The sequence below is a fragment of the Neltuma alba genome, unplaced genomic scaffold (assembly GCF_004799145.2).
Source record: "Neltuma alba isolate B1F8T4 unplaced genomic scaffold, ASM479914v2 tig00000784_pilon, whole genome shotgun sequence".
NCBI classification, from domain to species: Eukaryota; Viridiplantae; Streptophyta; class Magnoliopsida; order Fabales; family Fabaceae; genus Neltuma; species Neltuma alba.
Window position 1 is genome coordinate 169,213 of NW_021632189.1, and position 72,089 is coordinate 241,301.

The 72,089-nt window shown below is 37.0% G+C and overlaps 1 protein-coding gene across 1 annotated transcript; it reads right to left on the reverse strand.

The window, feature by feature from the left end:
• Positions 1-12,868: 12,868 nt before the first annotated feature.
• LOC114745756 (uncharacterized) lies at positions 12,869-24,165 on the reverse strand. The gene is made up of 3 exons (XM_028933923.1): positions 23,668-24,165; positions 15,788-15,835; positions 12,869-13,111 (listed from the first exon to the last, which is right to left on the reverse strand). The coding sequence occupies exons 1-3, from the start codon at positions 24,163-24,165 to the stop codon at positions 12,869-12,871; spliced, it is 789 nt and encodes a 262-aa protein (XP_028789756.1).
• Between the last annotated feature and the right edge of the window lie 47,924 nt (positions 24,166-72,089).

Genomic DNA, 72,089 nt, shown 5'->3' on the forward strand with positions numbered 1-72,089 from the left:
CAATGCTAGTTAGTGGTAGTAGCTAGGTTTAACTTACTACCTTGCTTCAAAAGTCTTAGCCTTTCTTCCTTCTCCTCTTTCCCTTGGCAAATATCAAACCCTAACCATGTGATTCAACAAAAATGGCAGCAAGAATCATTATCCAACCATGAAAAAGCAAGAACATGCATCAAAATAATTCTTGAACCATAAAGTTCCCTCCTTTGTTCACTAGTTTTAGATTTGGTTCTCTTTAACCCTAAAAATCACTCCTTGACTTGTTCCTACATAGATTTTCATGTAGATTCCAAAAATAGGCTTAGATTTGTGTAAATAAAACTGATTCTTCCAGCCACAAACCGACCAAACCACTAGAGGTTTTGACCCAAAATTTTCAGCTTTGCTTTTAGGCTTCCAACACTTGTTTCTTTTAGTCTACCCTACACCATTCCTCATTTTAAGCATCATGGAAGCCTTAAAACAATGAAAAGCTCATCCTAGGGTCCAGTTCTTCACTTGGCCGAAAATAACTCTCACAACAACAACCATGAAAAATGCTTTAAAATCACTTAAACTCACTTGCCAACACTAGGATCTAGCTTGTGTTGTTGTGTCTTAGCAAGTGTTATGATCAAAACTTCTTTCCCCTTTTTATTAATCAGTTTGGTCCACATTAAGAGAGGGAAGAGACAGATTTTAAACCATAAAAATGAAAGAAACCAAAGCAAGAACACTTCTAGGACCAAGATCTAACCTTGAAACCTTGCTAGGATGATCAAAAGTGCTCCCTTTCTCCTTGTTTCCTCTCAAACTCTCTCTTTTTCTCTATTTTTCTCCCTTGCACGAAATGAACATCTGAAAATGGGGAGAGAAGAGCTTGATTAAGGCTTCAAAATATCCCAACCACATTCTTTAATGATAGTCCAAGTGTCATTACCCTACTAAGTCTTGATTCCTCTCTCTTAATTAACATAATTCCAAATGAAATTATTTACTAAAGTCAAAATCCTCTCCATTCATGGAATGACAGTTGGCTAATTCAAATCTTCTCCTTCAAGAGCTTGACACATGGCTCAATAGGATCCCTTGGATTTGCAAGACACCAATCTTGCTTTATCGGTATACTTTAGGCTCTGAGTTTAACTTCTTTTTTATAATTACAGTAACTTAGTCTCTGTAATTATTTTCTATCAGATCCTTAATTTATTCTCCTCATTATTGTCTTCCCAAATTGTCCTCTTTGTCTCAAAATTAATTTCCTAATATTTAAATAAAAAGGAAAATTAATTTCCTTCTCTTTAGGGATTTTTCCACTTTTCACATTTATTTGGAAAAATCTTGGACACTTGAGGATTTCTATTTAATTCCATAATTCCTTATAATTCCTTGGGATCTCATAGGAATTTTCTTGGAATTTTATTCCTCTTAAAATATTTATTTGGAATTTTCCAAATAAAATCCCTCAATTAGCCTAAATCACCCTTAAATTCTCTTATAATTTCTCTAAGGGTAATTTGGTCATAAAACCAACTTTATAATTTCATATAAATCTCAAAGGATATTATCCCTATTTTTCCTTAATTTTCCATGGCTCGAAAATATTTTTCCTTATTTACATTTGACCAATTTTCTTTAATTAGTCAATTTCCTATAATTGGCTTGGAAAATTTGCTGTAATTATTTTCCACCAAAATTCTTTGACTTTTCCTTATTACTTTTAATCCTCAATAATTTGAGAATATTTCTTGTCTCCAATTATCATAATACTGGATGTGACACATACATGCTTGGCTCCCATTAGGAGCTATTAGCCAACAAACATTTCCAAAGTCATAATATTACATAACAAGTTCCAAAATTACACTAGGGTACATTAATTGTTCATTAGGCCTCTAAGACAATTTCTTTGCCTTTGCCCTTACTTGAACTTCCTCCTAGATGGTGTTAAACATAAGAGTGAGATTTCAAAGAAATTCCAGTAGCACAGAATCACAATTATCATGTATTCATGCAAACACTTTATGCAATGCTTTTGTGCATTTATCTTGTTTATGTGTTCATGCTTTTATGCCATGGAAAGTAAGCTATCATACACATATTTAGTGGACATAATGCCAAGGCAACATAATTCAAACATTACAATCAAATTTACAATAAAGCTTAGTCACATCATGGCACACATTGCACACATACACATTAACACATCAATATAAGCAAGAAAGCAATCGAAGTGTAATTCAATGCTACCTTTTGACACTTGGTCCTTGATTTCCTTTAGGTTCAAGATGTTCTCTTGAGGATTTGGCAAGGTACCTATCAAACCAACAACAATGCCAGTCATTCAACAATTGTTCAAACACATTCCATATTACTTAAACATTGAACCCTTTTTCTTTGGATTTTTGGCCTAAGTGTTTTCCCTTTGATTCAAGAAACCTTCTTGGCCATTTCTACATGATTTTTCATGTAGAATTTAAATATCAAATCAAATTTTACAAAATCTAATGCCTTTCTAAAGTTCTGGTCAAAACAGAATCGAATTGTACAAGGGAAGATGTCAAAATTTTCAACTTTCATTTTTAATGCTTCCAAATTCAATTTCGGCACATAACCCTACACAAAAACACCCAAGGAATTCAATGGAAGCATTAAAACCATCAAAATCCAATCATAAGTCCATGAATTCAAGATGGCTGAACACCTCCCCTTAGGTTCATAAATTTTCACATTTGATTCCAAAGAATTTAAGCATACTTTCATAGCATAATCCTACACAAAATCACATTTTAAATCCATTGCATTAAAACTCATTGAAACAATTCCTACCCTTAAGTTCTTGAGTTGGCCAAACTGAATATTCATAGGTCCTAGGGTAATTTCTTCCATAACCCATTCGAAACAGCACCAAACATCAATCACAAGCTCATAACTCAATTTGCTATCCTCTCCTAGAACTTCTAGCAAAGCAAAAGTGGAACAGCACTTCCCCCTCAATTTAAGTCATGATTTGGCCATTGAAAATGCATCCAATTAAAGCCTAAACATACCTTAAGGAGTCTTGGATTAAAGCTTGATGATTAGCCTTGGATTGGAAATGGTTTGAAGGGTGTTTGGAAGTCAAGAAAAATTTGTGCAGAACCTCCCCTATTTTTCCAGATTTTTGCACGAATTTTGGGTGAATTATGGGGTATTTATAGACCTCATTTACTGCCCCAAAACCTACCCTTGGGTAGCCATTTCTGCCCCAAAATTAAGTGCATTAGTCAGCCAAAATGAGGGGGCAATCCTAGCCACACATGCTTTGACTCAAATTCAAAGAGAGTTGATCCAATGGCAGAAAATTTGCCCAGCACACAAGCCAGCTGTTCTGGTCATGATGGACATGAATTTAGGCCTTATTGGATGCTAACTAAATGGTAAAAAATGATTAGGAAGCAATGGAATTGGTTAGGGTAATTTTAAAAATCATTTGGTCACATAATACCCAATTTCTTGCCCCCTATTAGAAAAAAATAGCTAAGGGCTTCAAAAATTCCATTTCTTTTCATGGTAAATCCCTATTTATTCCAAAAGTGTGATATGAAAGTTTTGGAAATTTTTCAAGATGTCTAGGTATTTATTTCACATTTTCTCCGAAATCAAGTCTTTATGGGTAGGAATTTGGAAGTAAATTCCCTATAAATTATTTCCTGCATTTACAATGCATGGAAAAAATTTTTAAATTCATATATATTCCTAGGGAGTGTATTCATATTTTTCCTTGAATTTTTGGAGTCCTTAGGTAATTAAAATAATCATATCACTTTAATTCCCCTTTATTTTTTCCTATTCTCCCAAAAATAATTAATGTTTTTGGGAATTTTCACCAAAATTTAATTTGGGCCATTCTCACTCCCAAAAAATTATATGTGACTCAAAAACCCCTAATTCCACCTTTTTCTATTTTTAGGGAATTTTTGAGAACTTTTCTCAAAATTACTATTTTGCCCCTAAGGACCCAATAAAGTCGGTTTCGTCCCATTTTGGGTTTCCATGCTTTACTCATACCTTATGCTTATCAATCATGTCTCATTTCTCACGTTCCCATTACTAGGGTTTTAAATTTTGGGATGTTACAGTAGGCATTTTGGTAAGTGGATTTGGTTTAGGGACTTAGGTTTGAAGCTTTTCAGGGTCTAGAGTGATTCGCAGCCTTTTCTTGACCTTGGAGGTTAAATCAAAATTTTTATCCAGGGATTGCACTATAGGGTGCAACCTTAGGTTGTTTCACTTAAATAGAGCCTTAATGAAATGGACCTAAGCTAACTTAAATGTCATGCGATGCAAATTAAACAAGAAAAATGGGGTTTTGATTTTTGAAAACATTAAGTTAATCAAACTGAATACTAACAAACCTTTTTTTTTTTGGATTTTAGGGATATGAAAGATGGAATGATGAAAAAAAGTGATTTAACAATGATAAAATCCTTTTGAAAGTGTGTTATGGCTATTATAGTTCAAAATTGATTGATATGGAGTAGAAATCACTAAATTTCAAAATGATAAACCTTAAAGTACTCTTTAATTCCAAGATCTTAATCAATGGGACTCTATTTCTCAAGATCCTGTTAAGTGTTATTAGTGTGTATAGAAAGATTAATTAATGCAATAGGTCAAATACAATCAAAATCAACTCAATATCAAAGCACAACCGTGCAAGAGTAGAGAGAATCTAAAGATCACAACTGACATACATGATACTTCATATATTTAAGCTCAAAAGTTCTACAATAACCCATCCACTACACAAATGAATACAAAAAAACTGATTACAACTATAATCAAGTAGTTCAACTACAAAGTACAAATCCAGTCATTGCTACACCTTCAAGAGGAAGAAAAACACCTAGGAATGAATCTGAGCTTCCCAAGGTGGAGGTTTGACAATGACAAATGGAAGAGATTAGGGTTAGATGAGAAAGGGATAAGAGAGAATGGAGATGGAGGCTGTGATAGGAATAAATGATCTCACTCACACCGAAATAGGGTTTCTAAACCGGTAGTGAGGTGTACTGGATCGGTTTATATGAGTGGATAAGTAAAATTTTTGAAAATGGTTCTGGTCTGGTTTATTTATTCGAAGAGTTTGCCACGGCAAAGGTATTGTTTCACTGTTAGTGTAGTATCACCCAAAAGGGGTGAATTGGGTGAGTTATAAAAATCTTGTGAATTAAAAAACAGTAAGTTAAACAGAAACAGAGAGCGTAGGTTAGAGTGATTTCACCGTAGAGAGTAGACACAGAATTTATACTGGCTCGGTCTCAACCACTTGACTTACGTCCAGTCCTCAGAACACCTTTAAGTATTTCACTAAGTTCCAAGATTAATCAAGCTCTTGGTCCCATAATACAGCAATTGATTTGTTCAATCACTCCCCCTTAATACCTGTAAGGTCACAGACCCATTCAAGAGTCCATACTCTTGAGTTTCACTCAGAAAGTAATTAAAGATGATATATAGAGCTCTCTCACAGAGTAAATAGATGAGAAACACTGAAGCTCAGTACAAACAAGAATAGAGTATTGAATGTAACAGTAAGTTATTTGCAGAAGGTAGCTCGCGTATTCAATCTCGCATTCAATGCCTCTTCACGCCTTTTATAGTTGCAGAAGTTTAATAACTGTTAGACAGAAGAGCTTCTAGCCGTTGAGAGTTCAATTACGTGTTTTCCCAGTCGCAATGGTTTTTGCCATTAATGCTTCTGACATGGTAGATTACAGGCTACTAAACAACCATTGGATAACCGTTGAGTTCTTCTTTGTAATCTGTAATAATAATTCAATCTAATAAGTTTTTCTTGCAGAGTAAAGCTCAGGAGCATAACTGATCAAATGATAAAAATGAACATTCATAGTTTGAAAGTGGAATCAATCAGTTGCTAAATGTATTGAACAAGAACTGGACATCCTTGATCAAATTATCAATTCATCAAATAGAAAGAATTTGAAACAGGCAAGTTTATTTATCGATCAAGTTATAGATTAATAATTTATCGATCAAGTAATCAGTAAATGAAAAGAGTGACTTCAGAAAAACATGTAGAGAAAAGGCTCAAGGTCACTTTTGATTTTGAACCCCTTAAAATAGAGAATTAAGATAAACATGAAGACTGAGAAAAGCTTGAAGAGAAATAATCAACATATTTTGAGAATCATGGTAACTTGTTGATATTTAACTGGAATAAGTCAATGATCGATCAAGTGATCGAAAACTTATTGATCGATCAAGCTATCGATAAAGCAAAGTGAGATAGAAATAGATTTTCAAGGAGCAGTGATCGAGTACTTTATTGATAAATGAATGATGGAAAATGTGATCGATAAAAGAGATTTAACAAAGATTTTTTTCAAAGGGCACAAAACAAATGATGATTGATTAAGTGCTCGATTAATGTTTGATCGAGTAAGTGATCGATAAAGTATAACAGAGAGAACTAGTTCTGAAATGTTAGGGAAATGTTTAATTGATCACGTTATGTGTAAACAAAACATTCAGATATATGGGTGATCGATCATTTCATCAATAATTAGATTATCGATTAGGTGATCAAAAAAACATAACTTAAAAAGTAGAGCTAGATAGTGATGATCGATCATTTCATCAATAAATCACTGATCGATCAAGTGATCGATAAATCAACCATATAACAACCTTGAATAGGGACATATAGAGTAGGTTATTAAGCAATGTTCGATCATATATTGAAAAATCTCTAATCGATAAAGTGTTTAATAAATGATGAAAGAAATAGAATATTACCAAAGTGAAAGAGATTTACCATTTGTCTGTCTTCTTATTAATGACCTATTTATCGATCAAGTGATCGATAAATACTTACCAAAATTGTGTCCCATTATCTAATAGGTGTTCGATCATTAGATTATCGATCAATTGATAGATAATTATTAGCAAACTTCTACACAAAACAGTGTTAATGATGATCGATTAACTGATCGATCAACACATACTAACTTGATTTATCCATCAGGTTATTGGTTAATATTTCTGCAAAGTTATCAGTTTTCATATGAACTTTATCTAACAAGTGATCGATAAATCCTTGATCCGATCAATTTACTAAAACACAGATTATCCAATTTGTTATAATCAAAACCTTAAATCTAGCATTTTCCCCCTTTTTTATGATGACAAAACACAGGTGTAAAATTAATCAAATACCATTAGCTAACAGTGTAACTCTAATCACAAAATCAGGAAAGTTTGCAATAGATAAGAAAACTAACAGAAATACATTACTGATAATAGATAACAGTTAAATACCAGAATTCATATCAGAAGTACATGAATCATAACATAGCAGAAAGCATAAAGGCATGAGGCACAAATAATAGCTAAACAAATTAAAGATATGAAACGCAAATAATAACTAAACAGATTTCTTCTCTCCTTTTTTGTTAGCATTAGAAAGTGGGGAAGACAAGATGATTGAGATGGGAAGAGGGGAAGTTGAGTAAATGGAGAGATAGTTTGAGGAATGGATGAAACTAGCATAGAGGGAGTAGATTGAGGGATTGTGATAAGGGCTAAGGTAGGAGGAGGAGTGGGAGAGGTGGAAGGTACAGATGGTGAAGTAGAAATGGGAGAAGCGGGTACAGGTGAGGTAGGTGAGGCTCATAGTGAGAAGGAGATGGTGGGTAAGAGAGCAGGTCTTCAAAATTGAAAGAAGTGCTTGGTGCAAAAAATTATTGTGGAGAGAGGCCACCATCCCTTTTAGATCTCTGATTTCTCTTTTAATATGATCAAACCTCTGTGAGACTTCCTTTTCCAAAACTATCATGGCTTGGCGATGAAGATCTAGAATTTTAGTAATGCCATCAAATTTTTGATCTGAAACTTCCCTATATTCTTTGGCTGTGGCATATAGTCTTTTCTTAAACTCTTGTAGCTCATTTTGGAATAGATTCTGAATGGTGTTGCTATAGAATGAGGGGCCTGAGGTTTGAGAGGGTTCTGTAGAAGATTCAGCTTCATCTTGGCCCTTTAAAGCACTGGTCATTGGTTATTTTCCTTTCTCTTTTCTTGCCAACTTCTGTGAAGACCGAAAGGGTACTGGAATCTTCATCTTATTAAGCTGGTTAATTACAAATGTGGGAATCTTTACTTTAACTTCTCCAGGCTAGAATGGTGCAATCTTGTTTGCTTGGAGAAAGTATGTGGCCAGCTAAGGATAGGGGATAGGTGTGGATTTGGATTTATTGATGGTGAAATCCTTCATCTCACTATAGATCAAGGCTCCAATATTGATCTTCTCCCTGCTGATTATCCTGGCTAACAGAAGGTAGTCATCCTGATCAAGGTGGGAGAAGCTTCCAGATTTATTGACCATACTTGAATAGATGTAGTAAATTATTCTGTAATAATCACACATCTGTTTAGGTGGGAAGTTCAGCTCTTCTGGGTAACTATCACTCTGCATCAAATCCTTATATGCTTTTATGTCATTCATATCCCCTCCTCTAATAGATTCAGGATTTCCCATTAGCTCATTATCTTGACAGAAGTGAGGGTAATGGTTCTGCCTCTGAGTCGTGTTGTGAGATAATTATTCACCAAATTATCTTCGTTATCATACTCTTCTACAGATTCCATATTACAGTAAAATCTCTTAACCACTTTAGGGCACTATTCACCGCCAATACTCAGCCAGTTAGAATAGTGTTCCAGAGGGTTACTCAAATCTAATATGATTTTCTCATTCTTTTTCAAACTATCCAAATCTACTGAGACCACAGACAAAACTTCTAAGTTTCAAAATTAGCTTTGAATCTTAACATGTTTACATCTTGATTTAGGTTTCCAATCAAGAATTCAGATGCTTCGGAAGGTATACCTTGGCCAGAAGATTGCTGAGACACACCCTCTCTGGTTTTCTGTTTCTTGTGCCGTGGTTGTTTTGGAATAGGAACACGTAGTGCAACCTCCACAGCTTTCTGAACTGAAGCTTCATTATTTGATTTTGTTTTAGATTCCTCAGTCATAATTGGTAACTTGGACTTTGAGCGAGGAGATCGTCTCTGTGGTGTAGGTTGCCTAGTTTCTTCAACCTGGGTTTCTTTGATTTTTAGTACCTCCTTTTTTTTTTCGAAGGCTCTTGCCTTACTTTGGGTCTATACCTATTTTTCATTGTAGGGGTAGTAATTTCTTTGGATTAAGTTTGCTTTTCTGTTTGCTCTTCCCAGTCACTTTCGGGTTATTTGACTCTCGCCATTCTTGTTGTATCGAAGGATTCTTTGGATTTGATCAGTGAAAAGAGTGTTTGAAGGGTGCGGTGGACAAGGAGGATGCTTCAGGAGTGATTTCGAGTGGAAAGCCAACAGGAATTTAATAGAATAGTGAGTTTTGGACCGTGGCGTAGGAACAAGGGAATAGTTTATCAAGTTAGGGCTGCAATAACTAATGGGGGGTTTTCAAAAATTAAACGTCATAAACACTAAAATTATCGATCAAGTTATCAATCAATGAATGATTGATCACGTGTTCGATAAGTATGAAGAACACACAAGAACACTGAAGACAATTATCAATCAAGTTATCAAGCAATGAGTTATCGATCACGTTATCGATAAAAGTTAATGAGAGAAATGCGTACCTAGTTTGGTTTATCGATCATTTGATCGATTAACAGTTTATCGATCAGCTTATCGATAATTCTTACTATTTAACTCTGAAATCCTCATTGCTCTTGATTGATGTGTTGATTGATAATTGACTTATCGATCAGCTTATCGATAACATTCACTGCAACTTAGTTCTTTTGCTCTATATACCTTATTTATCAATCAGTTGATTGATAAATCAATCCTTACTTACATTATGATTATCGATGTCCTCATCGATCATTCTATACTCTATTTGCCTCTGTTTTTTCGTGATAAAATAGAGCTTCCTACAAAACAAATTTCCATACACTTCGATGCTTAAGTTAGTCTTTTAATCATCAAAACATTAAATCTAAAGACTCAAATTAGAGGGATAATATGAGATTTCTTACAGCTCATTGGGATTTACCATTCCTAATTCTCTTCGAAGTAGTTGAACTTCTGTTGATCGAGAGCCTTCATGAAAATGTCTACTATTTGATATTCAGTAGGGATGAATTCTACTTTTACATCTTTCTTTTGAACATGATCCTGAATGAAATGATGTCGAACGTCAATGTGCTTAGTTTGGGGATGATGAACTGGATTCTTGGATAGACTTATTGTACTCGTGTTGTCACACAGAATTGGAATCTCTCTCAAGTTGATTTCCAAATCTTGTAGTTGTTGTTTTAACCATAGAATCTGAGTATAACAGCTGGCAGTGGCAACATATTCTAATTCTGTGGAGGAAATTACCACAGTATTCTGCTTTTTACTTGACCACGAGACAAGGCATCCTCTGAAGAATTGACATTGACCACTGATACTCTTTCTGTCTGTCTTATAACCTCTACGATCTGCATCTAAGCATCCCATTACATATTCTGCTCCTTTCTTCAGATAACAGATTACCAAATTTTGTGTTCTGATAAGATATCTGAGGATTCTCTTGACGGCTTCTTCATGTAATTTCTTGGGGGCTGATTGATATCTTGCGCATATTCCCACACTGAATTGAATATCTAGTCTGCTTGTCGTGAGATAGAGTAATGACCCAGTCATTCCTCTATACTTGGTTAGATTCACGTCCTTGCCCTTCTCATTTGTGTCCAATGAAATGGTTGAGCTCATAGGAGTTTACACTTTTAGCATTTTCTAATCCATATTTCTTTCATAATTTCTTGAGATACTTTGTCTGGGATATGAATATGCCATTTTTCTTTTGCCTGATTTGCAATCCCAGAAAGAAGTTCAATTCTTCCATCATCGACATTTCTAACTCACCCTGCATTAACTTGGCAAACTCTTGATAAAGATTCTCATCAGTAGCTCCGAATATAATATCATCCATGTAAATTTGAACAATCAAAAGTTCCTTTCTACTTCTTTTAATAAAAAGTGTAGCATCCACTTTGCCTCTTTCAAAACTTTTTTCTATCAGGAAATTGCTAAGGCATCGTACCAAGCTCTAGGAGCTTGTTTTAAACCAAATAAAGCCTTTTTTAGTTTGTAAACATGATCAAGGAAGTTTGAGTCTTTGAAACCAAGAGGCTGTTTGATAAAAACTTCTTCTAAATTATAACCATTCAAAAATGTACTTTTAACATCCATTTGATATAATTTGAAATCTTTTATGCAAGTAAAGGCTAAGAGTACTCGTATAGCCTCCAACCTAGCTACTGGAGCATATGTTTCCTTATAATCAATTCCTTCTTCCTAATTATAGCCTTTGGCTACTAGTCTGGCTTTGTTTCTGATGATTTGTGCGGATTCCTTGAGCTTATTCTTGAATACCCATTTGGTACCTATGACTAGATGGTCATTAGGTCTGGGTACCAATTCCCAAACTTAATTTCTTTCAAATTGGTTTAGCTCTTCCTGTATTGCAACTATCCAGAATTCATCGAATAGAGCCTCATCAACATTGGTTAGTAGAGAAGCGTACTTCATTAAACACTTGTCTCCAAGTTTTGACCCCTTCATTGACTTTACCAATGACTTGTTCCAGAAGATGGTTTCTATTATGCCTCTAAGCCTTAGGCTGTTCTAAGTTTTCTTGTAAAAGAGGTTCATTTGAATCATCTTTGTTTTCTAAAAATTCTTCTGAAGGTACTTTATTTGAAGATTTGTTTAAATTCAAGTTTTGAAAATTTTGAACAATCTCAGCATCATCATCTAGAGGTTTTGAAATCAGCTCAATTTCAGCAAACATGACATGTATTGACTCTTCAATTGTGAAAGTGTGTTTGTTGAAAACTCTATAAGCTTTACTGCGATTAGAGTAACCGAGAAATAAACCTTTATCAGCTTTGGGATCAAATTTACCAAGATTCTCTATGTTGTTATTGTGAATGTAGTATTTACTCTTGAAGATCTTCAGATGAGCCAGGTTAGGCTTTCTTCCTTTATATAGCTCATATGGAGTTTTTCAGAGCAGTGTTTTGATGTAAGCTCTATTGGAGATGTAGCAAGCTGTACTCATTGCTTCGGCCTAGAACACTAGTGAAATCCCTTTCTCATTCAGCATTGCTCTTGCCATTTTCGTGAGTAATCTATTCTTTCGTTCAACAACTCCATTTTGTTGAGGAGTTCTTGGTGCTGAGAAGTTGTGATCAATCCCATGCTCATCACCGAAGTCTACGAATTTGTTGTTCTTGAATTCTCCTCCATGATTAGATTTGATTGACATGATAGAAATACCTTTCTCATTTTAGACCTTTTTGGAAAAAACAATAAATGCAATAAACTTCTCATCTTTAGATGAAAGAAACAGAGTCTAGGTGAATCTCGAATAGTCATCAACTATCACAAGATTATACAAATTTCTACCAAAACTTTTGACTCTTGACAAACCAACCAAATCCATATGAAGCATTTGGAGTGGCCTTTCGGTTGAGACCGTCTTCTTTGATTTAAACGAGGACTTTGTTTGTTTACCCTTCTAACAAGCATCGCAAATAATATCATGTTCGTACTAAATTTTCAGTAACCCAATAACCAAGTCCCTCTTTGTTAATTTTGAAAGCTGATTCATTTTAACATATGCAAGACGTTTATGCCAAACCCAACTTTCCTCCTTTTTGCTAGTTCTCAGAAAGTTTTGAATCAATTTGAAGAGTATAACAATTACTGTCCCTTGGAGCTCTCAGCTTTACATTTAATTCTTCCTTCTTTAGTGGCAAGTCATCTTTGCTTATTACCAAGCATTCTTGTGAATCAAAGATCACCCAGTTGTTTTTGTCGATACTCTAACTGACACTGAGTAGATTGTGACATAAGCCTTCTACATAGTACATATCTTCAACCTTCATCCCTTTGTCACTTCCTATTTCTTCGATTCCAGTAATTCTTCCAGATTGATTGCCACCGAAGCTTACCTTTCCTCCTTCTCTTAGTTTAAGTGATGTGAATTTCTTAGTATCACCCGTCATATGTCTGGAGCACCCACTGTCAATGTACCATTTGTTCGTTCTAAATGCTTTAAGACATACCTGCTATCACACCCTGATAATTTTATTCTAATTGATGAATGATTTGTGACTAACTAAGGCCAAATAGTATAGTAGACTGGTAGAGGATCCAGGCTATGAGGAAAAATCAGGATAGGGACATAATGGTCATTTTTGAAAAGATCGGTCAAGAAAGGGCAGTATTGGAAATAATGTCCAAAATTCCTGAAAATTCCCAGAAAGTCATGAAAAATAGAAAGGAGGGTACAGAATAATGTTTGAGGCTTAGAAGATGAATATGAGATTAAAAATAATTTATCAGGAAATTATTTCTAATTATTGGAATTTTTGGTTAATTAAGGAAAATTAGCCAATTTCCATTATTTAAAATATATAGAGGCCTCAAAAATTCAAGAAAAAATATGGATAAATTATGTGACATATTATCCTAATTTATAAAATTATTTCCCACCTTTGGATGTACAGAGGTTAGCTTAAAGAATATTTATTACCGAATTATTATCGGTAGAATAGTGATTTTTGACAGAATAAAATTTAGAAAATTATAGAGGGAGGTAAATGAGAATGTTATGTACAGATGATGTGAACTCCTTGCAATGTATGCCTTGGCTCTTGCATGATTGAGTTTGACCAGAATGATTATATGCTCCATGATATGATGACATGGATACAGAATGATTATGGCATGGCATAAAGACTAGAAATGTTATTATACTGCATGTAGCATGACATTTTATGCATGTTGACTTGATGGTTGTATGTTCAATGCTACTGGGATTTCTATGAAATCTCATTCCTCCTATAACATGATATCCTAGGTGCCACTACTGCCAAGGAGAAGGGAAAGGAAATAATCATGGCTTGAGGAAGTTATGAATTATGTAATGTATTATACGGTTTTGAACCTTTCTCTTTCAAGCCATGTAAGCATACTATGATCATGAATACATGATATGATAACCTTTTTGGAATGTATATTAATGATAGAGTAGCTTTACGTGCAATTATGGTATGATTATAGTGAAAAACGAAATGCTGTTAGAATCAGTGAAAAAGGGGATAAAAATGGTCTAGATTTGACCAAACTTTGACCAACGAAGACCCTGGTCAAATGGTTGACTTTTTCCCTGAAATTTGGCATGCAAATATATCTTATTTTTCCCTTTAAAATGAGTGGTAAAGCGTCACAATCGGATCTCTGTGTAAGAAGTTATGCCTTTCCAAAGTTAGGCAAAAATCCTGGAAAATAGAAAAATGACCAAATAAACAGTACTTTTCAAAATTGAAAACGGATGCGTTTCTGATTAAAGCGGAACCTGAGGTCATTTTTCCTTGAAAGATGATGTTAAGAGCTTCGAGTGAGACTTGGAACGACCTTATTTCAATTTTTTTAGAATTAGTTATGATTTTTCAAAGTTATGCTAAGTTTAATGTTACGGTGAATAGCAATGCGGGAAAAGAATTTTCAAATTCAGGTTTTTCAACCCGGTAACCTTAAATTGCACTTCCGAATGTCTTAACTTGGCACAATATAAGGTCATAAACGTAAGGTGTTACATTTATGGTATCAGAGCAAATGGTTCTGGCACTCAGGACAAATTTTTAGACTTTGTATGCTCTGAATCTTGAGGAAAGCATGTGATAGTGCCTATTAATGAGTTTATTTGGTCATTAGGATTACAGAAAAGCTCAGGTAATGGTTGTCTGTAGTGGAAGTGGAAAATCCGGAGAGACCATCAGCAAGGTCATGCCTGGTGAGCGATATCCATGTTGGTATGATGAAACATGGTGGTACGAGGATATTGAAAGGTATGGAGAGCTTAGCACCAAATCCCCAGCTACCCAGGTAGATTACTTCGGTTTCAAGGGGAAGGCTCTAGAGAAAGACATTGCCACTATTGCCTCTAATGATATAGCTCCAGTTATTAAGATACCTACTAAGGATGAAGCAGGTCCGAGTAAGATCCCTACACTTGAAATTAAGAAAGAGTTCCAGTACCTTCCTCAGCTAGTTCGAGAGTTCCAGTTTAGAAGCCGTTTTATTAAGCCGTATGAGCACCAGGAAGCTGATGTATACTTAAGGTTCTTAGATGACATTAAGAGCCTTTATTATTGGGTGACTAGAGAGGACCGTACCTTGGGAGACGATGATTGGATCCAAGCTCTGTATCGTGTAATCCCCAAGATATGGAAATGGAATGAAGGAATTAATGAGATAGACAATCACCTACCCAGATGTACTTTCCTGGAGATGGTCGACGCCATAGAGACCTTTGTATGGGCTACTTTTCCATGAGCTGGTCATGGCTAATGCTAGACTGATGATGTATATAGTGTAGATAGTTTTGGACTGTATATAAGTTAGGCTAACTGCTAAAAACTCTGTGTAACCCTTGTGTTGCTGTACAAATGTTTGTTATATAAATAAGAAGGGTATGTTTTTATGATAAATGATTAAGGAGTTCCTTTATTCTCCCATAGTTAACTAAAGAACAAGCGAAATGGTGAGAACACGGAGAGGAGCAAGAAACACTCCTGAGGAACCACATAGAGATCCTATCCAGCAAGTAATGAATAGGCTGGATGAACAACAACGAGTCGTACAGCAACTACAAGAGGCACAGTTACGGTAGCAGGAAGAGAGAGACGCTGTTATAGCAGCAGTGGTAGCAGCAGCGATTGCTCAGTTACGACAACCTGAGCAAGTGCAAGCTGAAGCAACCCCACAAGCCCAACAGCAAGCACCTAATGAGCAAGCAGGATTGGCTGAGAATCAAGGAGATATTCAGCAGTGGATTACGAAATTTTGCAAGCATAATCCACTAGAATTCAAGGGTTCATTAGAACCACAAATAGCTGAAGATTGGATTACCCGACTGGAGAAGATCATTCGGGTAATGGGATGTTCATCTGAGATTAAAGCTCAGATGGCAATTTATAAGCTAGAAAAGGAAGCGGATCAGTGGTGGAACAACACTGAGTTGGTACTGCAAGCCAACAACACCCCAATAACATGGGAGGTGTTTAAAGAAAGATTCTATCAGAAGTACTTTCCCCGATCAGCACAGGATAAAATGGAAGCTGAATTCCTAGTGTTGCAGTAGGGGAATAATGAAACTTTTAATGACTACTTGGCAAAGCACATTCGACTGTCCCGTTATTCTGCTTATTTAAAACGTCTCAATGATGAACGGTGGAATACGGAGAAGCTGGTCAGAGGATTAAAGCCGACGCTAAGGGAGGTCGTGGCGCCTCAACAGATAGAGAGTTTTAACAAGGCAGTAGAAGTCTGCCGTATTACTGAAGCAAGTCAGAATCATCGAGGAATGATGCCAATAGCTTTGAAAGCTGAGAGACCCCCATCGAGGCCGAATCAAGAAGGAAACTCTTATGTTAATAAGAAGAGGAAGAGGCCTGGCTTTGGCAGAAAGATGAGAAGAGGGAACAGACGACCTGAAGGGTTTGATATCACACGAAGGGCCAAGGAATATGAGAAGTGTGGCAAGAATCATAGCGACAAGCCATGTTTATTTGGCCAGAACGTGTGTTATAGATGTGGGAGACCAGGACACTTTTCGAAGGAGTGCCCACAAGGGGTAGAAGGGACGAGACAGCAGACCCAAGGCAGGGTGTTTGCCCTTACACAGGAAGAGGCCCGTAAGTCACCTGACATGATCCAAGGTACGATCACTGTTAATGATTGTCTTGTGTATGCCATGTTTGACTCAGGTGCTAGCCATTCCTTTATATCACATGACTGTGTTGGGCGATTGGGTTTGACTGTTGATACCTTGCCATATGATATTGTTGTTTCTACTCCCACTAGTCCTAAAGTTGTGACTTCTAAAGCATGCCTGAATTGTGTGGTCTGTTATCAGCATTGTTGCACTGCCATTGACTTGATATGCATGCCTTTTCGTGATATTGAGGTGATAATTGGTTTGAATTGGTTATCTGCCAATAACATACTTCTAGATTGTGGTAAGAAAACGTTAGTATTACCCTCTAAGGAAGAAATCCCTAGAAAAGAAGTAAGTTTAAATTTTATGACTGAAGCCGAAGCGAGTAGATGCTTACGGCACGGATGTCAAGGATATTTTGTATTCTTCTCAATTCGAGCAAAGGTAGAAGAAGGAATCGAAGAGATACCAATAGTGAAAGACTTCCCAGAGGTATTTCCAACAGAGATCAGTGGACTTCCGCCAGAGCGAGAAGTGGAGTTCACGATTGATCTTGTACCAGGGATAAAACCAATATCCAAAGCTCCATATCGAATGGCTCCCAACGAAATGGTTGAGCTAAAGAGACAAATTGAGGAGCTGTTGGAGAAGGGTTTTATAAGACCAAGTGTATCTCCCTGGGGTGCTCCAGTAATCTTTGTGAAAAAGAAAGACGGTAGTCTAAGGCTATGCATTGACTATCGAGAGCTAAACAAGGTGACGATAAAGAATAAATACCCTCTGCCGCGAATTGATGATATGTTAGACCAACTGGCAGGAGCAACGGTGTTTTCCAAGATCGATCTACGATCGGGATATCATCAGCTGAGGATAAAGACAGAAGATGTTTCGAAGACTGCATTTAGGACCCGATACAGACACTATGAGTTCTTAGTGATGCCGTTTGGATTGACAAATGCACCTGTTATTTTCATGGATTACATGAACCGGATTTTTAGACCATACTTAGATCTGTTTGTAGTAGTTTTTATTGATGACATACTAGTGTACTCCAAAACTCAAGAAGAGCATGAGCAGCACTTGAGAATTGTATTGAGTACACTGAAGGAGAAACAACTCTACGCCAAGCTCAGTAAATGTGAGTTTTGGTTAAAGGAAGTTAAATTCCTAGGCCATGTGATTAACCAGAAGGTGTGGCCGTAGATCCCAGTAAAGTTGAATCAGTACTGAACTGGGAGCAGCCTAAGACAGTGACAGAGATACGAAGTTTCTTAGGGCTGGCAAGTTACTATAGGAGATTTATCCAGGACTTTTCTAGAATTGCCCAAGCGCTGACAAAGCTAACCAGGAAGAACCAGCAGTTCTTGTGGGACGAGAAATGTGAGGCAAGTTTTCAAGAGCTGAAGCGAAGGCTAACCTCTACCCCAGTACTAGTTATCACCGATCCGACACTACCATATGTAGTGTACACAGATGCTAGCAAACAGGGATTGGGATGTGTACTGATGCAGCAGGGAAGAGTTGTTGCCTACGCCTCGCGCCAATTAAAACCTCACGAAGAAAATTACCCCACTCATGACCTGGAGCTTGCAGCGATAGTGTATGCCTTGAAGATATGGAGGCATTATTTGTATGGGGCAACTATAGAATTGTTCTGTGATCACAAGAGTCTCAAGTACCTGCAAGACCAGAAAGAACTTAACATGAGACAGAGGAGATGGATGGAGTTGTTGAAAGATTATGACTATCAGATCAAGTATCATCCAGGAAAAGCCAATGTAGTGGCTGATGCCTTGAGCAGAAAAGTGGTGCAAGTAGCTACCCTCATGATCAAAGAGGGTGATCTGTTAGAAGATATAAGAGATTGGGGTCCTATTTATCACATGCAGTTAATGGCAGATGATGTGGCTAATGAGCCATTAGTGCAGAGAACAACTGTTGATATGATAAGACAAATAAAAGAAGCTCAAAGAGGAGATCCGTTAGCAAAGACCCTTCGAGCTAAAGTCTTGAGCAATGAGGCAAAAGATTTCGAGATCTCAACAGAGGGAGTAATAGAATTCAGAGGAAGATCGTATGTTCCTCCTGTAGATGATCTCAAGAAGCAAATCCTAGATGAGGCACATAAAAGCAAATATACGATTCATCCAGGAATGACTAAGATGTATCAAGACATCAAGTCATTATTTTGGTGGCCTGGTATGAAACGAGATGTCACTGAGTATGTGAAAAGTGCCTTACATGCCAAAAGGTGAAGACGGAACACCAGAAGCCGTCAGGATTTTTACAACCCCTTAGTATTCCTGAATGGAAGTGGGACAGTATCTCTATGGACTTCATAGTAGGACTACCTCGTACGTCATCAGGATACGATGCAATATGGGTCATAGTTGATAAACTGACAAAATCGGCCCATTTCTTGGCAATTAACGTTAAATATTCGCCAGAGAAGTTAGCAAGGTTATACATTAAAGAGATCGTAAGATTACATGGGGTTCCAGAGTACATTGTGTCTGACAGGGATCCAAGATTCATGTCGAGATTCTGGAAAGCAGTGCAAGAAGCCATGGGCACGGTACTGAGTTTCAGTACAGCTTATCATCCGCAAACAGACGGACAAACAGAACGAACGATACAGACACTAGAAGATATGCTGAGAGCGTGCGTTTTGGATTTCAAAGGGAACTGGGATGAATATCTGCCTTTGGCAGAATTCGCGTACAACAACAGTTACCATTCCAGTATCCAAATGGCACCATACGAGGCATTGTACGGAAGAAAGTGCAGATCCCCGCTTTGTTGGACAGAACTCGGAGAGAGAAAAATTTGGGGTCTAGATATAGTGGATCGTACCTCTGAACAGATTAAACAGATCAAACAGAGGTTACTCACGGCTCAAAGCAGACAGAAGAGCTACGCTGACAGTAGAAGAAAGCCGTTAGAGTTCGAGGTTGGGGACCATGTATTCCTGAAGGTATCTCCAACTACTGGAGTAGGACGATCTATTAAGGCGAGAAAGCTGACGCCTAAATATGTGGGACCATTCCAAATACTCTCAAAGGTAGGACCTGTAGCCTATCGACTGGCTTACCCCCGAATTTAAGTCAGTTGCACAATGTCTTCCATGTTTCCCAGTTGAAGAAGTATAATCCGGATCCAGAACATGTGCTAGAATATGATCAGATTGAGCTAAAGAACAATCTGACATTTGAAGTAAGACCAGAACGCATAGTGGACCGGAAAGTCAAGCAGCTGAGGAACAAAGGAATCCCTTTGGTCAAAATGATTTGGAAAGATCTAAATCAAGAAGAGGCCACGTGGGAAAAGGAGGACGAGATGAGGAGCAAGTATCCAGAGCTCTTCACATAAGGTATGTGTTAAAATTTCAAGGACGAAATTTATTTTTAGGGGGGTAGAAATGTCACACCCTGATAATTTTATTCTAATTGATGAATGATTTGTGACTAACTAAGGCCAAATAGTATAGTAGACAGGTAGAGGATCCAGGCTATGAGGAAAAATCAGGATAGGGACATAACGGTCATCTTTGAAAAGATCGGTCAAGAAAGGGCAATATTGGAAATAATGTCCAAAATTCCTGAAAATTCCCAGAAAGTCATGAAAAATAGAAAGAAGGGTACAGAATAATGTTTGAGGCTTAGAAGATGAATATGAGATTAAAAATAATTTATCAGGAAATTATTTGTAATTATTGGAATTTTTGGTTAATTAAGGAAAATTAGCAAATTTCCATTATTTAAAATATATAGAGGCCTCAAAAATTCAAGGAAAAATATGGATAAATTATGTGACATATTATCCTAATTTATAAAATTATTTCCCACCTTTGGATGTACAGAGGTTAGCTTAAAGAATATTTATTACCGAATTATTATCGGTAGAATAGTGATTTTTGACAGAATAAAATTTAGAAAATTATAGAGGGAGGTAAAACTTGAGAAAAATCATGGATTACCCTTTGAATAAGGGGGATTTAATGAGGTGTTGAAATCGAAATTTTGTGACAGTAAATTGGACAGGATTGTTGGAAAATCGGACCGGAAATACACAAATAATCAGTGGATTGCACTGGTTATTGGATGAGTCATTTTTTTTCCAATATTGAGAGCAATATTTTGGCCAAAATTAGAAGGGGAGGACAAAGTTGGAATTTTCCAAATTGTTCAAGGGCATAAAGGGAAATAAGAGACAAAACAATAAAATAATATTTATTTTCCACATGAAAATCACATGGTGATTAGGTGTCCATCCATGTGTCACTTTCTTATGGTGTGTGCCCTAAGATTTGTCCATGTGTAAAGTAGAAAAAAATGGACGGCCGAGATCGCATCTTTTTCCCGAAGGGCATTTTTGGCATTTTGAAATATCAAAGCCTATAAATACCCCCCTTCCATGAACAATTTCGGCCAAGAGGTTTTGTTGAGAGGGAATTTTGTGTTCTTGAGTTCTAGGAGAGAGAAAGGAAGAAAGAAGAGAGAGAAAGAGAGAAAGCAAGCTTAGACACCTCTAATCGCCGGTTAAGAGCTAATTAAGGTATGTTTATCTCCCTAAGTGTTAATTATTTTTAGTTGATTATTTATTTGAGGAAGATTAGGATTAATTACCTTGATTAATTATGGTTTAGTGATAGCTAAGATTAATCATGTTATTTGATTAAGGATTGATTAAAGCTTAATCATATTGATCAGAGAATGATTAATCATGTTGATTAAGGAATGATTAAGGATTAATCATGTTGAGTAGAGAATGATTAATGGTTAATCCAAAAGGGATTAGTGACTTAATCTTAGAGGATTATGACTATGTGACTTGAGGACCTTAATTAAATATTGGATTAAGGACTAAGGGTTAGTGATTAACCAAGAAAGCATGATTAATCATGGATTAAGGAAGAATTCCAAGACCTTAATTGAGGATTAAGGCTTGGTCAAACCAAGGTCAAAGGTTTAGGAAAGGTATACAGAAATTATAAATTGAAAGGCACAAGGGTAGCATTATATTGAGAAAGAATGGTATACTGGATATGGAATTTACCATACCCTTACTGTATGGTTGATAGGCAATTCTTCTGGAAACCTAGGAGGATCTCCAGCAAGGGAACAAGGAGGAAACGTTAAGCGTGGAATTGAGGTAGCGTGAACTGCAATTATTTTGTTGATCTGCATTTGGTGTATTTGCTATGTGTGTTTATGTGCCATGAGAATGTTATGTACAGATGATGTGAACTCCTTCCAATGTATGCCTTGGCTCTTGCATGATTGAGTTTGACCAGAATGATTATATGCTCCATGATATGATGACATGGATACAAAATGATTATGGCATGGCATAAAGACTAGAAATGTTATTATACTGCATGTAGCATGACATTTTATGCATGTTGACTTGATGGTTGTATGTTCAATACTACTGGGATTTCTATGAAATCTCATTCCTCCTATAACATGATATCCTAGGTGCCACTACTGCCAAGGAGAAGGGAAAGGAAATAATCATGGCTTGAGGAAGTTATGAATTATGTAATAATATATACGGTTTTGAACCTTTCTCTTTCAAGCCATGTAAGCATACTATGATCATGAATACATGATATGATAACCTTTTTGGAATGTATATTAATGATAGAGTAGCTTTACGTGCAATTATGGTATGATTATAGTGAAAAACGAAATGCTGTTACCAAACTTTGGCCAACGAAGACCCTGGTCAAATGGTTGACTTTTTCCCTGAAATTTGTCATGCAAATAGATCTTATTTTTCCCTTTAAAATGAGTGGTAAAGCGTCACAATCGGATCTCTGTGTAAGAAGTTATGCCTTTCCGAAGTTAGGCAAAAATCCTGGAAAATAGAAAAATGACCAAATGAACAGTACTTTTCAAAATTGAAAACGGATGCGTTTCTGATTAAAGCGGAACCTGAGGTCATTTTTCCTTGAAAGATGATGTTAAGAGCTTCGAGTGAGACTTGGAACGACCTTATTTCAATTTTTCTAGAATTAGTTATGATTTTTCAAATTTATGGCAAGTTTAAGGTTACGGTGAATAGTAATGCGGGAAAAGAATTTTCAAATTCAGGTTTTTCAACCCGGTAACCTTAAATTGCGCTTCCGAATGTCTTAACTTGGCACAATATAAGGTCGTAAATGTAAGGTGTTACACCTGCAACAACACAATCATGTTTTAGGTACCCATACCTTCTTGGGTCCTTTTAGGTTAGTATGGATTGTCCCAGGCACATAAGTACCTTTGGGTACCTATTTTAATGTCCTATAAATTCCTTTCTTCTTGTGATAACAATAAGAGATTATATGACCTTTACGGTTGCAATAAGAACGTAATGCAAAAGGGTTAGAGGAATGAACAGTATTTCTAAAGAAGGTAAGATACGACCGACCACCACTTTTCTTCTTTCTTTTCATCTTATCTTGAACAGGATCATATCCTATTCTGATTTTATCCATTGAACATCGTTGAGCTCCCAAAATCACTTTGAGCATTTCACTGCCCTTAGTGAATTCTTACAAGGTTCTTGTGAGATCCTCGGCCTTTCTTCTGTTCTGTTGACATTCCGTACATATTGGAGGTGGAATTGTGTTATCTTTCTACTTCGCTTGTTGTTCCTCCAGAAGCTTTATTTTTTTCTTGAAGCTTACCAACTCCTTTGCAATTCTTAATAATTCTGAATGTTATGCATTGTATTTAGATTATAACTCATCGTAGGAGGGTTCAAAAGTGATTACCTCATCTGTCTCTGAATCTTCATCTTCGTGAGCCATAAGATAGATGTTGGTAGTTTCTTCATCATGATTTCTTCTTTCTCTGAGGAACTATCTTCCCAGATTGACATGACAAAGGCTTTCTTCTTTATGAACTTTACTTTCTTCTTTTCTTTGTCCTTTATCTTGGACAGCTGAGGACACTCTGCTTTGATGTGCCCTGGCTTTTTACATTCGAAGTAGATGATTGGTTCCTTTAGCTCATTCTGAGATGTGGATATTTTGCATTTTGATTGAAACCTCTTTTCGGCTTTGTTTCTGTGGAATTTCTTGAACCTTTTGATGATAAGACCCATTTCATTATCTTCTAGGTCCTCTTCGTTGTCATCTTCACTCTCTTGAGTTCTGAGAGCAATACCTTTGCGGTTTTTCTCATTGATCTCCTTTTTATATTTTTGCTTGCTCTCATATTCTGCAAGACTTCCAAATAGCACTGTAACCGAGCCAATTGATTCTCCCTTTATTTCCTCAATAGCTGTTACTTTCAGCTCCCATTCTTTTATGAGACCGCTTAAGATTTTCCTCACTTGGTCTTCCTGACTATGCTTTTTTCTGAGTGTAGTGAGATGATTTATGAGGTGCAAGAATCTAACTTCCATGTCTCGGATGTACTCTCCATCCTTCATTATGAATAATTCAAATTATGTGGTGAGAGTGTTGATTCTACTCTGTTTTACACCGGTGATTCCTTCGTGAGTAATCTCTAGTGCTTCCCACATTTCCTTTGCAGTTTCCAAACTGGAAACTCAGAAATATTCTCTTTGGCTTAGTGTACAGGTTAGTATGTTGATAGCTTTGTCATTTAGTGTCACCAACTTCCTATCTTCTTCATCGAACTCCCTAGGACTCTTATAAACTTGTTGCCCGTCTATGATTTTCATCAAAATGTAGTTACCATGTTCGATCACGTCCCATAATCCATACTCGGTAGCTTTGATGAAGATTTTTATCCTCATCTTCCAGAAGGTATAGTTTTCTCCGTTGAGGCCATGGGATCTCTCTTTGGACTGTTAAGTCTTTACAGAAGAGACCTACTCTAATACCAAATGTCAGTGGTAGTCTCACCCAGGAGGGGGTGAATTGGGTAAGTTATAAAAATCTTGCGAATTAAAAAACAGTAAGCTAAATAGAAACAGAGAGCGTAAGTTAGAGTGATTTCACCGTAGAGAGTGGACACAGAATTTATACTGGTGCGGTCTCAGCCACTTGACCTACATCCAGTCCTCAGAACACCTCCAAGTATTTCACTAAGTTCCAAGATTAATCAGGCTCTTGGTGCCACAGTACATCAATTGATTCGCTCAATCACTGTAACATCTAGACTTTTAGGCCTAGAAGTTTCAAAAATAGCCTAAATTAAATAGGTTACCAGACGCCTGTGAGCAGAAGTCCCAAAGATGAGAAAGGAAGTTAAAGCAGTTTCAGGGACTAAACTGCAAAGTAAAAGTTTTCAGGGGCTCGAGTATAATTAAGGTTAGAGGCTCCATTAAGTCTCGAAGGCCCAAAAAGAGAAAAGAGGCTAGATACAAGCCAATGGGTAAGTTAGAAACCTCAAAGAGATGGTTCTATGAGGTTAGGCTTAAGCAGGGGTAAAACCGTAAATTCAAAAAGTTATGACCAGCAAGGGCAAAAATGGAAGAGTGTATAGAAAATTCCAAGAAAATCCAAAAAAATGGGAAATAATATTCTAAGACTCTTCTATGAGGAGAAAAGATGAAAATACCCTTGAGGCAGCTTAAATGGAATTTATGAGGTTGTGACCGATAAAAAGTATACCGTTTGAGGTAATTATTTGAAATAGCAAGAGACCTCAAAAGTGCATACAAAAATGAGGTTAAAGGGTTGAAAGGTTGTACTAATTTATAAAATTAGTCTCGCAACCAAAAGGCCAGTAGAGTGGCTTTAAGAAATTAAAGAGCCGGTTTTGCCGATAAAAGGGTATTTTAGTAAATGAATTTTATGCAAGGCTTAAAGGAAGTGTTATGGGCTAAGAAAATTCATAGATACTCTCTAAAATTAAAGAGAATTTATGGATCTGACAGAAAATAATTACAGAGGCCAAAGCACTGTAATTAGAGAAAAGAAGTTAAACTCGGAGTAAAAGTGCACCGATAAAGTATTAATCAGAGTCTTGCACTTTACTTGGGCCACAAGTCGCCACTTGTCAAGCCTTTAATGGATGGTAATTAAAGCTTTCCAAGTGTCAAGCTACCAATGGAGAGGATCTTGACTTTGGAATTTAATTACATTATGATTTAAGTTAATTAAGAGAGAGAATTAAGATTAAGTAGGCTAATGACACTTGGCATAACATTAATGATGGTTGGTGGGATATTTTGTACACATTAATGAGCTCATGTCTCCCCTAAATCAGATGGGAATTTCGTGCAAGGCATGAAGAGAGGGAAAAAGAGAGAGTTTTGAGGGAAAACCAAGAGAAAGGCATCAACTTTGGTCATACAATCAAGGTTCAAGGTGAGTTCTTGGCTCTAGATGTGTTCTTGCCTTGGTTTCTTTCTCTTTTATGGTTGAAAATATGTCTTCTCTCCCTTTTGATGGCTGGTCGAAATGGTTGATGAGTGGGGAAGGGAGTTTGGTTGTTAGATCTTGCTAGAACACCTCAAAGTATGGTAGATCCAAGTGGATCTATGTGAAAATTGGAAGAATTACGTGCTGATTTGATGGCTTTTTCGAATTATTTATTGTTCATATCTGGTTCTGAAATTTGGTATGCTTAAAGTACACTCTGTAAGCTTTAAATCCATGGGTAGAACACTCCATTTGGATATGTGTACGATTTATGGTGATTTTTCAAAGTTAGGGTTTGAAATCTGGAAACAGTGTTGAACTTTTGGAAGAGTTTCGAGTTCCGTACAGTTCCGGTACTGTTCTGAGTAGAATTGGTTCCTGAAACTATTTTTCCTTTAAATTTAACTTAATTAGCTTTCAGTGAGACTTGGAAGCACTCAATTTAGAGTTTTCTAGATTTAATTATGAATTTTCAAAGTTGAGCAAAAATTCTGGAGATTCTGCGTGAACAGTACCCACGAACCAAAATTTCCAGATTTGATATTCTTGAATCTAAAGCCATCTAAAGTGGTCCTAATTGATAAGAAATAGATCATAAGGATGTAAAATGATAAGATTTATATTAGAAAAGTTAGAAAGAAAACCCTAAGACTAAGAGAAAGGGTTGAGGTTCAAGAAAGCTAGTCTTGAACTTTATGTAATCTAATGGTCCTAATGGATTGTGTCATCATTATGGTTATATTTAGGACCTTTGAAACGTCCAAGAGGATGTTTAGTGATGTTGACCAAATGCCCATATGGTTGGAAAGTCAAGGGAGTCAAAGGAAAAGTAAGAGGAAAGCTTGAGGTGCAAGGTAGTGAACTTACCCTTTATGTGCTTGACATGGTATGCTTATGTGTTGGTTTGTATTTGTTGTTTGAATGATATTGTGACATGATGATTGTTGCTGGAAATGCTGTTTTTAATATGTTCCCATGGCCATGCATTTTTATACCAAGCATAAAGCATGATGGCATGTCACTAGTTAACTTAAATTTATGAAAAACTACATACCATACACTAGCATCCATCTTGTGCATGTATGTGGTAGTGTTTGCTACTGAGATTCCCCCGAATCAAACCCCCTCCCTAACCAACCATTTAGGTCAAATCAATGATGGGCACTAAGGGCATGAGAAGCAAGGAGAAGAAGTGGAGAATTATTAATGCTAATGATTGATGTTATTATTCAATGTATAATTCTCCTATATTGTAAGTTATGTTATGAATGCCATCAATTCAATGTATGTGCTTAGGATGTTTATAGCATGAATGAAAGTATATGAGCATGAATGGGAAAAAGTAAGGCCATGTTAGGTATGCCAAAGAAATAAAAAGAATTAAAATAAAGAGATATTAAGGGATAAAACGTAGGTCCTGAAGCAGTTAATTTCAAGCTTCAGTTCGACCTATCATATGAATGAGTTAAGCTACGGAATTTGGTACACTTATAATGCATATCCCAAGCTTTAAAATGAGTGGTAAATCACATCATTTGGATGTGTATACAATGAAATATGAATTTTCGAAGTTAAGGCGCAGAATCTGGAAAGTCCAGATTTTACCAAATGAATAGTAATTTTAATCCAATAAACTGTACGTTTTCAGTGAGGATAAGTTCAGTTGAATATTTTTCCCTTAAAGAGCATTGAAAGAGCTTTCCGTAGAATTTTGGAACACCTCCATACGATTTTTCTAGAATTAGTTATGATTTTCTAAATTTGGACCTATAATCTGAAAACTGGACAGTGAACAGTAATTTTCCGAAAATTAACGTCCAAATTAAAATTTTTAAGCTTAAGACCATCCAAAGTGGTCTGGAATGGTTCTAAATGAATGCTAAGGTATTATATAAGTAAGGTGTGACAATCACTCCCCCTTACTACCTGTAAGGTCACAGACCCATTCAAGAGTCTACACTCTTGAGGTTCACTCAGAAAGTAATTAAAGATGATATGTAGAGCTCTCTCACAGAGTAAATAGATGAGAAACATTGAAGCTCAGTACAAACAAGAACAGAGTATTGAATGCAACAATAAGTTATTTGCATAAGGTAGCTCGTGTATTCAATCTCGCGTTCAATGCCTCTTCGCGCCTTTTATAGTTGCAGAAGTTTAATAACTGTTAGACAGAAGAGCTTCTAGCCGTTGAGAGTTTAGTTGCGTGTTTTCCCAGTCGCAATGGTTTTTGCCATTAATGCTTCTGACATGGTAGATTACAGGCTACTAAACAACCATTGGATAACCGTTGAGTTCTTCTTTGTAATCTGTAATAATAATTCAATCTAATAAGTTTTTCTTGCAGAGTAAAGCTCAGGAGCATAACTGATCAAATGATAAAAATGAACATTCATAGTTTGAAAGTGGAATCAATCAGTTGCTAAATATATTGAACAAGAACTGGATATCCTTGATCGAAGTAATAATCGATGACTGGTTGATTGATCAAATTATCAATTAATCAAATAGAAAGAATTTGAAACAGGCAAGTTTATTTATTGATCAAGTTATGGATTAATAATTTATTGATCAAGTAATCAGTAAATGAAAAGAGTGACTTCAGAAAAATATGTTGAGAAAAGGCTCAAGGTCACTTTTGATTTTGAATCCCTTAAAATAGAGAATTAAGATAAACATGAAGGCTAAGAAAAGCTTGAAGAGAAATAATCAACATATTTTGAGAATCACGGTAACTTGTTGATATTTAACTGGAATAAGTCAATGATTGATCAAGTGATCGAAAACATATTGATCGATCAAGCTATCGATAAAGTAAAGTGAGATAGAAATAGATTTTCAAGGAGCAATGATGGAGTACTTTATTGATAAATGAGTGATGGAAAATTTGATCAATAAAAGAGATTTAACAAAGATTTTTTTCAAAGGGCATAAAACAAATGATGATCTATTAAGTGATCGATTAATATTTGATCAAGTAAGTGATCGATAAAATATAACAGAGAGACTTAGTTCTGAAATGCCAGGGAAATGTTTAATCGATCACGTTATGTGTAAACAAAACATTCAGATATATGGGTGATCTACCCCAGACCTAGATGGTCCTATACCAGAGCATCCCAACTCTACTCTAAGGGTCATCCTCCTCAAGGGGTAGGAGGAAGTTCAACTGGTCCGTAATCAAAGCATCGACACGACGGTGGTAACACTGGTCTCGATCATAGAGAGCATCACAGTCCTTCTGTCTCATCACCTCTTGGAGGAGTGTGACACGTAATTGGTGGACATGCTTGGCCAGCTCATCAATATCATCAGCCAGGGTGTCCAAAGTAACAGGTTCAGGGGCTTCCTGACCTTCTTGGCCTTCTTGGCCCTCCTGGGCTGGTGCACTAGTTGCAGGAGCTGCTCCAACATCATAGAAAGGTTAGATTGGAGGAGGTGGGCTAATAAAAGGCTGTTTAAGGCGGTCATATCTGAAAAGGGGGTTGGCTTGAAGTAGCTATCATTGTCATACTTAGTGGTTGAGCTCAAGTTATTATTATCTTTTCATTACATTATCCATGATTTTATGGTATTTTCTGGCCCTTTTTAATGATAATTGTGCTTAATTTAGATTAAGAGTCCTTACTTTAAGTTAGTGTCTTTTTGAGAATAAAATTGTCATAATTGGTTATTAATTGTATTCAATTGATTTCTAGGACAATTGATACTTCAATTTGTTGCTTTTTATTGTAGGACACTAGAGATTGGGGCCAGAATTGAAGAACTCAAGGCACAAGAAGCAAGAGAGGAGCCTTTGCCTCAGTTTGCCGCGGCACACTTCTGCTTTCACCGCGGTGAACATCGTTCGTCAAGAAGGAAAGCTCTCGGCCATGGTTCACCACGGTGAACCCCTCGTATCAGCATTTTTCAGACCCGACCATTTCAGAAAAATCTGACCTACCCACCTCCAGGGATCGACCCATACACGTCATTTTCGAGTTAGAAACCCTATTTTGGGTATGGGTGAGGTCAGACATAAGGGGAGAGCCACTACCTACGTTTCTATTATCATCTCTTCTCATCTTTCCCACAGAACCCTAATCCTCCATCTCCATCTCCTTCACCTTCCATCTTCCTACACTTTTTCTTCTTCATCCACCTTCATTTCCTTCATCTCCTAACCATTATGGCTGAAGATTTAACTCTGGTTGGAGCTGATTCCAAGGCTATGATGAGCTAGATCTTTCCAACTCTTGAAGATGATGGAGTAGTATGAGTTTCCAAGCTTCAAAGGGGAGTTTTAGTTTTAATCTTTAGTTTTTAGCTAGGCATTTATGATTTCCTAGGTTTAGGAGTTGTAAAGTCTTAGTTAGATGCTTTGATTAATTCTATAATCATTGGTTAGTGATTAACTTTTGTAATTTGGATTGATTGATGTTGAACTTTGTGCTTAAATATATGTGGTTGCATATATGTTTATTGTAACTCTCATGATTCTCTCCTATCTTGCATGGTTATGTTTCGGTACTGAGTTGATTGTGTGTTACATTGAGCCAATTGCATGATCACTCCAAAATTACACATTAGGGAAGTTAAACAAAGTTTTCATTAATGAGTTCATTAATGTAAGCTTTGGGCTCATTGAGTTAATGAGGTTCTTATTAAGAAAACCTAATGGGTTTGAGAACTCCCAATATTCAAGTGAACTATAATTGCTATCAAAACCATTTTCAAGAGATTTCCTATCAATCACTTCCATTACATCATTATTATCTTAAAAACTCCAAAAACATAGTATCTTAGGTTTGTTTTCATTGCATTCAATTTTGGCACATTTCATTAAATGTTAAAAACCCAAAAACCCCTTTTTATTACTTTTCATGGCATTTAGTCTAACTTAGGTAATTAATTAAGGCTCCCAAGCATGAAACGACCCGAGTTTGCATTATACTGCATAGCTTGGATTTATTTTTGAGTGAGAACCCCAAAGCGAATGACAAAAGGCTCTCTTCACTTAGGGACATTAGCAACGCGGAAAAGGTTAGTGACGAGGTGTGAGAAAAGGATGCTATTGGTGAGTTTTGAGGTATTGATGGCATCATAGAGAGCTGAGTAAATGGTGTCAGCTAAGTCAAATGATTGGCCAGTCATGAAAAGGTAGATGTATAGGGCTTGGCGCTTAGGGACGTTGGCTAGGTGGGTAGTAGGTACGATGTTATTACAAACTAAGTACAGCCAAGGATGAGCCTCAGGTCAGAATTCGAACCGCTTTTGGTATTATTCTATAGTGCGGGAGCAATGCTAACTGGCACCTTCATGACAAAGGGTTTGGACAATAACATTGTAGGGATAGTTATGTTTATATTCTGCTTAATCAAAATGGTGACAAGGGGAAGCCGGTAATGGTGGCGGATGTTTTCAGTAGTAAAGGAATGATGGACACAGATATTACGAAAATCAATGATCATGGCACTATGGAATCAGGCATAGGTGTAGAAATAGGAACGAAGGCATCATTACCCATGGAACACTGCTGGACCAAACCTGTTAATTGGGATGCTCGGAGTTGGTAGACAAAAGGGTTGTCTGGGGGGTCTAAAGGGAAGGGTCACTCCTTAAGAAGAGGTCTTTGATCGATCTTTTCATACAGCTCCTCGAAAGTGTACTCATCCCCAGAATCAGATTCAGAGACAAGTGCAGGGTTCTTAGTACGAGGCATTTTCTATAGATAGCACAAAAAGCACACTAAACAAACACCAGAAAAATAAAATGCAAATAAAATACCCCAGAAAAACAAAATTAACAACCTAGGTAGTAGCAAATGGCTATCCAATGATTCATAGGTTTTCAATTGACCAAAAACTTTCAAATTTCAACAGGAGAATAATATAAAAATAAAATGAACAATAATTATTAGATAGCCTGAATGCTACGTAACTGAATCTTAAAGTGAAAACAAGCCCACCCCACAACAACTAAAGGGACTTAATAGAAAAACTAACAAACCCTAAACACAAAATGAAATCAAAACAAAGAAAGAGCAAAAGGAAGGAGAAGGAGAAAGAAAGAAACTTACCGAAACAGAAGGGGAATCCTGCACTGATTGAGATTGAGGGTCTTTATTCCGAGTTAGTGTTGTTTGAGGGTAAAATTGTCACATTTATTCATTAATTGCATTCAATTCATTTTTGGGACAATCAATACCTCAAACCATTTCTTTTTATTTCAAGAAACTCAAGAAAAAGAGCCAAGAGTGAAGACTAAGGAAGTGCAACACTCAAGACGCAACAACGACTCTGCTAGGTTTTGTCGCGACCAACTCATATTTTGTCACGGTGAAGCAAGGATTCTCCACATAAAGATCCCTCTGGGAAGGTTCACCACGGCCATGATTCACCACGACGAACCCCTTAAATCAGTAACCCAGACCAAACTATTTTTAGAAATTTTACCTACCCATTCTTAAAAACCAACCCAGTACACCTCAATATTGTTTTAGAAACCTTATTTCCGTGTAAGTGACATGACACACTGAGATCAAAGCTTCCATCTCTATTCTCTCTCATCTTTCTCTCGTCTAACCCTAATTTCTTCCATTTTTCCACTGTCAAACATCCATCATGGGAAGCTCAGATTTATTCCTAGTGCAGATGCTTCAGATTTCTATGTGTAGCTAGGCATTTTCTTTCCTCTTGAAGGTGTAGCAATGGCTGGAGTTTAATGAGCTAAGAAGGGGAGTTGTTTAATCCTGTTTCAGCTATGAATTTATGAATTTATAGGTTTAGGATTTTTAATTTGTAGTTGAACTACTTGATTATAGTTATAATCAGCTTTGGATATTCATTTGTGTAGTGGATTGGTTATTGTAGAAACTTGAGCTTAAATATATGAAGTTTCATGTATGTCAGTTGTAATCTTTTGATTCTCTCTACTCTTACAGGGTTGTGTCTTGATATTGAGTTGATTGCATTTGACCTGTTGCATTAACCACTCTTTCTACACACACTAAGAACACTTCACTGGATCTTGAGAAATGGAGTTCATTTATTAAGATTTTGGACTTAATGAGTACTTTAAGGTTTATCATTTTGAAACTTAGTGATTTCTACTCCCATATCAATTGATTTTGAGCTATGATGGCCTGAGCACACCTTTAAGATGATCTTAATCATTATTTGGTTATCTGTTTTACCAGCATTCATTGCTCATTTCCCTAAAATCCAAAAAAACATTTTGTTTATCATTCATTCAATTTACTTAATGATTTCAAAAAAAACCAAAACCCCCTATTTATGTTCAAATTTGCATTGCATGACATTTGAGTTAGCTTAGGTCCATTTTTTTAAGGCTTTGTTTAAGTGAAACGACTTGAGGTTGCACCCTATAGTGCAATCCTTGGATAAAAATTTTGATTTAACCTCTAAGGTCTGGAACAGGTTGTGAAAATCAAATGGCGCCATTACCGGGGAGCCAAGAAATTGGTTCTCTAGGTTAGTTTGTGTCATTTATCTTTCAATTGAGGTTTCGTGCCTTCTTAGATTCCATTTTAGGTAGCTTAGATGCATATTTGTTCATAGTAGAGGTTTTCATTTTGCATAACATCAAAATTTTTTGAAAATACAAACAAATACACTGATTTCTATACCTTTTGCATTTTTACTCTGCATCTGCATCATCCAAAACTCTGTCTTGCTCTCTGTGACATTTTACCGCGGCAAACTCTTGCTTTCACCGTAGCCAACCAGCAAAAAATTCACGAGGATCCCTCTCAGGATACCTTCGTTGCGGCCAACTTCTACTTTCACCGCAACAAACGCTGCATTCAACTCACAGACCGTCTTGGCATACCTTCACCACGACATACTTCTGCTTTCGTCGCGGTGAACTGTAACACCTTACATTTACAACCTTATATTGTGCCAAGATAAGACATTCGGAAGCGCAATTTAAGCTTATCGGGTTGAAAAACCTGAATTTGAAAATTTCTTTTCCTGCATTACTATTCACTGTAACCTTAAACTTGGCATAACTTTGGAAAATCATAACTAATTCTAGAAAAATCGAAACAAGGTCGTTCCAAGTCTCACTCGAAGCTCTTAACATCATCTATCAAGGAAAAATGATCTCAGGTTCCACTTTAATCAGAAACGCATCCGTTTTTAATTTCGAAAAGTACTGTTCATTTGATCATTTTTCTATTTTTTAAGATTTTTGCCTAACTTCGGAAAGGCATAACTTCTTACACAAAGCTCTGATTGTGACGCTTTACCACTCATTTTAAAGGGAAAAATCAGATCTATTTGCATGCCAAATTTCAGGGAAAATGTCAACCAATTGACCAGGGTCTTCGTTGGTCAAAGTTTGGTCAAATCTAGACCATTTTTATCCCCTTTTTCACTAATTCTAACAGCATTTTGTTTTTCACTATATTCATACCATAATCACATATAAAGCTACTCTACCATTAATATACATTTAAAAAGGTTATCATATCATGTGTTCATGATCAGAGTATGCTTACATGGCTTGAAAGAGAAAGGTTCAAAACCGTATAATACAATACATAATTCATAACTTCCTCAAGCCATGATTATTTCCTTTCCCTTCTCCTTGGCAGTAGTGGCACCTAGGATATCATGTTATAGGAGGAATGAGATTTCATAGAAATCCCAGTAGCATTGAACATACAACCATCAAGTCAACATGCATAAGATGTCATGCTACATTCAGTCAAATAACATTTCTAGTCTTTATGCCATGCCATAACCATTCTGTATCCATGTCATCATATCATGGAGCATATAATCATTCTGGTCATAACTCAATCATGCAAGAGCCAAGGCATACATTGCAAGGAGTTCACATCATCTGGGCATAAACATTCTCATGGCACATAAACACACATAGCAGAAACACCAAATGCAGATCAACAAAATAATTGCAAGTTCACGCTACCTCAATTCCACGCTTAATGTTTCCTTCCTTGTTTCCTTGCTTGAGATCCTCCTAGGTTTCCAGAAAATTGCCTATCAACCATACAGTAAGGGTATGGTAAATTCCATATCCAATATATCATTCTTCCTCAATATAATGCTACCCTTGTGCCTTTCAATTTATAATTTCTGTATACCTTTCCTAATCCTTTGACTGTGGTTTGACCAAGCCTTAATCCTCAATTAAGGTCTTGGAATTCTTCCTTAATCCATGATTAATCATGCTTTCTTGGTTAATCACTAACCCTTAATCCTTAATCCAATATTTAATTAAGGTCCTCAAGTCACATAGTCATTAGTACAACATAATCTTCTAAGATTAAGTCACTAATCCCTTATAGATTAACCATTAATCATTCTCTAATCAACATGATTAACCATTAATCATTCTTCAATTAGCATAACTAATCACTAATTACTAGTTAATCAAGGTAGCTAACCTTAATTACTTACTAATCTTTAATCAAATAACATGATTAATCTCAGCTATCACTAAACTATAATTAATCAAGGTAATTAATCCTAATCTTCCTCAAATAAATAATTAACTAAAAATAATTAATACTTAGGGAGGTAAACGTACCTTAATTAGCTCTTAATCGGCGATTAGAGGTGTCTAACTTTGCTTTCTCCCTTTCTCTCTCTTCTTTCTTCCTTTCTCTCTCCTAGAACTCAAGAACACAACATTCCCTCTCATGCAAACCACTTTGGCCGAATTCTTCATGGAAGGGGGGTATTTATAGGCTTTGATATTTCAAAATTCCAAAAATGCCCTTCGAGAAAAAGATGCGATCTCGGCCGTCCATTTTTTTCTACTTTACACATGGACAAATCTTAGGGCACACACCATAAGAAGTTGACACATGGATGGACACCTAATCACCATGTGATTTTCATGTGGAAATAAAATATTATTTTAATGTTTTGTCTCTTATTTCCCATTATGCCCTTGAACAATTTGGAAAATTCCAACTTTGTCCTCTCCCTTTATTTTAGGCCGAAATATTACTCTTAATATTGGAAAAAAAATGACTCATCCAATAATCAGTGCAATCCACCGATTATTTGTGTATTTCCGGTCCGATTTTCCAACAATCCTATCCAATTTACTGTCACAAAATTTTGATTTCAACACTTCATTAAATTCCCTTCATTCCAAGGGTAATCCATGATTTTTCTCAAGTTTTACCTCCCTCTATAATTTTCTAAATTTTATTCTGTCAAAAATCACTATTCTACCGATAATAATTCGATAATAAATATTCTTTAAACTAACTTTTGTACATCCAAAGGTGGGAAGTAATTTTATAAATTAGGATAATATGTCACATAATTTATCCCTATTTTTCCTTGAATTTTTGAGGCCTCTATATGTTTTAAATAATGGAAATTGGCTAATTTTCCTTAATTAACCAAAAATTCCAATAATTACAAATAATTCCCTGATAAATTATTTCTAATCTTATATTCATCTTCTAATCCTCAAACATTGTTCTGTACCCTCCTTTCTATTTTTCATGATTTTCTGGGAATTTTTAGGAATTTTGGACATTATTTCCAATACTGCCCTTTCTTGACCAATCTTTTCAAAAATGACCGTTATGTCCCTATCCTGATTTTTCCTCATAGCCTGGATCCTCTACCAGTCTACTATACTATTTGGCCTTAGTCAGTCACAAATCATTCATCAATTAGAATAAAATTATCAGGGTGTGACATGAACCCTTCTAGACAAGTTTTGAAACTTGAACTTTTTGTACATACACATCCATACTCATACATACAGTTGCATCCATCACAATTCATACTTTTATCTGACTTTGTGTGCTACAAGTCAATTTTTTTTGCTCTTTCTCTGTGATTTTGCTCTTGCATGCCACAAAAAACCAAGCTTGTACCCTTTAACCCTGAGATTGAGAGAAGACTTGGAGAGATAAGAAGAGAGAAGAGAGTTGAGGGGACAAGTGAATTAGTGGTTGAACAAGAAAACATCTCTGTGGAATCTAGCCTATCTAGTAGCAAGAATGAACCTATTGAAGAAGAGATCATGGTGATCAATACCTGACCATAAGAATAGTTGGTCAAGAGATAAAGAAAGTTAGAAAGAGTAAAGCCAGGCAAGATCCATTTAAGGATAGAGATAAAAGGAAATGAATAAGAACATGATAGTGGATGGTTGCATTGGGACACAATGCACAGAGAGAGATAAGCAAGTTCCTAGTGATACGTGGAGCTTGATGATACTTAGATACATGATAATATCAGGGACTAAACAGTATTTTTTTATGTCCCTAAGGTATCTAAGAACGGGCAACCATGGCACTTAGGCCACTGAGGAATCTAAGAAATGAGATTCCCATAGATAGATGCCACTGCCTTTACGATAGAATAATCTAGTGGAGAGGCTACCTTTGATAGGGATATGGTATTCAAGGAATGTACCCTAGTAGAGATTGCATATAAGGAAAGTCTTGACCATGAAGTACCTCTCTAAGATTGGGAAGTGGTTCTTTGGATCAGAGTGATACTGCTCTAGTAAGAGTAAGCTATCCTCTGAAAGAATGAAAGAAAAAGTAAGTGGTTGAGTTGATGATGCTCTAGTAAGACTAATCTGTCCTCCCATAGGAAAAGTAGAAGCAGTCGAGGCAAGGCACAGGATGGACATTACCCCAGAGAGAGAGAGTGAAACTGGTTAAGACAACAGAAGTGTGATATGCAAACAAATGCTCCTTGAGCTTAACAGGGTACTATGGAATACTAAAGGATAATAAGAATATGATGATATAAGTCCTCTCCTGATGTTGTCCAAATTATTAAGAGACAACAAGGACTACAGAGTCCTCGGACAAGGCAGGCTGGCATTGATATAATGGCAAGTTAATGGGCTCTAGAGATGAGACAGTGACTAGGGCTTCGAAAGGCACAAGAAAGAAAAGTGGCCTAAGGAAGCTAAAACTAAGGGCTAAAGAAATATGGAAAGCTAAGAATTCCAGGAGTTGACAGAAAGGATTGAGTAAGGCCTAAGAAGACAATACTGATATCTGTGATCAGTCTTAGGGAATAATCAGTCGAGTTACTAGCTGAGTGGAGGTGACTTATTTTATTACTCAACTCTATGGTCTAGAGTCTCCTAGAGATCCTAAGATGGCTCAGATTGATGATCGTATTCTAGGGTCATGATAGATCCCGAAGAGGCTTATGGACGAGAGCCTTTCTATCGTTCGCCTTGGGGTTCTCAATCAAAAATAAATTCAAGCTATGCAGTATAGTGCAAACTCAGGTCGTTTCACTTTTGGGAGCCTTTATTAATTACCTAAGCTAGACTAAATGCCATGCAATGCAATGAAATGGGGTTTTGGGTTTTTAAGATTTAAATGAATGGTGCCTAAAATAAATGCAATGAAAACAAAGCTAAGATACTATGTTTTTGGTGTTTTAAGATAATAATGATGTAATGGAAATGATTGATAGGTAATTTCTTGAAAATGGTTTTGATGGCAATCATAGTTCACTAAAACAGTGGGAGTTTCACAAATCATTAGGTTTTCTTAATAAGAACCTCAATAACTCATTGAGTCCAAAGCTTACATTAATGAACTCATTAATGAAAACTTTGTTTAGCTTCCCTAATGTGTAATTTTCGAATGATCATGCAATTGGCTCAATGTAACACACAATCAACTTAGTACCGAAACATAAACATGCAAGATAGGAGAGAATCATGAGAGTTACAACAAGCATATATGCAATTACATATATTAAAGCACAAAATTCAACATCAATCAATCCAAATTACAAATGTTAGTCATTAACCAATGATTACATAATTAACTAAAGTGTCTAACTAAGACTTTACAACTCCTATACCTAGGAAATCATAAACACATAGCTAGAAACTAAAGATTAAAACTAAAACTCCCCTTTGAAGCTTGGAAACTCATGCTACTCCACCATATTCAAGAGTTGGAAAAACCTAGCTCATCGTAGCCTTGGAATCAGCTCTAACCAGAGTTAAATCTTCAGCCATAACAGTTAGGAGATGAAGGAAATGAAGGTGGATGAAGAAGAAGTGCAGGAAATGGAAGGGGAAGAAGATAGAGATGGAGAGGCAAGAAGATGGGAGAATAGAGGTATTGGAGGTGATAGAATAGAGTTGCTGGAGTTATCTGTCGAAAATAGGGTTTCTTAACATGTAAAGGGGTGGAATGGGTCGGATCATATGATTAGGGGCTCCATTTTTGCATTCTGATTCAAGTCTGGCATTGCTGATACGAAGAGTTCGCTGCGGCGAAGCATGCCCGAGAGGAGCTTCACCTAATTTTATGATTTCTTCGCGGCAAAACTGTTAGTTGGCCGCGACGAACTCTGCCTGAGAATCACTGATGAGAATTTCATGTTGCGCCGCGGCGAAGAATTCTCTTCGCCGCGGCGAAGTGTTCCAGTATTGATATTCTGATCTTGTGTTTTGTCATCCTTTGGCCCTTGATCTTGGCTCTAATTTTCAAGTGTCCTACAATAAAAAGCAACAATTTGAAGCATCAATTGTCCTAGAAATCAATTGAATACAACTAATAACCAATTATGACAATTTTACCCTCAAAAAGACACTAACTCAAAGTAAGGACTCTTAATCTAAATTAAGCACAATTATCATCAAAAGGAGCCAAAATCTATGATAAATACCCTTAAAATGATATGAAATAACATAGAACAATTGGGTTCAATCACTTATGGTAGAGTGCAGTATGTAACGTCCTAAGTTTTATCAGGTTTTAATAGCCTCTTTTTGGTTGATTTTAAGGATAGATTAGTGATTTCACCTTGATCTTGGTGTTTGGCTTGGGATTGAGGTATATTGAAGGAATAGGTGAACAATCCCTCTCAGGGTTTGTTAACTTCGCTGCGGTGAACCGGGAGTTCCAGGGGGGAGTGACTTTCCAGGAAGGTTTGGCCGCGGTGAAGTCATAGGGATGCCGTGGTGAAGTTGTTCAGGTGAGCAAGGTTTCCCTCTCAAGAAGGTCTTGTCACAGCGAAGTTAGGGGTATGCCGTGGTGAAGGTTTTCTGGGCGCGCGAAAGTTTCCTCTTGGGAAGCTTTCGCCGAGGCGAAGATTGGAGTTCGCCACAGCGAAGTCAGGTTTTCAGGCGAGTAATCCCTCTCGGGATTAGTGTGCCGCGGCGAAGTTCTGGGTTTGCCGCGGTGATTGAACCCAATTGTTCTATGTTATTTCATATCATTTTAAGGGTATTTATCATATATTTTGGCTCCTTTTAATGATAATTGTGCTTAATTTAGATTAAGAGTCCTTACTTTGAGTTAGTGTCTTTTTAAGGTTAAAATTGTCATAATTGGTTATTAATTGTATTCAGTTGATTTCTAGGACAATTGATGCTTCAAATTGTTGGTTTTTATTGTAGGACACTTGAGAATTGTAGCCAAGATCAAAGACCAAAGGATGACACAACACAAGATCAGAGTATCAGCACTAACACAGTTCGTTGCGGCGCCAAATTGAAATCTCACCAGTAATCTCTCGGGCAGAGCTCGCCGCGACCAACTTACAGCTTCGCCGCCGCGAAATCACAAAATTAGGCGAAGCTCCTCTCAGGCATGCTTCGCCGCGGCGAACTCTTCGTATCAGCAATGCTAGACCCGAATCAGAATGCAAAAATGGAGCCCCCAATCATATGATCCGACCCATTCCACCCCTTTACATGTTGAGAAACCCTATTTTCGACAGATAACTCCAATAACTCCATTCTATAATCTCCAACACCTCTATTCTCCCATCCTCTTGCCTCTCTACGTCTATCTTCTTCCTCATCCATTTCCTTCACCTTTTCTTCATTTCATCTCATTTCCTTCCACTCCCAGCTGCCATGGTTGATAGATTCACTTTGGTTGGAGTTTTTCTTGAAGCTATAGAGGGCTAGGGTTTATCAACTCTTGAAGAATGGTGGTGTGGCATGAGTTTCCAGACTTCAAAGGGGAGTTTAGTTTCAGTTTTCAATTTTTAGCTATGATTTATGGCTTTCTAGGTCTAGGAGTTGTAAATTGTTAGTTAAGAACTTGGGATTGTTACTGTAATCATTGGTTAATGATTAACATTTATAATTTAGATTGATTGATGTTGAATTTTATGCTTAAATATATGTAGTTGCATATATGCTTGTTGTAACTCTCATGATTCTCTCCTATCTTGCATGGTTATGTTTTGATACTAAGTTGATTGTGTGTTACATTGAGCCAATTGCATGATCATTCCAAAATTACACATTAGGGAAGCTTAACAAGGTTTTCATTAATGAGTTCATTAATGTAAGCTTTGGACTCAATGAGTTATTGAGGTTGTTATTCAGAAAGCCTAATGGATTTGTGAAACTCCCAATATTTTAAGTGAACTATGATTGCCATCAAAACCATTTTCAAGAGATTTCCTATCATTCATTTCCATTCCATCATTATTATCTTAAAACACCAAAAATATAGTATCTTAGGTTTGTTTTCATTGCATTTAGTTTAAGCACAATTCATTTAAATCTTAAAAACCCAAAACCCTGTTTCATTACATTGCATGGCATTTAGTCTAGCTTAGGTAATTAATAAAGGCTCCCAAAAGTGAAACGACCTGAGTTTGCACTATACCGCATAGCTTGGATTTATTTTTGATTGAGAACCCCAAGGCGAATGACAAAAGGCTCTCGTCAAATGGCGCCGTTGCTGGGGAGCCATTAAGTTGGTTCCTTAGGCTAGCTAATTGTCAACTTCGGTTGATTAGGGTTTTGTGAGCCTCTTAGGTTATACTTTTACATTGTGCATAATAGGTTTTGCATTGCATAAAAATTTTGAGATGTACAAACAAAGATCTTGATTTTCTTCCCTTTTCATACTTTACATTCTGCATAAATCACTGTTTCTGAGTCGTCTGTGAACTTTCACCGCGGCTAACTCTTTGATTTGCCGCGGCCAACTTACAGAAATTTTACGGGAATCCCTCTCAGGACACCTTCGCCACGGCCAACTCTCTGTTTCGCCGTGGCGTAACCTGCATTTTAAATTAAGAACTCTTTAGGAATTGATCATTTTGCTTTCTTATGGCTTGGTTTAGTAATAACTTAGATCCATATGATCACCATTCCTCTTTTATAAGTGACAACACTTTGATGGGTGATGATTTTTCTTAAGGATTTAATTCCATACAACAAGAATTGGATCTTCTTCGGGCACATTTTGATCATGAAGAACATGGTGGGACTTATCAAGGATATGATACACCCTATCCTCGTCATAACTATAGCCATGAGTGGATGAATGACCCTCCACATTCCCCTTACCATACCTCTTCATTCCATTCACACCCAAACCAACATCCATCATTAGGACAACATTATGACGTATCACCTCCACCATACAATCCACACTTTGAACACTTTCCTTCACATCATCCATACCATGAGCCAAACATTCCATCACATGAACCCTACCTCCAATACCCTTCCTCCTCCCACCAACCTTTTCATGAACCATCACCGTCATTCCATCGATGTTCCACTGCATACCTTGAACCATTCTCATCGAATAATTCCCCCTTTGAATCATCTCCTTCGCCAAATGACTACCACTACCACCCCTTGTCCCAATCCATATACCAACCCCTTCCCCAATCTCATGAACATGAATTCAGTGAACCTAACCCATTTCTCACTATTCCTAAGAAGGACCAGATACGATTTTTAAGAGAAGCTTATGATCGCTTGAATTCATACTACCATGGATTACTTGAAGAGGTAGAAATATCTGGAATATCTAAGGAATCAGAGGAAGAGTTAGAAGAATGTCAAGGTACATTGGGAAAGTTCTTGAGTGATATAGCGTAAATTGAATCTGGGATGGGGAAGGATGAATCAAAGTGTCCAGATTCACTCATACAAAAGGCCCAGATGAAGCAAAAACATCTACAAACTCACAAGGACTTGTGCCCTACATCAGGTAGTATTACTCCTCTTCTTGATGAGATTCACCCTTGTGCTATAACTACTATTCCTGTTAAAATTATTGATGATGTGAGTGATGATGAGGTGGATGAGGAAATCATAGTTGAATCTGTCATATCCAGTAATATGACAACTAGGAATAAGGATATTCCTAAATATTTAAGGGTCAAAAGCGATAAGGAGAAATAGAAGAATTTGGTGGAAAATAATTATTATAATTTTCCAAGCCAATTATGAAAGTTTGACTAATTAAGGAAAATTGGTCAAGAATAATTATGGAAAATATTTCCAAGCCTCAGAAAATTAAGAGAAAATAAGGACAATATTCCTTGAGAATTATATGGGATTATAAAATTGGTTTTATAACCAATTTGCCCTTAGAGAAATTATAAAGGAATTTAAGGGCGATTTAAGCTAGTTTAAGGTCTTTTATTTGGAAAATTCCAAATAAATATTTGGAAGGAGAATAAAATCCCAAGAAAATTCTTATGATATCCCAAGAAAATATAAGAGATTATGGAATTAAAAGAAGGCCCTCAAGTATCCAGGATTTTTCCTAATTCTTTGGAAGAGTGGAAAAAAATCACTAAAGAGAAGGAAACTAGTTTTCCTTTTTATTTAATTATTGGGAAATTAAATTTGAGACAAAGAGGGCAATTTGAGAAGATAAAAATGAGAAGAATAATTTAGGGATCTGAGAGAAAATAATTACAGAGGTTAGAGCACTGTAATTATAGAAAAGGAATTAAACCCGGAGTAAAAGTGCACCGATAAAATGTTAATCGGAGTCTTGCACTTTACTTGGCCTACAAGTTGCCACTTGTCAAGCCTTTAATGGGTGGTAATTAGAGCTTTCCAAGTGTCAAGCCACCATTGGAGAGGATATTGACTTTTGAAATTAATTTCAATTGTCATTAAGTTAATTAAGAGGGAAAATTAAGAAGGAATAGGCACTTGACACTTGGCTCTTCATTAATGATGGTTGGTGGGATATTTTGTGCATTGAATGAGCTCATTTCCTCCCCTAAATCTGATCCATATTTCATGCAAGGAGGGTTAGAGAGGAAAAAGGAAGAGCTTCAAAGGAAAACCAAGGAGAAGGCATCAACTTTAAGCATACAAGTGAGATCCAAGGTAAGTTTTCAATTCTAAGATGTTCTCCACCTTGTTTGCTTGAGTTGTATGGTTAAAAATCATAGCTTTTCCTTCTCTTTTGATGCTGGACGAAATGTATATATAGTAGAGGAGGAAGTTTTATGGTTCAATCTTGCTAAGACACAACAACACAAACTAGATCCTAGTGTTTGCAAGTGATTATAGTCGGTTTTGAAGCATTTTTCATGGTTACTTCCTTGAGTGTTATTTTCGGCCAACACAAGATCTGAACCCTAGGATATGTTTTTCAAAGTTTTGAGGCTTCCATTGTGTTCTGTAACACCTTACGTTTACGACCTTATATTGTGCCAAGATAAGACATTCGGAAGCGCAATTTAAGGTTACCGGGTTGAAAAACCTGAATTTGAAAATTTCTTTCCCGCATTACTATTCACTGTAACCTTAAACTTGGCATAACTTTGGAAAATCATAACTAATTCTAGAAAAATCGAAACAAGGTTGTTCCAAGTCTCACTCGAAGCTCCTAACATCATCTATCAAGGAAAAATGACCTCAGGTTCCACTTTAATCAGAAACGCATCCATTTTAATTTCGAAAAGTACTGTTCATTTGGTCATTTTTCTATTTTCCAGGATTTTTGCCTAACTTTGGAAAGGCATAACTTCTTACACAGAGCTCCAATTGTGACGCTTTACCACTCATTTTAAAGGGAAAAATAAGATCTATTTGCATGCCAAATTTCAGGGAAAATTTCAACCAATTGACCAGGGTCTTCGTTGGTCAAAGTTTGGTCAAATCTAGACCATTTTTATCCCCTTTTTCACTAATTCTAACAGCATTTCGAGATCAGAATATGCTTACATGGCTTGAAAGAGAAAGGTTTAAAACCGTATAATACAATACATAACTCATATCTTCCTCAAGCTATGATTATTTCTTTTCCCTTCTCCTTGGAAGTAGTGGCACCTAGGATATCATGTTATAGGAGGAATGAGATTTCATAGAAATCCCAGTAGCATTGAACATACAACCATCAAGTCAACATGCATAAGATGTCATGCTACATGCAGTAAAATAACATTGCTAGTCTTTATGCCATGCCATAACCATTCTGTATCCATGTCATCATATCATGGAGCATATAATCATTCTGGTCAAAACTCAATCATGCAAGAGCCAAGGCATACATTGCAAGGAGTTCACATCATCTGTACATAAACATTCTCATGGCACATAAACACACATAGCAGAAACACCAAATGCAAGTCAACAAAATAATTGCAAGTTCACGCTACCTCAATTCCACGCTTAATGTTTCCTTCCTTGTTTCCTTGCTTGAGATCCTTCTAGGTTTCCAGAAAATTGCCTATCAACCATACAGTAAGGGTATGGTAAATTCCATATCTAGTATACAATTCTTGCTCTATATAATGCTACCCTTGTGCCTTTTAATTTATAATTTCTGTATACCTTTCCTAAACCTTTGACTTTGGTTTGACCAAGCCTTAATCCTCAGTTAAGGTCTTGGAATTCTTCCTTAATCCATGATTAATCATGCTTTCTTGGTTAATCACTAACCCTTAATCCTTAATCCAATATTTAATTAAGGTCCTCAAGTCACATAGTCATTAGTACAACATAATCTTCTAAGATTAAGTCACTAATCCCTTATGGATTAACCATTAATCATTCTCTAATCAACATGATTAACCATTAATCATTCTCTGATCAACATGATTAACCATTATTCATTCTCTAATCAACATGATTAACCATTATTCATTCTCTAATCAACATGATTAACTATTAATCATTCTTCAATTAGCATAACTAATCACTAATTACTAATTAATCAAGGTAGCTAACCTTAATTACTTACTAATCTTTAATCAAATAACATGATTAATCTCAGCTATCACTAAACTATAATTAATCAAGGTAATTAATCCTAATCTTCCTCAAATAAATAATTAACTAAAAATAATTAACACTTAGGGAGGTAAACGTACCTTAATTAGCTCTTAATCGGCGATTAGAGGTGTCTAACTTTGCTTTCTCCCTTTCTCTCTCTTTTTTCTTCCTTTCTCTCTCCTAGAACTCAAGAACACAACATTCCCTCTCATGCAAACCACTTTGGCTGAATTCTTCATGGAAGGGGGGGTATTTATAGGCTTTGATATTTCAAAATTCCAAAAATGCCCTTCGGGAAAAAGATGCGATCTCGGCCGTCCATTTTTTTCTACTTTACACATGGACAAATCTTAGGGCACACACCATAAGAAAGTGACACATGGATGGATACCTAATCACCATGTGATTTTCATGTGGAAAATAAATATTATTTTATTGTTTTGTCTCTTATTTCCCTTTATGCCCTTGAACAATTTGGAAAATTCCAACTTTGTCCTCTCCCTTTATTTTTGGCTGAAATATTACTCTTAATATTGGAAAAAAAATGACTCATCTAATAATCAGTGCAATCCACTGATTATTTGTGTATTTCCGGTCCGATTTTCCAACAATCCTGTCCAATTTACTGTCACAAAATTTTGATTTCAACACCTCATTAAATTCCCTTCATTCCAAGGGTAATCCATGATTTTTCTCAAGTTTTACCTCCCTCTATAATTTTCTAAATTTTATTCTGTCAAAAATCACTATTCTACCGATAATAATTCGGTAATAAATATTCTTTAAACTAACCTTTGTACATCCAAAGGTGGGAAGTAATTTTATAAATTAGGATAATATGTCACATAATTTATCCCTATTTTTCCTTGAATTTTTGAGGCCTCTATATATTTCAAATAATGGAAATTGGCTAATTTTCCTTAATTAACCAAAAATTCCAATAATTACAAATAATTCCCTGATAAATTATTTCTAATCTTATATTCATCTTCTAAGCCTCAAACATTGTTCTGTACCCTCCTTTCTATTTTTGGTGATTTTCTGGGAATTTTCAGGAATTTTGGACATTATTTCCAATACTGCCCTTTCTTGACCGATCTTTTCAAAAATGACCGTTATGTCCCTATCCTGATTTTTCCTCATAGCCTGGATCCTCTACCAGTCTACTATACTATTTGGCCTTAGTCAATCTCAAGTCATTCATCAATTAGGATAAAATTATCAGGGTGTGACATGTTTAAAATGAAAAATGGTGTAAGGTAAACCTAAAGAACTAGTGTTGGAAGCCATAGAAGCAAAGTTGCAATTTTTGAGTTTTAAACCCTAAGGGTTCGGTCAAGCTGAAACTGAAAGAAGGAGATTTATTTTGTTAAATCTAAGTAGATATTTGGAATCTACATGAAAAACTATGTAGGAAAAGGTCAAGAGGGAATTTTTAGGGTTTATGGAAAATAACTCTAAAAACTCAAGAACAAAGATGGAAGCTTTAAGGGATTAGAGGTTACTTGATTTATATTGTTAAATCCAAGTATATATTTGGAATCTACATGAAAAACTATGTAGGAAAAGGTTAAGAGGGAATTTTTAGGGTTTATGGAAAATAACTCTAAAAACTCAAGAACAAAGATGGAAGCTTTAAGGGATTAGAGGTTACTTGATTTATGTTGTTAATTTTTCATGAGGAATGGTTGATGATTCTTGCTGCCATTTTTATGGATTACCATGTTAGGGTTTGGCATTTATGGAAGCAAGAAAGAAGAACAAGAAAATCAAAGAGCATTGGATTAAGGTAGTAAGATTTAATTAGCCTTAATGTTGAATGTTGCATTGATTGCTATGCAATTTCATGTGCTATTATGTGGTTGAACTAAATGATGATGATGATGATGATGATTGTGTAGCTATACTCCTTGCTTTATGTGCCTTGGGTATTGCATGTTAGAGTGCTACATGTATGAGGTAAAGTAGTTCCCTATTAATAGCAAAAGATTGGAATGCTTGTAATTGATGCATGTTAATGTTTTGGTTGATTGATCTTGCTACTGGGATTTTCAAAAATCTCATCCCCCCAATTATAATGTAACATTTTAGGCCTGTAACTCTCAAGAGCAAGCTGCAGATTGGAGGCTAAATTATGGTGAAACACCATACAAATTCGTGGACATTTAGTCATGTATAATTATCTATGGTTGGTGCTGTAATCCTTAAGTAGGATGTTAGTTTAGAGCCACGTTTTATTTAGTTACCGAGTGAATCTCTACACCAAATTTGGCATGGTTATAGTTGACGTCCTGAGCTTCAAATTGATAGGCAGAACATTAAACATGGCCAAGTATACGATTTTTAATGATTTTTCAAAGTTAAGGTTTAGAATCTGGAATGAGGATTTTTGACAAATAGATAGTGTTACCTTTCAAAAAACCTGACGCTTTTTCATAAGGAATTGGATCATGAGAGTATTTTTTCTTGAAAGAGGACTTAAAGAGCTTTAAAAGGAATTTTGAACCACCCCAATTGGATTTTTGTGGAATAAGTTATGAATTTTTGAAGTTGGGCCAGAAAACTGGATTTTTACCCGATGAACAGTAAAAATCCGAAAATCAGCGTTTTTCAAGAGTTTTTGAGCCCAAAACCATCCAATGTGGTCTAACATGATTTTAAATTAAATCCTACATGGATATGATAGTAAGGTGTGACATTTTTAGTATCAGAGCGGAGGTTCTGGCATAGGTAGAACACTCTGCTTGAGTTTATGTGTTAGAAATCAGGGTTAATTAAGAAAAATTGAGGTATTGTTGCAGGGATTGTGATGGAGAACACAATGGATTGGGATACAAGATCCGAGAAGTTGGTCAATGACTAGGATGTTAGTATGACCAATCTCTCCAAAGAGGATCTGGTGGGATGGACTATAGGGACTGCTAGCCCAGGATACTCAATGAAGGAGTCCAACAATTATCCAGAGCGTGGGGCTAACCTTTTAGGGGTTACTGTTGAGGATTTAATGAACCTTCCTAGACCTAGTAACCTGGTGGATCCCACAATTGATATGTATCAGGAACCAATGGACTCTAGTTGTGACATTCAGTCTTGCAGACAGCTTGCTACCCCAAGTGTACACCCAAGTGACATCCCCGAACCTAGTACCAAGCCAGGGATACCCTAACACCCAGAGTACCTATCCCTGTTCCAACTGAGCCTAAGATCTGCAGTCAGGATCAGCTAAGAGAGAAGTTGGAATTCTTGGGTCAACATATCAGGAAAGACGAGGATGAGCAAGACCCAAACATTTACCTAGAATACTTTCAGGGAGTAAAGGTGTTATATCAGACTCATGGACTGGGTAACCCTTATCTAGACACCAAGGACTGGATTTTTACGATGACGAACATGCTTCCAAATTTACCCTTTTGGGTATATCAGTTCTGTCGCCTGAATCAGATAGTGGATTTAGGTGTTGAGGATTACATCCAGCACCTTGAAAACTTTGTTAAGATTCACTATTTTTAGATAGTCAGATCCTCGAAAAATTGATGTAGGACTTGTATTGTTACAGCTAACCATAGTAGGTTGGTCTGGCATATTTAATGGCTATGTGTGTTTGTAAGATAGCTACGTATGTTAAGTCATATTGCTGTGGCTGATGACTGATATTTGAATGATGTATTATGAATGCATATGTTGTTAAATGAAATCCAAGTATGTTATTTATTTTCTTGTTCTTCAGATATGCTATTCGTTTAGTTAGCATACTAGTTAGAACCGATGAAACGTTCTGCCGGAGAAACCCTTAGCACACAATGGTCCCCTCCGATCTGCTATGATCAATTTTGGATCGCTTAGAATAGCAATAGAGGGCTATTGGAGGGTTGAGGGCAGCACAAGCTAGCCAGGAACAAGAAAAAGACGTTGTAATAATAGCAGCAATAGCAGTGGCAGTGGCTAACCCGACAGGAGGCAGCCAGAGGAAGAAACCTCAGCAGTACAAGCCACAGAACGATTGCCTAGATCAAAAGTACTAGCAGTAGACCCCGATAGCATCCAGCAGTGGATGACTAGCTTTTACAAGCACAAGCTGCCATCCTTCGATAGAGTGATTGACATCTAAACAATAGAGAATTGGATCGTAATTTTTAAAGTTCTGGACTGTTCGACTAAGCGGAAAGCCCGGATGGCTAATTACCAACTAGAAAAGGATGCTGACCATTAGTAGAAGAATACTAAGATTCTTCTGGATGCTCGGAACATAAGAGTGACATAGGGAGTGTTCCTGGAGTAGTTTTACGAAAGGTATTCCTGAGGTCAGCCAGGGACAAAAAGGAAGCAGAATTTCTAACCTTGAAGCAGAGGAATAACGAGTTATTTGATAAGTACTTAGCTAAGTTCAGACGCTCTTCTCACCACTTCAGTTACCAACATGATCGAGATGATGAAAGGTAGATGACCAAAAAGATGGTTAGAGGACTGAAGTAGTCCTTAAGGGAGATGATTGTTTCCAGGTAGTTCAAGCACTTTGACAGGGCAGTCAAGACCTGCCGAATTACAGAGAATGGCTTAAACCATCATTTGATGATTGAGCCTACTCCCAAGTTAGAGAAGGGAGATCAGGATGGCACCTCCTCTGAGGTGAATAGGAAGAGAAAGGACCTTGGGACAACCGAAAGAGTGAGAAGGGAGGTAAGCCCCTTAATAGCAAGGAATGCCCAAATTGCGGCAAGAGTTAGAGCGATAAACCAAGTATGACCAGACAGAATGTCCGCTACAAATATAGTAAGCCTGGACACTTCTCAAGATAATGCCCGTAGAATACAGAAAAGATAAAGTCACGCACCCAAGGACGAGTATTTGTCATCACAAGGAAAAAGCCCGGAAGTCTTCGGAAATGATCCAAAGGAATGATCATTATTAACAACTCCCCAGTGATTGCAATGTTTAATTAGGGTACTAGTCATTCTTTTAATTGCACACTTGAGCTAAAAGACTTAGCTTGATGATGAACACGTTGCTTTATGATATGCATGTGTCCACACCAACACAGAAGAGGACAATTACATGTGATCTGTGCTTAAATTGTATAGTTAGTTATGAGCACTATTATATTGCCTTAGACATGATATGTATGCCTTCCATGAAGTTGATGTGGTGATGGGATTGAACTAATTGTCGTCCCATAATGGTAAGGACAAAACCATGATCCTACCCTTAAGAGAAATGGAGTAAATCCGGAAAATTTAGTTAAACTTCATAACGAAGCCCAGATAGGCCATAGTACGACGAGTAAAGCTATGTGAGACTAGCAGAGGTTAAGAGAAAAGTGTGTTTCTTCATAGTAAACCAAGAGAGTTAGTGGTGATGAACAAATACGGAAGTGATTACCAGAAGAGGTGGTAACTTTCATCATTGCAAACAAGGATTCTAGTCATGACGAACAAACACAATAACCCTCAGATGTTGAGGTAGTATCCTAACAAGACGTAACGACTCTTAGAGGTCACAAAAGGTAAGATAAGTAGAAGTCAAGAAGAGAGAGGTAACCACTAATTAGAATTATCAGATTCCCCCTTAAGAGGAAGAGTAATGATGAGGAGTTAAATGAGTCAGTTAGGGGTTGAGTCTTTACACCAATAAGGAGGTGTAAGTGGCAAGCTAAGCTAGATAAACTCTTCCAGCCTTGTTAGGGCGAGGACTCCATGATAGAGTAGCTATCTCAAGTCCTGAAATAGATAAATAGGAACTTTGAGATAGTGAGGTCCAGATGGAGAGCCCTAGTGAAATGTCTTAAGGATCAAGAAGAAGGGGACGAGATAGATAGCTATGCAGGGAACTAGCTTAGAAGTTAGCATGTTCCCCTTAATGTTAAAAGATGCTCAGTTGCTTGGGGTTTAGGTTGAGAGGCACCCCTTTTAAGGGATAAGGTCTTGGCTAGGAGTTTTCCTAGAGAGAATGGGAGTTGGTCCTCCAAGTTAGAATTTACATTGCTCAAGATGGAGCAAGGTACCCTATCCGAGCAGGAAAGGGAAGCAGCCGAGGCAAGGCAAGCGGAGTTGACCTTACCTAATGGGAGTATGACTAGCCAAGAACGAAGCTAGGCTTAGATGTACCTGAGCTTAGCAGAGTAAGTAGAAAGAAGAAGAACCTCAAAGTCCTCTCCCTATGACTCCTGAAAGCAACTGTGAACAGAAAAAGAAGCTCCCTTTTAGGGATGAGGTGCCTCGTTGGCACATTACAGACATAGCAACCAGTAAGAGCTTGCACTCCTTCAATTGGAAATGCCAGGCATTATGCATGTTAGAGTACGCTCCTACTGGAAGGTAAAGTAGAGGAAAGAGAAGTTGTATAAGTCTTCTCTCTGTATCGTTCTAAAATATTGAGAGACAGTAAGAGCAGCTGAAGGAATAAGAGAACTCCTAAAACAGATTGGCTTAGGCACCTAAAGAGATAAAAAGGCGGCCTAGGGAATTGGCAGAAAGTCTAAGAGAATGGTAATGGTTCTTGGAGCAGTTCTGGGGAATTATCAATTAGGTGACCAACTGAGAGGAGGTGACTATACTTAGTCCTATGGTTAAAAGTCTCCCAGAGATCTTAAGAGCATGGTACCACTTTGGGAAGATAAGGACCAGGGATAAATTGAGGATATGGAAACCTCCTTCGGTTGCAAACCGATACCGAGAGAGTACCCATGACTTCTTTCCAGAAAACCTTATCATTAATTAGGCTGAATTCAATTTCCTTCCAGTTAATAGAGGAAAGCCAAAGTTAGAGGAGTTAGAGGAGTAGAGCCATAAGACCTAGAAAAGAGACATTCAGGCTAGCTCTAAATACAGGAAGAACCATATGATATAGAGATAGGCTAAGTATTGATAGATAAATCCTTAAGATGAGGCGAGAGACAAGAAGGTAAGCTAAAAAGACCCAACTAAAGATAGATCAGGAAAGGTGTTTAAGACAGTAAAGTTCCAGGGTTGAGCCTATCAGAATCAGTGCTTCAGCTTCCAGTCAGCACTGTTTAGTTAAGTGTTCAGGCAAGAGTAGCCCAAGGAAGGGTGACCCTGGGAAGTAATGTGAGAAAGTGCAACAGCCAGAGATGCTAGCTATTTTGGCAAGAATACACTAAGTCTAGCAGACAATAGAAGATGAAAGTTAAGAAAGCTGTTAGGCTACTGAGTGTCCTAAGCAGTACGGTTTCAGACTAAGACCTGAAATTTACTTAAAGTTTTGGAAGTCCTTATGAAAGAAATGGACACTGCTCTCAACTTCAGTATAACCTAGCATCCTGAGACGGATGGGCAGACACAAAGAATGTTATGGATGTTAGAAGACATGATATGCGCATATGTGCTTGATTTCAGTGGTAACTAGGATTCGTACTTACCCTGAGCTGAATTCAGTTAAGATAACCATTTCCAGTCAAGTATCTGAATGGCGCTATAAGAAGCACTTTTTGGGAGGAAGTGTAGATCTCCCTTGTGCTAGATAGAATTCAATGAAAGAAGTAAGTATAGTCCTAATATAGTGGATCAAACTTCCCAGTAGCTTAAAGTTATTTAGCAAAGACTTCTAACGGCTCAAAGTAGACAAAAGAGCTACTCATACACTAAAGGAGACCGTTAAAGGTTAAGGTTGGTGATTAAAGTGTAACCAACAATGGAAGTCGATCGATCACTAAAGCTTAAGAAGTCAAGTTCAAACTACGATGGACTATTCCAAATTTTGTCCAAAACTGGATTAGTAGCTTATAAGTGACCCTTCCCCCGAAGGTAAGTCAACATTATGATGTCTTCTACAACTCCCAATAAAAGAAGTACGAACTAGACTTGACACATGTCATAAGTTATGATGACATTGTGCTCCAGAACAACCCGTCTTTGAGATCAAACTAAAGCGAATCATTGATCAGAAAGTGGAACGGCTGAGAAACAAGCAGTTTTCATTAATTGAGGTTGTTTGGAGAGGTCTTATACTAGAAGCTATGAGGGAGATAGAGACTAAGATAGAGGAAAAGTATTCAGAACTTTTCCAATAAGATACGCTTCAAATTTCGAGGACGAAATTTATTTAGAGGGGGAGAAATGTCACATCCAGTAATATGACAACTAGGAATAAGGATATTCCTAAATATTTAAGGGTCAAAAGCGATAAGGAGAAATAGAAGAATTTTGGTGGAAAATAATTATTATAATTTTTCAAGCCAATTATGAAAGTTTGACTAATTAAGGAAAATTGGTCAAGAATAATTATGAAAAATATTTTCAAGCCTCAGAAAATTAAGAGAAAATAAGAACAATATTCCTTGAGAATTATATGGGATTATAAAATTGGTTTTATGACCAATTTGCCCTTAGAGAAATTATAAAGGAATTTAAGGGCGATTTAAGCTAGTTTAAGGTCTTTTATTTGGAAAATTCCAAATAAATATTTGGAAGGAGAATAAAATCCCAAGAAAATTCTTATGATATCCCAAGAAAATATAAGAGATTATGGAATTAAAAGAAGGCCCTCAAGTATCCAGGATTTTTCCTAATTCTTTGGAAGAGTGGAAAAAAATCACTAAAGAGAAGGAAACTAGTTTTCCTTTTATTCAATTATTGGGAAATTAAATTTGAGACAAAGAGGACAATTTGAGAAGATAAAAATGAGAAGAATAATTTAGGGATCTGAGAGAAAATAATTACAGAGGTTAGAGCACTGTAATTATAGAAAAGAAATTAAACCCGGAGTAAAAGTGCACCGATAAAATGTTAATTGGAGTCTTGCACTTTACTTGGCCTACAAGTTGCCACTTGTCAAGCCTTTAATGGGTGGTAATTAGAGCTTTCCAAGTGTCAAGCCACCATTGGAGAGGATCTTGACTTTTGAAATTAATTTCAATTATCATTAAGAAGGAATAGGCACTTGACACTTGGCTCTTCATTAATGATGGTTGGTGGGATATTTTGTGCATTGAATGAGCTCATTTCCTCCCCTAAATCTGATCCATATTTCATGCAAGGAGGGTTAGAGAGGAAAAAGGAAGAGCTTCAAAGGAAAACCAAGGAGAAGGCATCAACTTTAAGCATACAAGTGAGATCCAAGGTAAGTTTTCAATTCTAAGATGTTCTCCACCTTGTTTGCTTGAGTTGTATGGTTAAAAATCATAGCTTTTCCTTCTCTTTTGATGCTGGACGAAATGTATATATAGTAGAGGAGGAAGTTTTATGGTTCAATCTTGCTAAGACACAACAACACAAACTAGATCCTAGTGTTTGCAAGTGATTATAGTCGGTTTTGAAGCATTTTTCATAGTTACTTCCTTGAGTGTTATTTTCGGCCAAGACAAGATCTGAACCCTAGGATATGTTTTTCAAAGTTTTGAGGCTTCCATTGTGTTCAAAATGAAAAATGGTGTAAGATAAACCTAAAGAACAAGTGTTGGAAGCCATAGAAGCAAAGTTGCAATTTTTGAGTTTTAAACCCTAAGGGTTCGGTCAAGCTGAAACTAAAAGAAGGAGATTTATTTTGTTAAATCCAAGTAGATATTTGGAATCTACATGAAAAACTATGTAGGAAAAGGTCAAGAGGGAATTTTTAGGGTTTATGGAAAATAACTCTAAAAACTCAAGAACAAAGATGGAAGCTTTAAGGGATTAGAGGTTACTTGATTTATGTTGTTAATTTTTCATGAGGAATGGTTGATGATTCTTGCTGCCATTTTTATGGATTTCCATGTTAGGGTTTGGCATTTGTGGAAGCAAGAAAGAAGAACAAGAAAATCAAAGAGCATTGGATTAAGGTAGTAAGATTTAATTAGCCTTAATGTTGAATGTTGCATTGATTGCTATGCAATTTCATGTGCTATTATGTGGTTGAACTAAATGATGATGATGATGATGATTGTGTAGCTATACTCCTTGCTTTATGTGCCTTGGCTATTGCATGTTAGAGTGCTACATGTATGAGGTAAAGTAGTTCCCTATTAATAGCAAAAGGTTGGAATGCTTGTAATTGATGCATGTTAATGTTTTGGTTGATTGATCTTGCTACTGGGATTTTCAAAAAAATCTCATCCCCCCAATTATAATGTAACATTTTAGGCCTGTAACTCTCAAGAGCAAGCTACAGATTGGAGGCTAAATTATGGTGAAACACCATACAAATTCGTGGACATTTGGTCATGTATAATTATCTATGGTTGGTGCTGTAATCCTTAAGCAGGACGTTAGTTTAGAGCCATTTTATTTAGTTACCGAGCGAATCTCTGCACCAAATTTGGCATGGTTATATTTGACGTCTTGAGCTTCAAATTGATAGGTAGAACATTAAAAATGGCCAAGTATACGATTTTTAATGATTTTTCAAAGTTAAGGTTTAGAATCTGGAATGAGGATTTTTGACAAATAGATAGTGTTACCTTTCACAAAAACCTGACACTTTTTCATAAGGAATTGGATCATGAGAGTATTTTTCCTTGAAAGAGGACTTAAGGAGATTTAAACAGAATTTTGAACCACCCCAATTGGATTTTTTTGGAATAAGTTATAAATTTTTGAAGTTGGGCCAGAAAACTAGATTTTTACCTGATGAACAGTAAAAATCCGAAAATCAGTGTTTTTCAAGAGTTTTTGAGCCCAAGACCATCCAATGTGGTCTAAAATGATTTTAAATTAAATCCTACATGGATATGATAGTAAGGTGTGACAGAATCCCCTCAAATGCTTAACAATAAAAATTCTCACTTGAACACTTCTAATAGTAGTTGTTTAGTTGATGATATTGCTTAGACTGTCACTGCTTCTTTGTGTGAAGAACATGCTTCTCTTTCTAGTACTAGATTAGATGGTTAAACTGATTCTGATTTCAATGAACCTTTATCTTGTTCTTGCAATGCTCACACTATATGCATGGATTGCATTGATAACAAAAATGATATACTTGTTAAGTGGCAAAAGCAGAACTTTGGTAAAGTGTGTGCATTACCTTCTAGAACTGAAAGTGATGAAAATATAAAGCATGATGTTGATGTGAATTGCCTAGAAGATGATTCTGTGGAAAAATGTGAACCTAACCATTGCCTTAAGAATCAAATTCATGATAATTCCAATGAGTTCGTAGCTTCTAATAATGTTGAGAAAGGCTATAAAGTTTCAGTCGATAAAATCATGAATATTAATAAGTCTTTCCAACAAGTTTTATCTTGTGATTTACCTCCTGATTTATCTTACATTGTAAATAATAGTTTGCCTAAATCTTTTTGTTCTTTCTTTTCTCCCCCTTTAAACATTACCTCTTGTGAATGTGATAGTGATGTACTGTACTCCAACAATTATCAGTTGGATTCTTCAGCTTCCACTTCACATGAGCCTGAGTGTTTTAAAATTTTCAATAAAAATTTAACTCCTACTGATAGGAGTGTTATTGACTTTCTTGGGTGTGATGTTTACTTGGAAGAACTTGCTCTTTGCATGTCCTTATGCTACTCTAGATCTATCCAAGTCTGTCTTTTTGGACTAGATACTGCTGCTAGTTCAATGTTTCTCTTGCAGGAACCACCACTACCAAGGAAGATCAGTAAAGAAGAAGTGAGCACACTGAAGAAATACATGTTTCTCATCCAGGATGAGAACTTCTCCTACAAGAGCTTAAAGAGATTCCGTTCTAAAGGTTGTCCCTTTCCTTCCTTACCTTTTGATGAGAGCCTTTTGTCGTTCGCCTTGGGGTTCTTAATCAAAAATAAATCCAAGCTATGCAGTATAGTGCAAACTCAGGTCATTTCACTTTTGGGAGCCTTTATTAATTACCTAAGCTAGACTAAATGCCATGCAATGCAATGAAATGGGGTTTTGGGTTTTTAAGATTTAAATGAATAGTGCCTAAACTAAATGCAATGAAAACAAACCTAAGATACTATATTTTTGGTATTTTAAGATGATAATGATGGAATGGAAATGAATGATAGGAAATCTCTTGAAAATAGTTTTGATGGCAATCATAGTTCACTTAAAATATCGGGAGTTTCACAAATCCATTAGGTTTTCTTAATAACAACCTCAATAACTCATTGAGTCCAAAGCTTACATTAATGAACTCATTAATGAAAACCTTGTTAAGCTTCCCTAATGTGTAATTTTGGAATGATCATGCAATTGGCTTAATGTAAGACACAATCAACTCAGTACCGAAACATAACCATGCAAGATAGGAGAGAATTATGAGAGTTACAATAAGCATATATGCAACCACATATATTTAAGCACAAAGTTCAACATCAATCAATCCAAATTACAAATGTTAATCATTAACCAATGATTACAGTAACAATCCCAAGTTCTTAACTAACAATTTACAACTCATAGACCTAGAAAGCCATAAATCATAGCTAAAATTGAAAACTGAAACTAAACTCCCCTTTGAAGTCTGGAAACTCATGTCACACCACCATTCTTCAAGAGTTGATAAACCCTGGCCCTCCATAGCTTCAAGAAAAACTCCAACCAAAGTGAATCTATCAACCATGGCAGTTGGGAGTGGAAGGAAATGAGATGAAATGAAGAAAAGGTGAAGGAAATGAATGAGGAAGAAGATAGAGGTGGAGAGGCAAGAGGATGGGAGAATAGAGGTGTTGGAGATGATAGAATGGAGTTATTGGAGTTATCTGTCAAAAATAGGGTTTCTCAACATGTAAAGGGTCCAAATGGGTCGGATCATATGATTAGAGGCTCCATTTTCGTGTTCGGATCCGGATCTGGCATTGCTGATACGAGTCTTTCGTCGCGGCGAAGCATTCCTGAGAGGAGCTCCGCCTAATCTTGTGATTTCGCCGCGGTGAAGCTGTAAGTTGGCCGCAGCGTGTAACACCTCATGTTTAAATCAATTAACTTTCCTTACGAAAGCATTTGGAATCACTTTTGAAGGCTACAATTGATGAAAAATCAAGTTTGAAAATTTTCATTTACGGGTTACTATCCATTGTCACCTTAAAATGTGACAAACTTCAAAAATTCATAATTAATTGTAGAAAAATCAAAATTGAGTGATTCCAAGTTCTACAAAAAGCTCTTTGGATAAAATTTTGAGGAAAAATAGTTTATAAACTGATTTCCTTGAAATTCGAGCTCAATTTCCTTTGAAATATTTACTGTTCATTTGGTCATTTTCGGATTTTACTGTATTTTTGCCTAACTTTGGAAAGGCATAACTTTCTACATGGTTATCAGAATCAGGCAAACTACCCCTCATTTTAAAGAGAAACATCAGATCTCTTTGCTTGCCAAATCTTATGACCTAACTCACTCATTTGATTGGTCAAACTAGAGCTACAAACTCACTGCTCCAGGACTTACGTTTTATCCCTTAATATCGCTTTAATTCTTTTTATTTCTTTGGCATACATAACATGGCCTTACTCTTTCCCGTTCATGCTTATACACTTTCATTCATACCATAAATATTATAATTAAATACATGGCATCATTGGCATCCATAACATAGTTCACAAAATAGTAGAATTATACATTTATTAACAGTCTCATCCATTAATAAGAATAATTCTGCGCTTACTTCTCCTTGCTTCTCATGCCATTATTGCCCATCATTGATTGACCTAAATGGTTGGTTAGGGAGGGGTGAGATTCGGGGGAATCTCAGTAGCAAACACTACCCATAAGCATGCAAGACATAATGCACATGCATGACATGTTATAACATTAACACATGAATGCCATGGAAAGTAAGCTAAAACATTTCATGCTTCCATAACATATTGCCAAGGCAAAACATAACATAAAATTGCAAACATAACTTTGCAAACATTTCATCATAGCTTAGTCACATCATGGCAACACAATCATATCATGCAAGCATACATATCAAGCACACAGTATATGGAAGTTTACTACCTTGCACCTCAAGCTTTCCTCTCACTTTTCCTTTGACTCCCTTGACTTTCCAACCATGTGGACATTTGTTCAACATCACCAAACATCCTCTTGGATGTTCCAAAAGTCATAAACATAACCATAATGATCACACAATCCATTAGGACCATTAGATGACATAAAGTTCAAGACTAGCTTTCTTGAACCTCAACCCTTTCTCTTAGTCTTAGGATTATCTTTATAACTTTTATAATATAAATCTTATCATTTCCCATCCTTAAGATCCATTTCTTATCAATTAAGACCACTTTAGATGGCCTTAGATTCAAGAATACCAAATCTGGAAATTTTGGTTCGCGGGTATTGTTCATGCAGAATTTCTAGAATTTTTGCTCAACTTTAAAAATTCATAATTAATTCTAAAAAAATCCAAATTGAGTGGTTCCAAGTCTCACTAAAAGCTCCTTAAGTTGAATTTAAGGAAAAAATAGTTTCAGGAACCAATTATACACCGAAAAGTACCGGAACTGTACGGAACTCGAAACTCTTCCAAAAGTTCAACACTGTTTCCAGATTTCAAACCCTAACTTTGAAAAATCACCATAAATCGTACAGATATCCAAATGAAGTGTTCTACCTATAGATTTAAAGGTCACAGAGTTTACTTTAAGCATGCAAAATTTCAGAATCAGATACACACAGTAACTAATCTGAAATAGGCATAAAATCAGGTGCTATAACCATCACATACCTTGTTTTAGAGTTTGATCTGGCTTGGAACCACTTGGCCTTTCTTTCTCCCTCTTCTTTCTCTCTCTAGAAACCATTTTTCAAGAGCTTCCCCATGGATTCCTTATGCTTGGATGAAATGGTAGGGAGGGGAGGGGGTATTTATAGAAAAGCAGACTGAATCTGAACCGTTGATCTTAAAAATACATGGCTCGATCTGGACCGTCCATTTTTTCTTTTGATCTTACGGTGACAAGTGTCCTATGACATCATGCCTACCTCATCATGATGATATCATGCTTACATCATCAAGCCACATGTCTTTAATCCGACCGTACACATGTCTTGCATCCGACCGTACACATGTCTTACATCTAGCCGTACACGTAATATTTTCTTTTTCCCATCTAACCATACACTTGTCACTTTCATGTCCTTTCATCATTTATGACATTAAAATAGGGAGAAAATAAATGGAAAAATCGTGCAAAAATATTTTCTTAATTATTTCTCCACTTATCAAGCCAACCTTACACCGTATCAGATGCTTTTCGAGTCCTGACTTACCCTGTACCACCAGAACATGTTCTGACACTATTTTCTCATCTTAATAAGTACATAAATGGTGCCACCTTAGAGGAGCATAGATAAAAATAATTAACTCTACTGATAGGCTACTTAACCTTACTGAGTCATGCAGTAGAGATTTCACTATAACAGGTAGACAAAAGACTGTCTAAAATATTCCCGTACTGCGTTCTGATTTTTATGCTGTCCATAAATATCTTTTGGTGACTCAGCATGATGACTCGTAGGTGTCATGATTACGTTTGATGACTCAGCATGATGACTCATCGGTGTCATGATTACGCTTGATGACTCAGCACGCTAACTCAACATCATCATGATGGCTCTTAGATATTTTCTTTGGTTTTGTCTCCTATTTAGGGGATAAAATTATTTAATATTTGACTGGAGTATTTTATTCAATCCAGAGCTCCAAAAATTCATCCAAAAATATCATAAAATTCCTCATATTCTAGAGAAAATCTGTGAATTTTCTCAAGTCATAACTCAACTTGTAGCCTCACTTAAAAATCATTCTTTAAAATGCCTTTTTTCGGCACAACTGGCTATTAAGTATTCTTAAAGCCATTTTGCTGGTCTTCTATGGATGAGACTAATTTTATAATTTTCTATAGTCTCTTAGATCATACATCTCTATTTTACCATAATTTTCTGAGGTTTCCTTATGACTCAAACAATTAAATCTACCTCTACATCTCAAATTGAGCTATAAACTTATAAATTCCTTTTAAGTTACCTCAGGGGTATTTTAGTCATCTCTCTTCACAAAAGAGTCTTAGAATATTGTTTTCCATTTTTGGGATTTTCTTAGAATTTTCTAAGTACTTTCCATTTTTACCCCTGATGGCCGTAACTTTCTGAATTTACGGTTTTACCTCTGCTTAGGCTCAACCTCATAAAACCATCTCTTTGAGGCTTCTAACTTAACCTTTGGTCTGTATCTAGCTTCTTTTCTCTTTCTGGGCCTTTGAGACTTTACTGGAGCCTCTAACTTTGATTACCCTTTAGCCCCTTAAAACTTTCATTTTGCAGTTTAGTCCCTGAAACTGCTTTAACTTCCTTTCTCATCTTTAGGACCTCTACTAAAAAGGGGTCTGGTAGCCTATCCCATTCAGGTTATTTCTAGTACTTCTAGGCCCAAAAATTAGGATGTTACACGGCGAACTCTCCCCGAGAGATTACTGGTGAGATTTCAATTTGGCGCCACGGCGAACTGTGTTAGTGCTGATACTCTGATCTTGTATTGTGTCATCCTTTGGTCTTTGATCTTGGCTCCTGATTAAGCTCAAGATATTATTATCTTTTCATTACATTATCTATGATTTTGTGGTATTTTCTGGCCCTTTTTAATGATAATTGTACTTAATTTAGATTAAGAGTCCTTACTTTAAGTTAGTGCCTTTTTTAGGATAAAATTGTCATAATTGGTAATTAATTGTATTCAATTGATTTCTAGGACAATTGATACTTCAATTTGTTGCTTCTTATTGTAGGACACTAGAGATTGGGGCCAAAATTGAAGACTTAAGGCACAAAGAGCGAAAAGGAACTTCTGCCACAGTTCGCCGCGGCACACTTCTGATTTCGCCGTGGCGAACGTCGTCTGTCAAGAAGCAAAGCTCTCTGCCATGGTTCGCCACGGCCAACGCCTTGTATCAGCAAATTTCAGACCCGACTATTTTGGGAAATTTTGACCTACCCACCCCTAGGAACCGACCCATGCACGTAAATTTCGGGTTAGAAACCCTATTTTGGGTATGGTGAGGTCAGACTCTTATTATTCAGCCACCACCTACGTTTCTATCATCATCTTCTCTCATCTCTCCCTCAGAAACCCTAATCCTCCATCTCCATCTTCTTCACCTTCCATTTTCCTGCATTTCTTCTTCATCCACTTTCATTTCTTTCATCTCCTAATCATTATGGCTGAAGATCTACCTCTGGTTGGAGCTAATTCCAAGGCTATGATGAGCTAAGCTATTCAACTCTTGAAGATGGTGGAGTAGCATGAGTTTCCAGGCTTCAAAGGGGAGTTTTAGTTTTAATCTTTAGTTTTTAGCTAGGCATTTATGATTTCCTAGGTTTAGGAGTTGTAAAGTCTTAGTTAGATGCTTTGATTAATTTTGTAATCAGTGGTTACTGATTAGCATTTGTATTTTGGATTGATTTATGTTGAACTATGAGCTTAAATATATTTAGTTGCATATATGCTTATTGTAACTCTCATTATTCTCTTCTATCTTGCATAGTTGTGTTTGGGTGCTGAGTTTATTGTGTGTTACATTAAGCCAATTGCATGATCATTCCAATTTTACACATTAGGGATGCTAAACAAAGTTTTCATTAATGAGTTCATTAATAAAAGCTTTGGACTCATTGAGTTAATGAGGTTCTGATTAAGAAAACCTAATGATTTGTGAAACTCCCATATTTAAGTGAACTATGATTGCATCAAAACCTTTTTCAAGAGATTTCCTATCATTCATTTCCATTACATCACTATTATCTTAAAAACTCCAAAAACATAGCATCTTAGATTTGTTTTCATTGCATTTAGTTTTGGCACATTTCATTAAATGTTAAAAACCCAAAAACCCCTTTTCATTACTTTGCATAGCATTTAGTCTAACTTAGGTAATTAATTAAGGCTCCCAAAAGAGAAACGACTCGAGTTTGCATTATACTGCATAGCTTGGACTTAATTTTGAGTGAGAACCCCAAAGCGAACGATAAAGAAAGGCTCTCTTTCAAGTGGCGCTGTTGCTAGGGAGCCAAGAAATTGGTTCTCTAGGTTAGCTTGTGCTATTTGATTGTCAATTGAAGTTTTGATCTTTTTGGGTAGCATCTTAGGTAGTTTAGTTGCATATTTGTTCATAGTATAGGTTTTTATCTTGCATAGCATCAAAATTTTTGGAAATACAAACAAATATACTGATTTTCTTGATTTTCAGCATATCTCACGTTGCATCAGTAGAGTCCAGTATCTGATAAGCATTCTGTCAATTTTCGTCGCGGCCAACTGTCTGAATTACCGAAGAAATCCTTTCGGGACACTTTCGCCACGGCCAACCTGCTCTTTCGCCGCGGCCAACTCTTTAAAACACTAAAGGATTTCTCTTGGGATACTTTCGCCGCAGCCAACCTCTGTTTTCATCGCGGCCAATCCCTGCAATCAGATATTTGGTCGCCTCTGTCAACCTTCGCCGCGGCCAACCTCTGCTTTCGCCGCGGCAACCCTTCTGAAAATTTTAAAACTTACACTTTTTGCTTCTTTTTCTGTGCATACATACTCATACTCACCCATACACTTGCATCCTTATCCATATACTTGCATACTTATCCATACACTTGCATTCATCACATTGCATGCTTTTAGTTGACTTTATGTGCTACAAGTCAATTTTGTTTGCTCTTTCTCTTATGACTTTTGTAAAAACCCTCTACCTCAAGACATTTTAACCCATCATAAAACCTCTACTATGGTAGAAAAGGAGAGCTGTTCAAACGAGCTACCATAGTAGAAGGAAAATTTCATATTTTTAGAAATTGACTTTCAAGCTCGGGTCAACCCGTAAGACGTTGCATGCAACTAAAATAATCCATTCACATCTACTGGGCCTCCGAGCCTCCGGCCTGGGTAACACATACATCAAGATCAGCCCATCTAAATAGTTTTCAACCATATAATCCAGAGTTCATCAAACACTAGCAATGGCCTCCGGCCAACCAAAATAAGGAGATACATTCTCTCCAGTTTACAACAAGGCTGGGTAATCAAATATATCAAAAAGCAGTCCTAAATGTGGCAATATATACTAGTCATACATATACACATGCTAGAGGCTTAAAGCTAACCGAGCTCAAGCCTCTGCGTCTCTTCCCGATGGCCCATGCCCGGAACCTTCACCTGAAAACATTGTAAACCACAGGGTGAGACAAAGTCTCAGTAACCAACCTTTCCAATACTAGGTACTACTAAATAGGTGCTCGTGAGGTGTCAAATGGGGCAGTTCACAAATAATATAAAACGATAGCCACAACAATTCATGTAAGTGCAATGATGCAATCCCATCAACCAAATCCCTCACTTTGGGGGATTTTCAGGAGCCGAAGCCGGCCTATCCCTCACTATGGGGGACGTAAGGAGCTATAAAAGGCCTATCCCTCACTCTGGGGGACGTAGGGAGCCAAAAGGCCTATCCCTCACTATGGGGGACGTACTAAGCCAACCATCATGCATTAATGGAGGCCTTACCACGTGATAGTAACAGACAAAACTCTCACCAATTCCCAATTAATGCATCATGCTCAAATCATAATCAAAGAGTAATAATCATTTCACAATTAACCTCACTCAGTGGCATATCTTTCACAATACCAAAATTCATTCATCATTAGTCGAAACCCCACAAGACGATTTTCCTTTCTATACACAACATACAGTTTGAACATAATCACTACTTGGAGCACAAAACACAAATCTACTCATAATACCACAGAAGCAAGTACTAAGAATTGGAAAGTGGTTACCTCTCGCCTGAGTAAGGAACAACAAACCAACAATGTGGCCCCGTGCACCACCACGACTCACAACCGGTCTACACAATCACACAAACACACAACCATCATATATTAGCTTTTAAACTAATAATGTGGTCAACACAACACTTGGGGACACAAAATTCCTATCTCCCATCAAAACTCTACCCAACTCAAAGGGTATATCTATCAAGGCAACACTCCAAAGTCATACCAATCCATTAACACCTTAATTCCTTTCCAAACATCAATTAAGATTCACAACCTCAAGGACCCACTATGGAATTCTACACCCAAACATCCCATTTGAGCAATTAAGGTTCCAACAACAATTCTAAACCGATTAAACATCCAATTTAACCTTCCTTAACATAACCCAATTCACAAAACCCAAAATCAACCTCTACATTATCATCCTCAATCCCAAATCATCCATTTCCATAAACCCTAGCTCCAAAAATTCAAGATTCTTTAAATCCAGGAAAACTACACCGATTAAATACTTAAACTAACCCAATGCAATCAATTAAACTCAAAACAATCGGTCAAAAACCTCAGTTTCATCACAACCTAGAAAAGCCTAAGGTTTCACCATAATTCCTTACAAATTCCAATCAAGAAGATAGATTAGAGGTTAAAATCACTTACTTGAGGTAATGGATCCTTAGAAATGCCCCCTTCAAGCCAAAATACCGAAACCCTAGCAGAGCCTCTCTCTCTACCTCAGATTTTTCTAATTTTCGCACAACTGAACCCTCCAGCGACTATATAGAATCGCGACCTTTCGCCGCGGCGAACCCCAATATTCGCCGCAGTGAACTAATCCCGAGAGGGATTACTCGCCTGAAAACCCGACTTCGCCGCGGCGAACTCCAATCTTCGCCGCGGCGAAAGCTTCCCGAGAGGAAACTCTCGCTCGCCCAGAAAAACTTCGCCGCGGCGTGCCCCTACCTTCGCCGCGGCGAAACCTTCCCGAAAGGGAAGCCTCGCTCACCAAACAACTTCGCCGCAGTGTCCCCTAGACTTTACCGCGGCCAAACCTTCCCGAGAAGACACTCCCCTCTGAAACTCCCGGTGTGCCGCGGCGAACTAAACTTCGCCGCGGCGAACATACCCTGAGAGGGGTACGTTCACCTGTTCCTCCAACAAACCTCAAATCCAACCCAAACACCAAGATCAAGATTAAATCACTAATCTATCCTCAAAATCAACCCAAAAGAGGCTATTAAAACCCGATAAAACTCAAGATGTTACAACTTTTATCTTGCATGCCACGGAAAACAAAACTTGTGCCCTATAACCCTGAGATTGAGAGAAGACTCAGAGAGATAAGAAGAGAGAAAAGAATTGAAGGGACAAGTGAGTTGGTGATTGAGCAAGAAAATATTTCTGTGGAATCTAGCCTATCCAATAGTGAGAGTAAGCCTACTGATCAAGAGATAATGGCTGAATTACCACAAAACCAACCTAATCCTAACCCCATTGCCAACCAAATGAGGAATGGAGGCAATGGTGGTAATGGTGAACAAGAGAGAGTAGGAGAAAATAATGGAAACCCTAGGAGAAGGACAATTAGAGAAGCCACAACTTCTTATGTAAATTTTGATCCTTTTACTATGGCTTGTCCAAATTTTGAAGTTAACTTTGAGATTAAAGGTTTATTGATTAACTCTCTTCCTAAATTTCATGGCTTGACAGGAAAAGACCCATACCTCCATCTGCAATCTCTTTCCATGATTTGTCAGAGTATGAAGCCTATGGAATAGATTTCAGGACCTACTTTCAAGATGCCCACATCATCAAATCCGGATAAACACTGGTGCAGTACTTCTATGATGGGTTGAAGAACCAAGAGAAGGGTATATTGGATGCTGCATCGAGAGGATCTTTGATAGACTCCACTGCTGAGGAGGCTTGGGATTTGATAAAGAAGATGGCCCCGAATCATCAACAACATGGTGTGAGAGATACTAGAGGAGTGCATGAGGTGGGAGCTGCTTCGGTGCACAGTAGGAGAATGGACGCTTTGGAATCAAAAGTAGATTCTTTGGGAAGCCAAGTGACATCTCAATTGTCTTTGATCACTGCTGAATTAAAGAATATGAGTGTGCATCGCCCATCTACTCCTATGGACATTGCAGTACCTAGTTGTGAAACATGTGGATTAGTCATGTATATTTCTAGCGTTTGTCTAGGCCGCTATGAGGAAGTGTCTGCAGTCTTTCAAGGCCATCCAAATCAAAAATGGGACCCCTATTCCAACACTTACAATGAGGGATGGAAAGCAAACCCTCGATTGGGCTAGAGGAATGATGATAGTAGACCTCCAAACAGATTTCAGAAGAGTGGAGGAGCTGGTCCATCTTCAAACCAGTTCCAAAACCAATCTCAGGCCCTAACTGTCCCACCTAAGGATGAAACTAATTAACTCCTACAAAATATGATGACCTTAATGAAGGAAGAAAGGGCTGCTAATGCTACTCAGTTCAACTCCTTAGCTTTACTAATTCAACAAGACTCATCCAAGAATGATGCTAGATTTAGTGCTTTGGAAAAGAGGATGGAGCAATGGGAGACTAAATCTGAGAACATTAACTCCTATGTAACTCAGTTGTCCAACAACATGAGTGAGTAACAAGCAAGGAGCAGTGGCGCAATCCCCTCCAACACTGTTATCAATCCTAAGGGCTTGAATGCTCTTACCCATAGGAGTGGGAAGCAAGTGAAATTCAGAGAAGAGGAGGATGAAGTTATAGATGAGGAGATCTTATGTGATGAGCTGCCACAAGCACCTACAAAAGTGAAGCATTCTAAAAGCTCCAAGGAGAAGAGGCTAAAGCTGAAAGAAGCCTCAAAAGAACATGATGGCAAGGAGACAATTGTGGAATCTGAGCCAAGTAAGTATGGAGCCGATAAGCTGAATGATAAAGAGGTAAATCTCAAGGACCTTCCTTTTCCTAATTTGTACTTGATAAGCAAAAGAAAGACTGAAACTAAGTATGAAAAAGATATTATTGATTTGTTTAGTAGAGTGGAAGTTAATATTCCTTTGCTTGATCTTGTTAAGAGAGTTCCTGCTTATGCTAAATACCTTAAAGACTTGTGCACCCATAAGAGAAAGTTTAGACCAAATGAAAGAGTCCAAGTGAGCTCAAATGTGTCTGCCCTATTTAAACCTCAAATCCCTGTGAAATGCCAAGACCCTGGATCCTTCACCATCCCTTGCACTATAGGAAAAGTTTCTATAGGGGGAGCCTTGTTAGATCTAGGGGCAGCTATTAATGTCATGCCTAAGTCTGTTTACACTTCACTAGGAGTCAAGACTCTTAAGTCAACCACTGTAGTACTCCAGTTAGCTGATAGGACTATTAGGTATCCCGAAGGCATCATAGAGGATATTTTGGTCTAGGTTAAGGATTTGGTCTTTCCTGCTAATTTCTATGTACTTGACATGTCTTCTGAGCTTGTTCATGACACCACACTGATTCTTGGTAGACCTTTCTTAAGGACTGCTAACACTATGATTAGCATGAAAGAAGGTACCATCACTATGGAAGTAGGAGATCATAAGGTTTGTTTTAACATGTATGAAGCAATGAAGCATCCTTATGAAGACTATTCTCTTTTGGGTGTTAACATGATTGATATTGCTATTGATGATGCTTGTTCTGAGTTTGAATTGCAAGATGATTCCTCTAGTAATTCTGCTGATGAGGATGACACTATTTCTTCTTTTTCATCTCTTTATTCTTTTCCTTCTACTTGCTCATGTGGAGGTGACGTGACATGCCTTAACTGTACAGCAGTTAATTGCATGCTTTCCATTCCACAAGCATTCACTGTTTCATCTACTGATTTGCATATAAGTTCCATTCCTTCTATTGTCAGTGATGATTCTCTTGGAGAAAGGTTTTTTATTGATGTTTCAGGTGATTCTAGCATATTGGAGACTGATACTGCAGTGGCAATTGATGAAGCTGGTTCGCCTCAGCGAACATGCTTGATTGAAGAGAACGAAGATAGTCCACTTTCAGAGATTCCACCTGCTCATATGATGCAGAGACACCTTGAGTTAAAGGATTATTCTCAATCCCTTACATCTCCTAACCTGTCTACTTTTGATTCTTTTCATACCATGAGATATTTGAATGACTTGTTATCCAGTGAATGGTATGCAGAGGAATTCATCCAAAGCAGTTCATCCAAAGCAGTTGCTGTGATGGATCAACTTGATGCTGGTTCAATGCTTGGAAAAGTTGGAGATGGTAAAGCTAGCCACATGGGATCTGAACTCTCACTGGTTGAAGGAAAGGGGAGTAATCTGTTCTCTCTAGAACTTCATAATTTGATTCCCTCTATTGTGCAACCACCTGCACTTGATTTGAAACCCCTACCCCTACTGTGAAGTATGCTTTTTTAGAGTCTGATGAGCGATTACCTGTCATTATAGCTAACTCCCTGTCTAAGGTTGAGGAAGAAAGACTCCTTACTGTATTGAGAGAGCATAAGAGGGCTATTGGGTGGACTTTAGCAGACATTTCGGGGATTAGCCCAGCGATTTGCACACATAGGATCTTGCTTAGTGAAAGTTCCAAACCAGTGAGACAACCCCAGAGAAGACTAAACCCCCTGATTCTTGATGTGGTTAAGAAGGAAATTACCAAACTTTTAAGTGCTGGGATCATCTATCTCATATCTGATAGTGAGTGGGTTAGTTTGATACATGTAGTGCCTAAAAAGAGTGGGGTTACTGTGGTTAGAAATGATAGGGATGAGCTTATTCCTACAAGAGTTCAGAATTCCTGGCGTGTGTGCATAGATTATAGAAAACTCAATGATGCCACACGAAAAGATCATTTCCCTCTTCCTTTCATAGACCAGATGCTTGAGAGACTTGCAGGCAAATCTCATTACTGTTTTCTAGATGGTTTCTCTAGGTACTTTCAAGTACCTATTGCACCAGAGGACAAGATAAAACCACTTTCACATGCCCTTTTGGTACCTTCGCCTATCGTAGGATGCCTTTTGGGTTATGTAATGCTCCAGGGACTTTCCAACGTTGTATGATGACTATATTCTGTGATTTCTTAGAGGAATGTATGGAAGTCTTTATGGATGATTTTACTGTTTATGGTGGTTCTTTTAACGATTGTCTTGCTAGTCTTGAAAAAGTTTTAAAAAGATGCATTGAAAAGAATTTGATTTTAAACTTCGAAAAGTGTCATTTTATGGTCAATGAAGGGATAGTGCTAGGACATTTGATTTCTAAAAAGGGAATTGAAGTTGATAAAGCTAAGATTGAGGTTATATCTTCTTTGCCTTATCCTGCTTGTGTTAAAGATATTAGATCATTTTTGGGTCACGCGGGATTTTATAGGCGGTTTATAAAAGATTTTAGCAAGATTACTTTACCTCTCTCAAAGCTTTTACAAAAAGATGTGAAATTTGATTTTGATGATTCTTGTAGAGTTGCTTTTGATGATTTAAAGTCTAAACTCATTTCTCCTCCTATTCTTGTTGCACTTAACTGGACTTTGCCCTTTGAGATTTCATGTGACGCTTCTAATTTTGCTGTAGGAGCTATGTTAGGCCAGAGGGAGGAGAAGCTCTCAAGAGTCATTGCCTATGCTTCGAAAACACTGGATGCAGCTCAAGTCAACTATACAATAACCGAAAAGAGCTATTTGCAGTTGTTTTCGCTTTAGAAAAATTTAGGCCTTACTTGTTAAACTCTCATGTGACTGTTTTTACTGATCATGCAGCTGTTCGTTATCTTCTGAAGAAACCTCAATCGAAGCCAAGATTGATTAGGTGGGCATTACTTCTCTAGGAATTTGACATTGAAATAAAGGATCGAGCAGGGGCAGAGAACCATGTAGCTGATCACTTAAGTAGGCTACCTGATGATACACGGGGAGTAGACTCTTCTGAACTCACCTGTGATTCTTTTTCTGATTCAGTATTATGTGCCTTAGCTGTTAAAGAGCCTTGGTATGCGCATATTGTTAATTATCTTATAACTGGACTCACCCCTCCTTTTATGTCTAAATTCCAGGCACAAAAACTTCGAAGCGAATCGAGACACTACATTTGGGATGCCCCTCACCTATGGCGGATATGTAGTGACTAGGTTATAAGAAAGTGTGTGCCTAGTGAAGAGTTTGAGTCTATCATAGCAGCTTGCCATTCCATGGTTTGTGGTGGTCATTTCAGTGCAAGGAGAACATCTAGGAAGATTTTAGATTCTGGTTTTTATTGGCTAACCCTTTTTAAAGATTCTTATGATTTTTGTCAGT

What these genes read in the sequence shown, in the direction of transcription:
- LOC114745756 (XM_028933923.1), bottom strand. Translation starts at nt 24,165, where the DNA reads ATGGAAGTTAGATTCTTGCACCTCATAAATCATCTCACTACACTCAGA. An exon ending in AGGACAAAGAAAAGAAGAAA is followed by an intron (nt 15,836 to 23,667) that starts GTAAAGTTCATA and finishes CTTGCTCATTAG; the next exon opens with GTGCTTGCTGTTGGGCTTGT. An exon ending in TTCAGCTTGCACTTGCTCAG is followed by an intron (nt 13,112 to 15,787) that starts GTTGTCGTAACT and finishes GTGTGATAGCAG; the next exon opens with GTATGTCTTAAAGCATTTAG.